The 53702-nt window shown below is 40.7% G+C and overlaps 1 pseudogene; it reads left to right on the top strand.

Moving 5' to 3' along the window:
- The first annotated feature begins 35210 nt into the window (after window positions 1-35210).
- Window positions 35211-52184, top strand: LOC114631745 (annotated as a pseudogene).
- Window positions 52185-53702: the final 1518 nt, after the last annotated feature.

Raw genomic sequence — 53702 nt, 5'->3', positions numbered from 1 at the left:
CTCTCTCTCTCTCTCTCTCTCTCTCTCTCTCTCTCTCTCTCTCTCTCACTGCCTGTGGATCTAGATTTAGAACTCTCAGCTACTCTCATTGTCGCCTGCATGAAGTCATATGAAGTCATGCTTCTAGCCATGATGACAATGGCCTAGTACTCTCTCGGAACTGTAAGCTAGTCCCAATTTGATGTTTCCCTTTATAAGAGTTACCTTGGTCATGGTGTCTCATCACAGCAATAGTAACCCTAACTGAGACAGCTCATGAGCCTCAACCCTAGACAAAGAACTTCAGGCAACTACGGAATGCTGAGAGTGGGAGAAATAGTTTTCCCCAGGAAAGAACACACCAATTGTCTTAGTTACTTTTTTATTATTTTGATGGAACAGCATGACCAAGACAACTAATAAAAAGTTTTATTTGGGGCTGATAGTTTCAGAGGGTTAGAGTCCATGATTGTGGAACAAAGGCATGGTGGCAGAAACAGCTGAGAGCTTATATTCTGATTCTCTAGTTGGAGGGAGTGAGGGAAGAAGAGATAGAGATAGAGGTAGATAGATACAGACTGAGAATTGTGTGTTTGTGTGTGTGTCACTGCTCCCTGTGACACACTTCCTCTAACAAGGCTGATCCTTGAACAGTCCCACCAGCTGGGTACCAAATAGTGAAATATATGAGCCTATGATGACTGCTCTCATTCAAATCACCACATCCTACCCCCCTGCCCCACATGGACTCTTCCACATCATAACACAGAAATGTATTAAAGCCCGACTTCAAAAGTCCCCGTAATCTTTCACAATGTATCTCAACACAGCTTAAATGTCCAAAATCTCTTCCATGACTCAAGGCAATCTGTTAATTGTAATTCCTGGTAAAATAAAAAAAGTAAATTACATAGTTTCAACACATGAGGCACAGAATGTACATTACCATCCCAAAAGGAATGAATGGTACAAGACCAAAATGCAGGAGAGGCAAATCCCAAGTCCATATCTGATGTTAGAGGGCTTGTGTCTCTTTCCTTCCAGCTTGGCTGACTGCAACACACCTCTCTCTTGGCTGGTTCCACTCCCTATAATCAGTTTTTCTTGGCAGGTATCTCAGGGCTCTGCCATCTTCAACATCTGTGGTCTTCAACACAATTCAAGTTTCACTTTCAAAGTTTCATTCAGTGGCTTCTCAGAGTCTGCATGCAGGGAGTGCCCCAGCACACACCTGGTCTCAGTGGCTCACCTTACCCATGGAGGAAGATTTCCCAACCCCTTTATTCATGTATCCTTCCTTCATGGCCTAAAGCCAGATGCATATGGATGACACTGTCCAGTATGTCTGCCTACTTGGGATAAAACCCTATCCCCTTGAACCATATTTGCAGAAGCTTTCCTTAGTTGGTGCTTTTTTTGTTTGTTTGTTTTTTGTTTTTCAAGACAGGGTTTCTCTGTATAGCCCTGGCTGTCCTGGAACTCACTCTGTAGACCAGGATGGCTTCGAACTCAGAAATCTACCTGCCTCTGCCTCTCAAGTTTTGGGATTAAAGGCGTGCGCCACCACCGCCCAGCAAGTTGGTGCTTTTTAGATGCAGAAAATACCTCAGGCCTGTCCATTTTACACCATTTTACAAGTTGGATGCTCTGCGGGGTGGGGTCTTACCCGGAGGACTCTCCTCTTTTTATTCCATTTTAGATCAGGCCTTTAATTTTATCTCTTTCAGCACAGGCATTTGTTTTAGTATTAAATTTTCTGGTGATCTTCTTCTTTTGTATTCTTTTTCTCTTACATTTTTTCTTGTCCCATGTGCTCTTTTTCATTATAGACATGTATGAGTGATTACTAATAACCACACAACCTCACAATATTGACCCTGTTGTTGAAATCTGTTTTGAAATCTCCTCCATCAAGAAAATTTTTCCAACACATTTCAGTTTAGCCTCAGCCAGATTCTTAGGACAAGGACAGAAACCAGTCACACTCTTTGCCAAAATATCACAAGAATGGTCTCCAGCTCAGTTGCTAACACTGTTCTCTCTGAAACCTCTGGAGCTGGGCCACATTATCTTCAGCATTGTTATATCCGACCTTATACTTGAATGGCCCATTAGTCCCTGCCTACAGTGTGCTACTACTTTCCTGGGAAAAAATACCAATACCTTCCTCCAAACAACAGCATGGTCAGGCCTATCACAGCAGTACCCCTCTTCTGGTGCCAACTTCTGTCTTACTTACTTTTCTACTGCTGTCATAAAACATCATGACAGCCGGGCAGTGGTGGTGCACGCCTTTAATCCCAGCACTTGGGAGGCAGAGGCAGGTAGATTTCTGAGTTCGAGGCCAGCCTGGTCTACAGAGTGAGTTCCAGGACAGCCAGGGCTACACAGAGAAACCCTGTCCTGAAAAACCAACAAACCAACCAAAAAAAAAAAACCATCATGACAGCTTATAAAAGGAAGCGTTTAGTTTGGGGCTTACAGTTTCAGGAGGGTTGGAATCCATGAATTGAAGCAAAGGGGGGGGGGGGGGGGGGAGGGGGAGGGAGAGGAAGAGGGGAAGGGAGAGAGAGAGAGTAGGGGAGGAAGGGAGGGAGAGAGAGCAATCCTCCTGCTTCAATATCCCAAGTTTCAGGATGACTGGTATGCTCCACTTCACCTGGCTGTGATTTATTTGTTTATTTTATCTGCAATTATTCCAAGAGTAAGTATTTCAGCCAGATGTGGTGCAAGCCTTTAATCTCAGTACTCAGGAGGCAGAGACAGGTGATTGTGTTGGAGGCCAACCTGGTCTACAGATCAAATTTCTGGGCACCCAGGGCTGCACAGAGAAACACTGTCTCAAAAAAAGAAAACAAAACAAAAAAAGCCAAAAAGAGTGATTATTTAATGAGAAGATCTATATGGAGATTTATATTCCTGTCCAGAGAAGATCTTAGGTTTCAGAATGATGCTCCCCACCCACCCCAGCAAACACAGTTTATGTCTCCTTGCCTTTCCTTATTTTTTCCTCTACAGTCCACTGTCAGCTTTCAGCTTCAACAAGCAACACTGATTCATTCCTCTTGGTTCTATGTGCCTTTGGGTTATTAAAAAAAATCATACTGTGACAAAAATGACTCCATTTGAAAATAGGGAGAATTGCTAATTCCTTATATGGACACAGGTTAAAATTTATGTGCATTTTAAAGACAACATACTTTGAAGGTTTCCAGAAAGAAGGTGCCTCTTTCACTGACCCATAAACCAGGACTGATTAGAGCTTCAGTGATTTTTGAGAGGTTGGAATGTTGCAGATCCAGAACTTAATTATAATTTATCTTGACCTATTTTTTATCCCTCTAATAGATATCCCATCTCTATGTGCTATAACATCCTTGTGACTATAAGGTGAAACCTCTTGAAATATATTAACTTAGCTGACCACGAGCTTCCACCAACTCAAAAGCCAATGGCGTCATCAGATAGCATTTGAGGCTTACATCAGAGGGGTTTCTGCTTTGCTATAAGCCACCTGCCTGATAGCTCCACTGATGTATTTGAAAAAACGTCTTGATTCATGAACTCCTTTGTTTTATTTTTATAAAAACTTCATGAGACTGCTGCCTGATCGAAACATGGAACTTGGGTTAGTCAGATCCCCTTTGGTTTAATCTTTTCCCCCTTGAGGTAGGAGTTGTGTTTTTCTATCAACAATGCTGTTTTGTGTCTGCATGGATCTTAGTCCTCCTGTACCACCCATTTCAGCTAAAGAGTATTTTAATTTTTCTTAGTACTTCAAAAATATTTATGAACCAGTTGCATAATATTGAAAAGTGGTATCTTCAAACTGATCTCACCGCTTACCCCTTTCCCGTGACTAAAATGTAGGACATTTGTGTGATCTTTACTTAGTCAGCCCCTGTAGGGGAGTGATCGGTTTCATCATCTCAAAACATCCTAGGAAAAACTTAGCTCATTCACGTGTGGTGACTTGTAAAGTAGGATCCTTCCCAGGCAATTTGAAAACTGGACAGCAATTCATAAGGTTTATGTGAACTCAGCAGACCAGAGAGAAGAATAGCAAAGAATTCTCTCTAGTACAGTATTGAGGCAGAATAGGGAGGTAGAAGGAGGAGAGAATCCCGTCTGGTGCAGCATAGAGCCTGAGTGAGCACTGTTCAGGTAGAGGCAAGGCTGAGAGCACTGGTTTATAGATTTGTACTTGCCTGGATTTTTGTTTCTTTTCCTACGTGCTGCTTTGGTCAATAAGTATTTCAGTAGGTGAGCCAGTAAGCAGGAGTCAATGGGAAGGGAGGTGGACAGGCGAAAGTGGCACCGACTGCTGAGTTTGATGGGCTGCCTGCAGGCTTCTGTATGGTTTGTTTAGCAAGCCTCTGATGAATGTGTAGATGGACCTGCTAGAAAGTGAAGAACTGTGGCGAGGTCATCTGAGAGACATTGGGGAACCTAGAAAATGCAAAATCCTGGTCTTGGGGAGAACCTTGGGAGAATGAGTCTCACCCACCCTAGCCTTGGCTTTCCTACCATATTGCTCTGTACCTCAGCCAATGCCACCAAACTACTAGCCCGATCCTTTGTTAGCATCTGCTCTAGTTTCCGGTCTGGGTCCTATTGAAATAAAGGTTTATTTAAAGAGGCAAAGCTATGTAAGTACTCTAGCCTTCCCCGAAGTCCTCCAGCTGTTCTGAGACACGTGGATGTGACTGAACAGTTAGCTGCTCTGTTGCTTCTTGAAAGCGATACCCAACCACTGCCTGCTGCCTGCCCTCCCACAAGCCTCCACATGGCAATCCAACTCTCTGGATCAATTTAGATTTGTTTTCAAGAACTGAATGATTTTATTGGCCATTTATTCCAGTGTTTTGTGATGGGAGAGCTCAAACCCAACAGACTGGTTTTTAGTGAACTCCAAATAGCAATTTATCCATCACTAGTACATTATTCTTGCATCTCTAGAAGGGTATCAATTTCATATGTAAGTCTATCTCTCCTGCTATCAAGACAGAAAAATAGAGTAGGTTTTGTGTTTTGTTTTGTTTTACATCCTAAATAAATCAGGAGATTGTGAATTTCTGTCTTCTCTTATTTCCTGCTGGCACGATCTGAGTGAGTTGTCCTTCACATTTTTTTTTTTTTTTTTTAGTATTAAGACACAGAAGGAACTAAAGAATTAAAGAGATACTGATATGGTGCAGAATAAAAATGAGGAATTTCCTCGCCTAGGCAGGACAGTAGAGCTGGCCCTGGTGGTGTAGCTGGCTGGAGGGTGTGAGCTCTTGCTGGCTACCACGAGCCAGAGAGCTGGCCCTGGTCCTTCTCTGGGCAAAGTGGGAGAGCTGGTGGCCCAGGGAAAGGAGGGTGGGCAGGCTGAATAATACAGCCACCACTAAGCTCAGATCCTGGGCCTTGAATTGGTCCACTCTAACATCTTCCCCATCTATAAAATACTGTAGTTTGTAAAGCAGCTGGTCCTGCAGGACCAAAGCTGTAGGATCTCCACGACACAGGGCAACAGCAGGATATCTGAGAGGAACATGGAGTGGATCCAGTACTGATAGTGTAGCAGAAGCCAGAGGCCTGGAGCCGCACCAGTGACTCATTGCAGTGAACATTTGCAAATAAAGCTATTTGGGCAAAAGGGGACACACCATGGCACACTGCAGACTTCTCAGCAAGATTATTTTTTAATGTTATTTCTTTTCTCTTTTTTGTTGTTTTTATTTTTGTTTTCTTCTGAGGGGGAGATTGCAAAGGTAGAGGGTGGATATGGGGGGAACAGGGAGATGAATGGGATTGGGGTGCATGATGGGAAACTCCCAAAGAACCAATAAAATGTTTTTTTGTTTTGTTTTATTTTTAAATGAGGAATCTCTGTATGATGGTAGGAATGGTTATTAGTCGTGCTATTTGAGTTGACATATTGGCAAGTGCTGTCAATGGAAATACACAGTCAGCTACATATGTGATCCAAATGATTTAGCTGCCACATTACAAATGTAAAACAGAAATGCATAAATTTGATTTAGATGATTTTATACAGCACAACATATCTAGATTATTATTTCAGGGCTGGGTATCATGGCACATGCCTGTAAATATGAGCACTTATATATATTTTTAAAGATTTATTTATTTTATGTACATTAGTACACTGTCAATTTCTTCAGACACACCAGAGAGGGCATTGGATCTCATTACAGATGGTTGTGAGCCACCATGTGGTGGCTGGGAATTGAACTCAGGACCTCTGGAAGAACAGTCAGTGCTCTTAACCACTGAGCCATCTCTTCAGCCCCAAGCACTTGTATTTTTGCTTAGGGGTCTTGATTGGGTTTGTATTCTCTGCTAGCTAAAGAGTTAAAAGGCAGGAAAATATTGAGAGTGACAGGCAGCGGTGGGGAGAGTCTCAGCTCCAGGAGACAGGAGTAACCAGTGAAGAAAGGCTTTGATTGGGGGTGAGGAAACACTCAGAACGAATACGGAGCAGAGGGGACACTCAAGATCCAGAAGTCCAGGCTCTCCCTGAGGTCTGTGGGCTTTAAGGGGCCTGTGAGGTATCTTCCTAATTTAGGGTAGGTCACTTTAAATAAAGACAGAGAGGCAGACAGGCCCACAACTTTGGGGCAAACACATCCACAGGCTAGAGGGCACTGGCTGGTAAGCCCACAACCTTAGAGTAAGTATGTCCACAGGCAGGAGGACCCTACTGGCAAGAGAAAAAGCCTGCCAGGCTTAGGCCTTTGTCTTATGTCAGGAGAATGAGGAAGAAATCGGGAAGTTTCCATTCTTATTATCTATTTGTGGTCTCTGTATTTGCCTTCTTACTTGGGATGTCTGACTCCTAGACCGGTCGACAGTCACACTTATGAGACTGAGGCAGGAGGATAGAGCTGAAGCCATCCTGGGTTACACGAATCTTGTCTAAAACAAAGTGACATTTTATCATTTCAGCCAGAAATCAACAATGAAGAAACTATTCATGAGGTAATGTCTTTGTTTGGTATTGCATTGAAAACCTGTTGTGTATTTTCCGAGGATAACAGATGCGAGCTAGGAGAGTTCCTGCATGTCTCTCTCAGCAGCTGCTCACAAGCCTGCGCGGGACCCCAGCCCTTGGGCCAGCTCTCCTCTGCACCCCACTGGTTCTGTTGTGAAACTGTGGCTAAATAAATATTGTGGAAAAACCAGGCTTTGCTTTGTGGATTTTAAAGGCATGCTGTTGGATTCCTTTTCCTCCTTAATCTTCATTTCCTCCTGGCTCAGTCTACGTGCAATGATATCTTAAAAACGGATACTGGGTGGAAGGGGTTAAGGAAACTGGATTGTGTTGACAGATCAAAGGGAAGCTTCTCTATGTAGACCTCTTTTTTTTTTTTTTTTTAAATCATGTACTGTTAGAGGTCTTAGGGTCAGAGCTTGGGTTCTGTTGTCCTACAAGTGAGGCTCAGCCATTTATCCTCACTAGGCCCATTACACAGACAAGCTGATGGTCAAAGGCAGAGGCTATATATTCAATGTTGCTAGCTACATTGGAAAGAAGAACAAGGAGGGGTATTAGTACCACAGTACAACCCAGTCCACCCTTTGGGTCCTAACATGAGAGTTAGGTTTAAATAAAAGGCAAAAAGTATGCATTACTAAGTACTCCTGGTCAATGTAGGGTGCCCAGCACAGTTGTCTGGGCTATAAGGTGATCCGATACGTTTTCAGAACTGTGTGAAGTATCTTCCTGGGAGACAAGTTTTTCCTCTGGCTGGCACCAGGCTTTAGTCTTTTTCTTCTCCCAGAGTAAGATATCTGGGGGGAATTCCAGTTTCTTAGAGACCACTGATTTAATAGGTTGATAGTGAGAGTCTGATAGTCAAAGGGAGGGACATAGTATCTGTTAAGCTTCTCTCCATTCACGCCACGCCAATTACAGTTAGAGTAGCTGTTTTATGTAGCTGGTTGCTACATAAAAAAGATGTCTATAATTTAACAAAGTCTATACTTTAATTTCTAGTATGGACAGAAGAATTCAATTTAGTGAATCGATGAATCCTTCCTTCCTTCCTTCCTCCTTATGGTCTTACTATGTTGTCCAGGCTTGCATTGGATATTCAGGATAAACTTGTCATCACTGTTCTGTGACACCTTGAAGCCACAGAACCACAGTTCTCATAGGTGTTGAGATGGAAGAGCATAAGAAGCGATGGTATCACCACCAGAGACAGCATGACAAGGCTGTGAAGTGGGAGAGAATTATAGATGTCATAAAAATGCTAAGAGTCAGCTTAAAACGAAAGAGTGGGAGAGAGTGCTGCCATGGAGAGCATGGTGCATATGTGTGGTAGACCTGAAAGGAGGGAGGGAGTCCATGACTGCATAGCCAGAGAGATAGAGAGCACAGGAAAAGAAGGGAGGAAGTCCATGACTGTACAGCCAGAGACATAGAGAGCACAGGAAAAGAAGGGAGAGAGTCCATGACTGCATAGCCAGAGAGACAGAGAGCACAGGAAAAGGCCCTTAAGTTTATAACTCTTCTTAAGGGTGGGATCTGTTGGCACAAAAAAACCCCACAGCTCTCATCTGAAAGAGAATAAGAGATAGTTTACTTTGTTGCCATTTTGAGTGACCACAACCCAGGAGCATAGATTTAGGTTAACCCAATTTCCATGTTCCAATATGGAAGCAGTTTTATAGACGTGCAGAATAAATAAAGCCACTTATCACCATTTAAAATACACTGGTGGGTACATCAGAAGGCGGTTGGTTATACCAAGATGGAGGAAGCTTTTCTATAGGCCTAAGATGTTATCTGATGACAGTTTTAGTTTTTGTGTTAGTGGAAGCTAGTGGTCTGATAACAGATGCTAAAGGCTTTTATATATTAGTCACAGGATGTTAGTTCTGACACAGAAGTGGGCCAGGAATGGCTCTTCTGGAGGGCAAGGACTAGCCTAGGACAGGGTAATTAGACTCTCGATCTACAGAATTTCAGTCTCTATACCGTATGCTAGTTCTAAGCAGTCAGTCTTTGCAGACACTACCCCCAGGCATGCTCTGCAAGCTTTCTTACCACTGAGCTATATCCCTTGCCCTGAAAAAACTTGTATTTGCAACTGTGAACTTGACAGCTCTGCAAACACATAGAGCCTTTCCTGATTAATGGGCTCAGTGCTCTTATTAATAAGTGTGATTTACAGAATCTACTATACAAGAAAATACAATACATAACCAACATGAAGGACAATTACGTAGTTGAAAGTTTGGAATATAAGGTATATATCTCACTATAACAGAAGTTGAAACTTCTGGGATTTCTGTGTAAACTTACTTTCTACTAAAGCTTTCTTCAAGGGGGCCCATGCAATGTTCCTAAACTCTTTGCAAAGTGGTCCGGGGGTAGAGGAGATAACTTCAAATTGTTTGCAACTGTTTTTAATACTAGTCAAATGCAGCACTGAGCAGGAGACAGTGTAGAATGAAAAGCTTGTTCTTTAACGGACTCAACAGTCATGCCCTTTGCCTCGGTCAAGAGCTAGTCTTTACCATCTTCTGCAGGCCAATGATGCTTTGTCTTTGGGCCTACATCTTACTGGCTGAGTGAGAACCTTTCTTGGGGTTCCCCTGTCCATTTCTGGGGAGGAGCGCAGCATGGGATGCTGAGTCCATGGAATCTGTGACAGAGCCAGAGTGACTTCTCTCAGCCATCGAGGACAAGGACAAGATAGTGGCTCCCTCTCAGTCTTATTTTAATCACAAAGACAAAAAACTAAAGCATATTTTGATCAAATTCTATCTGGGTCTCTTGCCATGTTGTTAGAGGGGGTGGGATTTTTAGGATTCTGATTGTACAGTGCCTAAAGACAGAGTGATGTATTTGAGCCCCCTCTCTAGTCCCTTTGCATCTATATTTGTAAAAATCTACTGTCTGCACAGTGTTCCTTTGCCTATAAACAGGTTCTCCCAGCCTTCTCTTTATCACACCAGTATGGCAGTGGAATTCAGGTGAGATTTGATGGCCAGGGATGAACCCCATTGTTTCTGCCAACACATTTCCTTCTGCTGTGATGAGTCCCTGCAATGTCACCCCCTTCCTTTATATCTCCCCAGCTACCCTCACTTGCTAAAGCCCTTGCTTCTCCTTGCATACATGTGTGTTTCCAGCTTGCCTCCTTCTCTCATAAGCCATTCTGTACACAAAGTCTCACACGTTCCTCTAGGGATGCAGGGCTCAGCACATGGTTCCAGTCATTTAGCAGCATGTTATTTCATTTTTAAAAGCCCTTATTTCACTGTGTCAATGACTTGTCTTCCCCTGAGAGTAGGGAGTATATTATATTTCTCTGTGTCTCTTCCATGTCCACTGTGACACTCCGCATCAGCTGCTATTACTACTTTAATGGGTGCAAGATTGGAGTTGATGGAGATGGTGTGAAAATAAAAGAAAGCAGGCACCTCTGGAGGCAGAATTGTTCCTTTAGACAGAACAGAAGGACCACAGTTCCTATGCAGATATGGTGCCGAGAACTTGGGGATTTACAGAGTGGAAAGGGTTGGGATTGAAGAGTCTGCTTGCAGTTCTGATTCCCTGCAGTTTCAAAGAGGAAGCTTCTTCTCCAAGAGGTGTGTTGATCCTCTAGTCAAAAGGGCTGGGAACCTAACAACCCACAGGTATCCTCAGTGAAGTCAACTTTCTTGTCCAGAGCTTCTCAGCCCACCTGAGGCTTGTGCGTCATTAACCCTCCAATGGGTGGTAGAGTGATCCAGTCATTAGCTCTTTCTCTGTTTGTCAGGCTTTGCTGAAAGCCAGGGCCTCTAAGATAAATGAGCTGCCTTCCGTGTAAGCTGATAACAGCTCAGTGTGGTATTAGAAGGTCTCATGCCTGATGCCTGTTTGTTTAGATGCCCTTGACATCTCAGGCTAGTTAGGACCTCTTCTGTGCTCTCTCGCTCCCCTCTGCATTTACCCATTAGCATACTTACCGTGCAATCTATTTTCTATAGAAAATTTCAAATATACGTGCAGTGAAGTATAATGCAGCCCCTCTCCCCTTTGCCATTCTGGATTATCTACCTCTCTAACTATTTTTCCTGGAGAAGAAATTTAAGGTAAGTTCCAGATACTGTATCATTCCATTCATTCCTAGTTTGTAATCTACATCTAACTGCTAAGAGCTTTTTGAAAAACATAAGAGCAAAGTTACGGTCATAATAAACAAAGTGAGCAACACGTTTCTAATGTCATGGGATACCTGGATCACATGCTCTTTGTCCAGTTGTCCCCAGAGTATCTCCTTAAAAATCTTTTTCCTAAGTCAGGTCTATGGTTGCATTTGATTGATATGTTTAAGGTTTTTTGTTTGTTTGTTTTAAATAAATTAACGATTTCTCCTTGATCGCCATTCTGCCTGTGCTTTTCTTTTAAGGTCAGCTTCGTTATTCATTTTCAGGATTCAGCTTCTCATTGATTCTACTTCTGTAGTCTTTGTGACATGTTTTTGTAGCCCCCAGGTGCCAATAGATTGACAGGTTTAAAGGCTTGATTAATTAGGATCTTTTTTTTGTCTGTCAAGAATATTTGATTGAGGGCCAGCAAGATGGCTTAATGGGTAAAGGTGCTTGCAGCTAAGCCTGATGACCTGAGTTTAATCTCTCGGACCTAAGGAGAGAATGGACTTCTACCCTTCAGAGTTTTGTCTTCTGACTATCTCATGTATACCATGGTTTGCTGTGCACATCCATCCAGGAGACATTGTAACCTCTTTGCGTTGTAGCTCATGGTCAATTTTCTTGTCTTCCCCTTTTGACTTGTTTCTCAAAGTAGACTTTGGATAGTTTCAGATTCTACATAGCCTAGTCCCTACTCAGTCCGTAGTAACTGAAAAGCGAGAGGCTCTGCTGGGGTAGCTAGAGAGCAAGCTGGTTCCTTTACAGTAAGCAGAATTTACTAGACAGATGATGGAAAAGACATTCCAGGGAGCAGACTCAAAGAAGTCCCAGAGTCTGCTTAACCTTTATGGGCTTTGTCCACTTAAGTACAGACAGTACTGGTCAAAAAGCGGTGACATTTACCTTAGGTCTGGTGATTGTGCAGGCTGAGAAAGTATCAAGTAAACAGACCATAGCAGCCGAGGCCAGTCTTCTGTGGTCGTTATGTGAATTTCAGACACATTAGGAGCCAGCCAACGGATTTTACAAGACTCTCAGGCCAGGTTTGCTGGGAAGAAATTTTAGTTACTACCCTGTGCCAGGGCACTGGTCCTCTCCTGTCTAACCAACCTCACGTACTTAGTGCAGTGAAGAGTAAGGGCATTGCAGGGACAGTTCCAGAGCGAAATTAAATGCCAACTCTAATTGGCTGTGTGACCTTAGACAAGGCATCTAAAATTTTTGCTCCAGTTTCTTTAATCTAGAAAGTGTAGAGAGCAGCAGTTACCTCATGGGCCGTTTGTGAGGATTATATACTTTATGATGGTGCCTTTTTGCAGATTAAAGCATGTTCTTATTCTGTTAGGACTTTTCGGGATCTCTAATTAGGTCACTGAAAGAAGAAAATGGCACACAAAAAACTTGGTTGATTCTGTACAGCAGAGGGCAGTCCAGCAAAATTACCCAGCACACCCTTGTCCTGGGAGAACACACTTGGCTCCCCATCTCTGCTGCTCCAGGAACCCGAGCTTTTGGGGCAAACAGTGTTAATTGAATTTGTTTGGTCTGCAGTACCACAGAGCTCAGTTGGAGGTTCTGAAAGTACAAACCACAACCTGAGCCACAGAATAATTGGAAAGCATCCCCTGCTGGCACACACGGAGACTGGAGTGCCTCAGTGGTTCAGCCCACTCCTGGCCAGAAGCACAGGTCCTGCATCGATTCATCTCTGGCAGTGAGACTGTTGCTTCTAACAGGGTTTTAGCCACATTTGCTTTCAGGTTTCCTGCTGAGAACACACTCAGGACACCCAGTGAGCTGAGTTCGTGAAGCCAGAGAACTGATTCCTTTTCTGCGAGGCATGAATCTACTGCCTAGGTTTTAGGTTGTGCTCACTCGGACAGCTTGCTGGCTTGGGCTGGATCTGAAGCTTTTTTAGGCTCTGCAACTGAACAGACTCTTGCTTTTTCTTTATTCTTTTTTGGAACCCCTAGGTTTCCCCTAGTTAGTGTCAGAGCCTTTGGTCTTTTCTTCAAAGCGCTCTCTCTCTCTCTCTCTCTCTCTCTCTCTCTCTCTCTCTCTTTCTCTCTCTGTTGTGAAATACGATCTAGTGATCTATCGAGAAGCTCAGAGGCAATGTATAAAGGGAACACTCTAGTAGCCATCACCCCCTTAAATGATAAGACATTTCTTAATCGCAGAACAACCTCTTCCATGTCCTATTCTGGTAATAGCTTACCTTCTCTTTGAGTTTAATATGATTGTTTCTATCTCTGGCTTTTTTTTTTTTTTTGAGAGATCATACTCTGCTGATTTCTTTGATTATGCCTAGCTGGTTTGGTATAGTGTTAGGTGGAGCCCTAGTGTACCCATTTTTTGTGGATTTATTGTACAGGTTTCATGATTAGAATGCCTAGCAATGTGTTTGTTCTGTGGTCACAGAACATTTGAACTCTTCATTGTTGTTGTTGTTTGTTTGTGTTTGTTTGTTTGTTTGTTTTGGTCTCTGGTTAAGGATGCCACTTGTTCAGGTCGCTTGGTATCCAACCTCTTCATAAAGGAGAAGCCATGATTCCAGTTAGCATAGCTGGGAGTGTGAGGCTGTAGGAGACGCTGAGCATCAGGGAGCTGACCGTGTACTTTAGGATGATACTTCAGCCACCCTGCATTCATCACTCAATGGATGGGTGCCTTTGGAGGCTGTGCTTATCAGGAGTCTCTCTAAAACTCAAGACAGCAAAGAAGCAAGAACTTTCTGGGCAAGCCAAAGGGAGAAACTTGAAAGGGTGTTGAACTGGAGATCAAAGAGCCCTTCATGCTGCTGGCTTTTGATGTTACCATAACCACAGTAATTAATTAACTTATCTTCAGAGCTTGCTGCGTTTCCTCACCCACAGCCTCCTAATCAGCAATGCTGTGCTCAAGGCCAATTCGACCATCATTAACAAGTTCTGCAGCTGGCAGGGACAGGGCCATTGGCTGCAGCCTGGCTTCTAGTGGTGCTGTTGGGAAATGCCATCCCCGCCCTCCACAAAGAACTTTGAAGCCCATTTTGGAGTCTGTAAAGCTGGAGAAAGTCAGAAATCAGAGTCCTCTTAGAGTTATCCAGGCCAACTCTGGGGCTGCTGGTATGCTTTCTGGACAAACTGGAGTTTTAATAGGAAAAGGTGTTGTTTTGTTCCATAAAAACTAGTAAGTAGATGCTGGGCATAGTGGCACATACCTTTAAGAGCGGCACTCAGAAGGCAGAGACAGATGGATTTACCTGAGTTTGAGGCCAGCCTGGATAGTGTGTTCCATGACAGCCAGGACAAGGTGAGACCTTGTCATGAAATAAACAAAGAACTAATTGGTTCTAACTATGGGCTTTTTAAGCCAGCCACTTTCCCCCCAGAAATAATGACTCTGAGACTTAATATTTCATGAATAAATACTCAGGCTATAAGTTTGGCTCTGTTTTATTTATTTATTTAATTTATTTATTTATTTATTTATCTATTTATTATATTCATATGAGTACACTGTCACTATCTTCAGACACCAGAAGAGGGCATCAGATTCCATTACAGATGGTTTGAGCCACCATGTGGTTGCTGGGAATTGAACACAGGACTTTGGGAAGAATAGTCAGTGCTCTTAACCACTGAGCCATCTCTCCAGCCCCCTTGGCTCTGTTTCTTAACTAGCTCATATCTCAATAATCCAGTTTATTCTAGTCTACATTCTTCCCCTGGCTAGTTACCTCTTTTTAGATTTATGTGACTGTCTTTTCTTCAGAGTTCAGGGCGAATCTTCTGCATCTGACTTTTCCCCAGAATTCCCACCCCCACCCCCCCTCTCTTTCTGCTGGAACTCCCACCTTCTGTTTCCTGCCTCAGCTCAGCTCAATGGCCATAGCCTTTTTTTTTTTTTTTGGGACAGGTGCACAAGAGATTCTCTCTGTAGATGGTGGCAGCCAAGGCCTTTGTCCAAAGTCCTATGCCTCTGTTTTATAAATCAATTAGTTTGTTTTCCTTGCCCTAAGTCCGTGTACTTTGCCAATGAACCCTTGACAGAGGGGCCAATTCAGTCCTCAATGAACAAGATTAGAAAAAAAAAAAGACTGAGAGGTAGGGAGAAGGAAATGTAGGGACATAGGGAGACATAGATAAGCTCATCTACAGTGACAGATGAGGAGAATGTCCTCAGAGGGAGAGGACATGGTTAGGGGAGCTAGGATACCCTCAGTCTTCATTTTGTGGTATTTACATGAGTAAATTCATCACATCAGGCACTCCTATCTGTGTGCTTTCCTTAGCTGAAGTTACACATAAGAAAGGCCGTTAGAGAGCTTTTGCTTACTCTAGCTGTCTATGCTCTCATTTTCAGCTTCTTTATGGGGCCAGTGTCATAGGAACAGCACGGGGTCTCCTTGAGAAGCAGCCAGTGATCTTAACCACTGAACCATCTCTTCAGCTTGTGATAATTTATCTTAGATTTAAAAAAGTCGTTTATATGTCTAATGTGTGTGTGAGTGTGGGCACACACACAGCACAGCACACATATGGAGGTCAGAGGACAACTTTCAGGAGTCAGCTATTTCCTTCTTTCTGGGTCTTGTGTGGATCAAATGTTAAACCTGAGGATTGCAAGAGAAAGAAGAGTGTCACAATTTTTGAGCCAATCTGAAGCAAGCTTGAATTAAATACCAGCCTGGATGATGGACTCTGGCCAGGACCATTCCAGGGTTCCCAGAAAAATGGTAACAAGTCACCTTTTTCGGAGGCTTAAAAAGGCAAAAACATAAGGCTACCTTATTTCCCATCATGTCCAATCAGAGGCAAGCAAAAATCCTGACGTGCTTCTGGCATGCGTACCTCCTCGCTACATCCAATCAAGCACATCCTGTGCTGTTGGGTCAAACAAACTTGTTCAGGGATTGAAGCTCGTGGCTTCTTATCTCATAAGAATCGCAGCCCCTAGCACTCCAGGAAATTGTCTGTCCTTGGGCAAGTGGGGCTTACAGGTTACTGTTGGTGCTTTTTTGTTCTGTTTTGTTTGTTTTTTACTGTTTTATTGGGTTCTTATACCTCTATCTCCCTTCCAACCCTTGTTCTACTCTAATTTCTTCCAACTCTATAAAACTAGGTAGGAAAGAAAGGAGGTTAGAGAGAAAGGGGGCATAGTTCTCTTTAGACTACTTCCTGCTAATTAGGGACATCGAGTTTCTTGGGGCCAGGCCAATCTTGGCTGTCAGGCTATCTCCAACTTCTTGTCAAACAGCAACAACATCAACCAGAAGCAGCAGCCTCCTTTGGAGAGCCTCTGTCTGGCTTTTTCGGACCTCTGGCATTTATACCCTCTTCAGAGTTCACAGAATTAAACTGTCCACAGCTGGCAAAAATCATGCCCCTCTTAGAGTATGAGACAATCATAGTTAATGGCTGTGGACAAACTGAAGCAGCCCCATACCCCACACCTGGGATTAAAACAAAAACACATTCCCATAGCATAATTGGGTTTAATTATCACTGCAAGATATCTTTGGCCCTTACACAAACTCAGGTTGTCAGGTTTGCATAACAAGTACCTTTAATTGCTGAGCTATCTTGCTGGAACTATTTCATATTTCAATTCTAGTATTCTCATAAAAAGGAGTTTCTGAGTGTGGTGGCACTTGCTTTTGACTCTAGCACTCTGGAGGCAGAGGCAGGCAGATCTCTGTGAGTTCCAGGCCAGCTATGGCTACATAGTGAGACACTACCTCAAAATACAAAAAGAGCAATTATCCCGTGTCATATCATTCCTCTAAAAACTATCCAGGAATGGTAGTATGTGCCTGTTATTCCAGTATTCTGTAGGCAGAGGCAGGAGGATGAACATAAGTTTGAAGTCAACTTGTTCTATATAGTAAGTTTCAGGCCAGCCAGGACTATATAGCTAGGTGTTGTCTATATATTTATTTTTTAAATTTTTAGTTTTTAATATAATATGATGAATTTGAGGTAGAAAGACAGCAATCCTGGGGCACCTGAGCAAATAAAGGAATCTTCACCTAGGGGTTGGTTGAAGGCTTTTGACAACAGAGAAACAAAACTTCTTAGCACTATTAACAATTCCTTGGGGCCTTTCTGTTTTTTCAACCACAAATCTAAAATGTTCTAGGCATCTCAGCAGAAACCCTTTGTAGAGACATGACACACACCACATTGCTCCTGCAAGGCTAGCAACTTCTAGTTCTATCTTATCGGCTTATAGCCCCAGGAGTTCTCTTCAGAGCCTCCCCATAGTCTCACTTATCACAGCAGAGAAAAACAAAACGGGGAAAGGTTTCTTAGCAACCTTTTGAATGAACTTGAGAGCCATGAAAACGGTATTTATGGCTAAGATAACCAGTGGGGAGACCACACCTTATCTGGTATGTCTTGCTTCCTGTGACTCTCCTTTGAGAAGCACACGTCCGTATTTGCATATCTGTCTTTCTGTCTGCCTTCCTTTCTTCCTTCCTTCCTTCCTTCCTTCCTTCCTTCCTTCCTTCCTTCCTTCCTTCCTTCCTTCTTCTCTCTCTGTCTCTCTCTCTCTCTGTCTCTCTCTCTGTCTCTCTCTCTCTTTCTCTCTCTTTCTGTCTTCCTAGCTTTCTCCCAGTCCTCATGCTTTAAATTCATATTAAATTACTCTAATAAAATGTCCAATTCTTCTTCAAACAGGTTTGGAACTCTTCCCTGTTTTGAAATCACAGATCCAGGCTAGGCCTGCATTCAAGTCCCTACAAGATTTAGGAATCTCCTCACAAAAGATGCTGAGAGTAAGCATGTGAATCTGTGTCTCTGTCCTCTTACTACTGACAGACCAACTAATAATAAACATTTAATTCAATATCAGAACGTCCAGGCCAGATATGATGGTACATACCTGTGTACCAGCACAAGGGAGGGTAGAGGTATGCAAGTCAGGCATTTAAGGACATGTTTGGTTGTATAGTGAGCGCTAGACCAGCTTGACCGATATGAGGCCTTTTATTTTGTGGATTCTGATGTACCTCATGCAGGTAAGAAAGTACCAAAGAATCAAATAAGCTGAGGAAGAAGGATCACAAGTTCAAGGGCAGCTGGGCTATACCTTTGGGTTAGATATAGTAGAGCATTTGTTTGGTAAAAACAAACAAACAAAACAAAGAAAAACAAAACAAAACCAGCCAAAAAACCCCAAAACACCCCCATTCCTCAACCTATAACAATGTGAGAAGCACTTCTAGGCTTCAAAAAAGTAATTCTACTAATAAAAACAGAAATTTAAGAATTTTGATTGGTAAGATCTAAGAATAATACCTTTTATAAATTTGAACAGTTTCCACAGGTATACTTAAAAATCACTGAAAAATGTCAAGACACTTCAGTTATTTTCTCTATTTCCACAGAAAATGGAAACTCTGCATCATTATAACAATTATTATTATTTTTGATTTTTAAACACCTTCCTCCATATCCTTCTTTACAGGAATGTATTTACTGTGTAGGTACTGAAAATGTTTCTAAAGTCTGTAGGAAAGTGATAGAGGGGTAGAGTGGATTGGGAAATGGAGGATTGTCCTTACTTTATGGCACAGTCTTGGGAGAGTCTCATCATCTTTGTACAGATGAGAAATAAATATAATTAAAAACCTCACAGACTTTTCTCTATTCGATCATATTCCCTGGTAAAGCTTGCAACTCTGCAAATGGTGCAAAAGTCACACTGTTTGACTGACTAGGACTGAGGTTCTTTGGATCTCTAAGGTGAGAATATTATTGTGTAGAGGGAGAAGAAGATGCTGAATTCCTATGATTTCTTAGCATTGTATTCTGAGCTAGAAGTGTTAGTATTCTGTCTGGTGTTGTCTGTTCTAAGCTGTGTGCCAAAGTCTAACAAGAAGCCTTTCCAATGTTTTTCATATTTTGAAAGACATAAAATGGGCAGAGTCCAAGTTACCCCAGTGAGGAAGATTTGTGCCTATTCAAGACACTGGCTTTTAGGGTTTATATTTCCTGATATCTTCCCTTCCGACATATTCTCAACTAATATGAGATTTATTTAGTTATATTTCATTGTATAAAATCTTGAATACTAATTCCAAAATCTTTTTAGATAGTTAGTTGGCAAAAAAATAACTAAATATTATTATTAATGAAAATTAGGGGGAACTTCCACACTGTATGTCATATGTTACCAAGAAATCTGAGATTCATTTCTTGGTTTCCTACTCTCTCTCTCTCTCTCTTTCTCTCTCTCTCTCTCTCTCTCTCTCTCTCTCTCTCTCTCTCTCTCTTGTTTGTTTTTTTTTTTCGAAACAGGGTTTCTCTGTGTAGTCCTGGCTGTCCTGGAACTCAGAAATCTACCTGCCTCTGCCTCCCAAGTGCTGGGATTAAAGGCGTGCGCCACCACTGCTGGTGGGTTCCTATTCTCATTAATAAAATATTTTTTAAATGGCCTCATCTCAAGGGCAATTTTAGTAGAATTTTAGGGCAGGCAAGCTGAAAAATCTTTACTGCCACTGGAAAAGAAACAGATAAAAATAAGAGAGAAAGCCATGCCATTTTTAAGCAGCCACATGGCAGAAGGAGACATGGGTAGTTTAAGACAAAGAATGAGAAGGTCCAGGTTTTGGAAAAGACATAGAGAAGAAAAGGTTATGTTTTTCTGAATAACTCAAAAAAGTGGGCAGGCTTAGAAGGCTCTGTAAGTGACTACACTGAACTTGGGGTGGTTCTGGAAGGGAAAGTACATTATCTCTTAATTTAAGGGAATAATAATTTCTTCATCTCCTTAGCATGGCTGGAGGTAAATCAGACTTCCTGGGAGATGATCTTGTAGAGTTGGTTGACAGCACCAAATGCGGAAGAGTCAAAACTTATGTGACACCGGGTGGTGGTGGTGCATGCCTTTAATCCCAGCACTTGGGAGGCAGAGGCAGGCAGATTTCTGAGTTCGAGGCCAGCCTGGTCTACAGAGTGAGTTCCAGGACAGCCAGGGCTACACAGAGAAACCCTGTCTCGAAAAACCAAAACCAAAACAAACAAAAACAAAAACAAAAACAAACAAACAAAAAAAACAAACCTTATGTGACGTTCTAATCTTTGCAGCACATCAGAATGTCATGTCTCTACCTTGAGACAGAACCCTGACAACTCCACCTTTACATGTGAGACTTAAAGTTCTAAGGAGAGGCAGTTGTGAAGCTTTGCTTTCTGGCATTATGTGGGAAACATGAGGTAGAATCCAAAGTGAATCACGAGGGAGGGTCCATTAGTCGTCTGCAAGCCTACTGATCCCAGTGACATCCCACTTCAAGGATCGATACAGTAAAATCATTTAATATATAGGACATTTCAACAATGTAACTCTATGGGTCCAGTCTAGAGCTGTTAACTAGAAGAGAACAGAGTTTTAGTCAGAATGAGATCTTCTGTCTCCAGCCAGGACAGGACCAATGGCACTTCTGACTTTTGGCCTATGACAAAATTAGAACTGCCATTCTTGCCCAGTCATGGTTTTGAGGATTCACTCAGTCCAATGTCTGTTGTCGTTGTTGTTTTTAAAAGTAAAACAAGAACCAGTGTGTTTCCTTGAAGTACAACTTGGATGGCCAAAGACCACAAATATCTTTTACAAAAGGGCAAATATTTGCACAAGCAAGAAAGATACTATTTCCAATTCCACTATATTCTGCTGAAACCCTTGACCCAGCAGCTGCAGGAAGTTGTAAATTCTAAACTACGAAAACATTCTTTAGCTTTTTAATAAATAAACATTTTATTATTAGAACTCAACATGAAAATGTTAATTGGTTTGTCAAGGTGTCTTTTGGTAGGCCGCTGGCTAAAGTACTCAAACTGTTTGTTCTGGTTTATATATTTACAGGCTGATACATCATTGATATGAGATTCCAATTGTGCTGAAGATTGTAGACTAGAATGTAAATATTTTATCATGGAAAACAGATTTTGGAATTAAAAAAAAAACCAGGATATTCTTCAAATTAGCTGATCAAAAGCTGCCAGCTTCCTGGGTTCTTTTCCAGCTCTTTACAATGACCCATTAATTCCTAAACCTGGATTCATGTTTGGCTAAACACCGTGGGCCTGGGCTAGAGTGAGCACACAGGTCCATGTCTCCTTCCTTTCTCGTGTATATCCATGTTTTACCAATCTCCATTTATGCTTTTATCCACCTGTTCCTATTCTAAGGCTTTCTTGTGGAGTACAAGAGCCTAGATGCTTCCACAGGTTCCTAGGGAATCTGATCCATGCCTCTTATATCAGCAAGCATCCTGTCACCAACTGTGTGGTAGGCATTATATTAAGTATTTTAATACACTATCTCAGTTATTCTCATTCTCTACAACCATCATTCCTATGTGTGGTGGTTTCAATAGATTTAACCCCCATAGATTCATGTGTTTGAGTGCTTGACCTACAGGGAGTGGCACTATTAAGAGGCATGGCCTTGTTGGAGTAGGTGTGGCCTTGTTGGAGTAGGTGTGGCCTTGTTGGAGTAGGTGTGGCCTTGTTGGAGTAGGTGTGGCCTTGTTGGAAGGAGTGTGTTACTGTGGGGGCTGGCTTTGAGGTCTTCTGTGCTCAAGCTCTGCCCAGTTTGGAATTCCAGTCTTCTCCTAGATGCCTTCAAAAGATGGTCTCCTTCTGGCTTCCTTCTGATCAAAACTGTAGAACTCGTCCAGCACCATGTCTTCCTGTCTACAAGCTTCCCACCATGATGATAATGGGCTAATAAAATGTTAGTCTTTATAAGAGTTGCTTTGGTCATGGTGTTTCTTCACAGCAATGGAAACCCTAACTAAAACACTGTGGATATTTAAAAATTAGCATAAAGGGTTTGCAGGGAGTCACACAATGCCTTAGCTAGGGTACCATTGCTGTCAAGGAGACTTTTACACACTGGGAAGACTTGTAGATCTATGTGAGACCTCAACGCCCTGCCTCCACAGTAACACATTTCCTCTAACAAGGCCACACCTCCTCCAATAAGGCACACTTCCTAATAGTGCCACTTCCCAAGGATATGATATTTTCATCATATTCAAACCACCCCACACAGCTCTTTTTCAGAAGTTTGTTTGCTTGTTTGTTTTCCTCGAGAGACAGGGTTTCTCTGTGTAGCCCTGGCTGTCCTGGAACTCATTCTGTAGACCAAACTGGCCTTGAACTCAGAAATCCGCCTGCCTCTGCCTCCCAAGTGCTAGAATTAAAGGTGTGCATCACCACTGCCCAGCTTCAGAAGAGTTTTAATTGTACATCTACAATGTTCAGTAAGCCTGTTTCTATGGTTCATGATATGGATCAGTCAAAATTATTAAGTTCAATTAATTCATCCATTAGTCAAACTAACAGAAATCTTATAATAATCTTATCAATACATCAAAGGGAGGTGTTTGAGTTAATCTTTATGGAATTAGAAAGACAATACTTCTGAAAAACCTACATACAGGCAGCAGGTGATTTCCAATATTTCCTAACAGTGTTGAAGGGCCTATGTGCTTATGATAAGACTAAAACAATATGTGATATCATGATATCACATTAGATTAGAAGCTGAAAGAAATATGGCAGCCGGGCAGTGGTGGTGCAGGCCTTTAATCCCAGCACTTGGGAGGCAGAGGCAGGTGGATTTCTGAGTTCGAGGTCAGCCTGATCTACAGGGTGAGTTACAGGATAGCCAGGGCTGTATAGGGAAACCCTGTCTTGAAAAAACCAAAAAAAAAAAAAAAAAAAAAAGAGAGAGAGAGAGAGAGTAATATACCTGTCCTTTATAAACCTAGACAATAAAATAGATTTGTAAAAATACAAAAGTGTCACTTCTTTCATTAAATAATTCCTAGTTTAGAAAATGTAATATTTAAAAATATTACACTTAAACATGCAAACTCAGGTTTTTGTATTTATTTTATGACAAATTAGTAAATATTGTGAACATTTCTCAGTTTTAATATGTGCTGTGGTAAATATCAGTAGGTGCACTTCGCATAAACAAAAGCTTATAGGGAGGGATCTGTTGTGAATGACGGTCCTCACAAAGATCATTGCCTCTGGGCTTGTTGACACTCCTCTCCCTCCAGTATCCAGCTGCTCCCTACCAACCAACCGGCAAGTCTTCACATAGCCTGGGGAACAACTAGAGTATACATATAGGCCAGGTAACATCAAGGCAGGGGCCCTATCTATACAGCTATGAGGAAGCCCTCATCCCTGATGGATGAAGCTTTCCAGGTACAGCTAGTTGGGGGAGGAGTGCCTATACTCCAGGTAACCAATGATTTATGCTTTGTAAAGAATCCCGGAAATCATGCCTTGGCTTTTTAGTAAGACCTTAAGAGGAGGTAGATGTTGCTTAAGTCCTCCTGAGCAGAAATTTTAGCAACCAAGTCATTACTAATTTTTCAGTATGAAAAAATAACTCCCAGGTTACAATCTATCTGTGATGTTTTGAATACTAATGGCCCCATAGTCTCAAATATTTGAAAGCTTAATCATCAGGGAGGGGCACTATTTGAGAAAGATTAGAAGGATTAGGAGGTGTGGCCTTGTTGGAGAAATGTGGCCTTGTAGGAGAAAGTATGTCACTAGAGGTGGGCTTTGTGATTTCAAAAGTTCACACAAGGACCAGCTCTCCCTCATGAATTCCATCCCCCCTCACCTGTGGATCAGGATGTAGCTATCAGCTACTTCTCCAGCATCAAGACTGCTTGCTGCCATGTTGATAATGAACTAAAACTTTGAAATTTTATGCAAGCCCCCAGTTAAAGACTTTCTTTTATATGAGCCGCCTTGGTCAAGGTGTCTCTTCATAGCAACAGTAACTAAGGCATCAGCAGTGAGGGAAGGAACTGAAGATAGGAACCAAGAGGTAAGAACTGAAGGAGAGCCATTGAGGAACACTGCTCACTGGCTTGCTCTCCATTGCTTTCTCAGCCTGACTTCTTGTACAACTCAGAACTACCTGCTCAGGAGTGGCATGGTGTACCATGAGCTGTGCCTTTCAACATCAATCATTGATCAAGAAAATACCCCATAGATTTGTCTATGAGTCTATCTGGTGGCATGGGTGGGTGGTGTTTCTTAATTTATGTTCTCACTTCCCTTATATGTCAAGCTGACAAAAAACTAAACAGCCTACATTTTGAATGATCTCTCCAGCTTGCAGTATGCCCTTCCCAGAGGGGCATAATCCATGTTTGTGTGATGGACATCAGCTCTCTGTTGCTGTGAGCCGAAGCAGGGTAAATCTAGGGTAAGACAATTCGAGTTTTGGTCCTGGGATCTAGCAATACAGTAACTCTTTAAGCAATTGGAAACCAAACAGAAAAGGTGGTTTGAAGAAGGTAGAGAAAGAGGCTGAGGTGGAAAAGGAGCACAGCAGTGAGAATTTTGGTTTATTTAAAAGTACATAAATGGGAATATGCTTTTGTTTTAATCTCAGGTGTAGTGATGTGGGGCTGCTTTGGACTGTCCACAGCAGCTGACTATGGTTTGCCTCATGCTCTAGCAGGAGGATGATTTTGTCAGCTGCAGATAGTTTCTGCAATTGTGTGACATTGGAATTCTGGAGACTTTTTAGAGGATATACAAATGCTAAGGGCCCGAGAGTCATGGTGAGTTATTGGTTGGTGGGTTTACAGTTGTTGTTGATTGTTGTGGTTGCTGTTGGTTGTGGTTTGTTAAGTCAGAATGAATAAAAAAGAAACAACAACAAGAAGAAGTTAGATATCTTCATGATGAATAACAAACTCGCCCCAAGGAACTTGAGGCTCCAGATCAGCAGGAAGTAGTCTAACGATCTCGTTGCTTCCTTTCTGATCCCTGACTTTATTCATGGATCTCTTTCCTTTCCTCTCCATCCTTTTTCTCTCTTTCTCATCTAGTGTTAGTGGGTTTAATGAGTAGAAGTAAAGGGATGGAGAAGAATAGAAGGAATAAAAACCCACAAAGTAGCCAAAGACAAGCTATAGAACACTGTCTGGGTTCCCACAGTCTTTTCTGGCCTTAGTTCTAGAGTCTTCTGAAGCTTGGCTGCCTTTATACGCCTGGGTTTTGTGAATTGCTCTTGTAACTTTATTATCATGAATTTTACCCTTTCATTAAGCTGCTCAAGTTGATTCCTATGATCAGATCCTCCCTAAGGTTCTCAGCTGTCTTTCTTGTTATAGCTAGGTGTTCTTGTTTAAAGGTATAACTGAAAATATCTCAGAATGAGTTGAAGATAGTTTATCATGGAAGAGGACACAGGAACAGCAATGAAACATCATCCTTCTTAGGATTCAGTAGTGTTTATTAAAATCACTGGCTTCAGAAGAGCAAGTGAAACCTCCACAGGATCAATCTGCCAATGGAACCCAGGAGAGTTTTTTATTCTTCCTCTAGTTACCTAGAGTATACTCTGACTGGAACATTGGCGTGTGTGTACAGTTATTTCAGCTAACCACTTTAGTATCACCATTCTGGGTTCTATAAACTCTGTCATGTTTACCATGTTTTCCCTAAGGACCGAACCCGGAACATCGAAAACACTCAGTACAAATTTCCCAAGCAAACAAATGATTGCTTTAAATAGTGACAATAATTATATTACATGCTTACAGAGGCCAAGCTTGTTAAGATTTTAATTTTGAGTTTTAACGTCAATATGCAGTCTTCACTGAGAGACAAATGTATTTTTTTATTAGAGGCTCTTTTTGCAACTACAAGTTGTGTTACAAGGAACTGTGTCACTTGATCCTTGTCTTGGACTTCTATTTTATAATCCCTTGGCTTTCTATTTCCTAGTAATAAAATGTCATCATACCTCACAATAAAAGTAATCAAAAATTATGAAAATAGAACTAAGACCCAAATGAAGCAATTAAGACTAGATCACAGAAGGATTGGGTCCTGATGAAGTGTCTTAGGAATTCTGGGGCTCCCTTGAACCCTGTTTCTGCTCCTTTTCCCTTCATTCCTTTGATTCTGCCACCCCAGTTTCTCATTTTGCTTTTGAAATACATTTTATTTATTTATTTCACTTAAATATGCTTTTTTTATTGGCTATTTTATTTATTTACATTTCAAATGTTATCCCTTTTCCCAGTTCCCTTCTGGAAATTCCCTATCCCATCCCCTCCTCCCTGCTTCTATGAGGGTGCTTCCCCAGTCACTCCCACACACTCACACCGACCCATCCACTGCCATCTCCCCGTCCTAGCATTCCCCTACACTGGGGCATCTACCCTTCACAGGACCAAGGGCTTCTTCTCCCAATGATCCCCAGCAAGGCCATCCTATGCTACATATGCATCTGGAGCCATGGGTCACTCCATGTGTACTTTTTGGTTGGTGGTTTAGTCCCTGGTTGCTTTGGAGGATCTGGTTGGTTGATATTGTTGTTCTTCCTATGGGGTTGCAAACCCCTTAGGCTCCTTTAGTCCTTTCTCTCACTCCTCCACTGGGGACCCCATAATCAGTCCAATGGTTGGCTGCGAGCATCCACCTCTGTATTTGTCAGGCTCTGGCAGAGCCTCTCAGGAGACAGCTATATCAGGCTCCTGTCAGCAAGCACTTCTTGGCATCCTCAATAGTGTCTGGGTTTTTAACTGTATGTGGGATGGATCCCCAGGTGGGGCAGTCTCTGGATAGCCTTTCCTTCAATCTCTGCTCTACATTTTGTCTCCATATTTTCTCTCACGTGTATTTTGTTCCTCCTTCTAAGAAGGACTGAAGCATCCACACCTTGGTCTTCCTTCTTCTTGCAGTTCATGTGGTCTGTGAATTATATCTTGGTTTATTCTCAGCTTTTGGGCTAATATCCACTTGTGACTGGATTAACTCACTTAGGATGATACTTTCTAGTTCTATCCATTTGCCTAAGAATTTCATAACGTCATTTTTTTTTTAATAGCTGGGTAGTACTCCATTGTGTAAATGTAACACATTTTCTGTATCCATTCCTCTGCTAAAGGATATCTGGGTTCTTTCAAGCTTCTGTTTATATAAGGCTGCTATGAACATAGTGGAGCATGTGCACAAAACAAAGAAAGAGTATTAAAAGCAGTAAGGGGAAAAAGTCAAGTAATATGTAAAGGCAGACCTATCAGAATTACACCAGACTTCTTACCAGAGACTATAAAAGCCAGACGATGTCATACAGATCCTAAGAGAACACAAATGCCAGCCCAGACTCCTATCCCCAGCAAAACTCTCAATTACCATAGATGGAGAAACCAAGATATGCCATGACAAAATAAAATTTACACAATATCTTTCCACAAATCCGCACCTACAAAGGATAATAGATGGAAAACTCCAACACAAGGAGAGAAACTACACCCTAGAAAAAGCAAGAAAGTAATATTTTTTTAACAACTCAAAAGAAGATAGCTGCACAAACATAATTCCATCTCTAATAACAAAAATAATAGGAAGCAACAATCACTTTTCCTTAATATCTCTTAACAACAGTGGACTCAATTCCCCAATACATAATCTTTTTTAAATTAATTAAAATTAAAGTTACTGTACAAAATAGGTTTGCCTGTTGCCATTCCTGAGTGCCTTTATGGTTTGTTGTAATGTGAATCTCTCCACCATAGCCCTTCTTACCCTCTGTGTGCCTCGGCTCTCTTCTAGCGCAGGTGTGAAGCAAAGAGTTTAACTAGGAAGCAGGAGCATGGGCAACTTACAAGCTTTTTGGTTTTGCTTTTTGAGACAGGGTCTCATTAGGTAGCCCTAGCTGGCCTGAAACTCATTGTGTAGACAGGCTGGCTTTGATCTCACAGAGCTCTGGTGGACTCCGCCTCTCCAGCAGTAGGGTTAGAGGCGTGGACCATCACGTTCAAACTTAGCTGCTTAGACTGGACCATGATCCCATATGGGATTCCACGACTAAATGTGAGGGCTGTGAAAAATTTAACAATAATCGATGGTCTCTGGATGTGAAAAGAATAAAAGTTAATTAAAAATTAAACATGTGGGCTGGAGAGATGGCTCAGTGGTTAAGAGCACTGACTGCACTTCCAGAGGTCCTGAGTTCAAATCCCAGCAACCACATGGTGGCTCACAACCATCTGTAATGAGATCTGATGCCCTCTTCTGGTGTGTCTGAAGACAGCTACAGTGTATTCATAAATAATAAATAAATAAATCTTTAAAAAAAAAATTAAACATGTAATGACTCTGAGGTGTTCCTGGCAGTGCTCTCCTGTTGTGCTGGTGAGTTCACTACAGCCCTGGCTCTGGGCATAGACATATGTACTTTGTACACCACACAGTGCTAACAAACGATGCCTGAAATACCTTGGCTCAGGTTCAAGACGATAGTTTGTCGTGATCTGCAATATTTTCTCTGTAAGCACAAAGTTTTCTGCTCCTATAGAAACATGGTCTAATTATGGGAAACAAAGACTTTCAATATTTTCCTGCTGTCGTTTCTCATTAGTGTGTATCAAAATAGTAAATCTTTGGACTGCATTGTGTTGAATGTTTGACTTTTAAAAACTGCTGTTTGAATTGCTGACTTAAGTTTCACAATAGTCATTAAATGAATTTTGATTTTGGCTTAACACAGAATTTCCAGCAATTCCTGAAATGGCTTTAAATATATGTCTCCATTTTATATTATGCAATTGTGTGAGATAGGATTTCCAACATTGACATTATAAAATTAAACCATTGATGAACTCTGAGAAACATTAAAGATGGTTCTGATGTATCACATATGCAGATGAGATTTAATTCTCATGTATGTACACTTGTCACATGTGTGAGTGTAGGTGTGCATATGTGTGTGTGCATGCATGTATGCATGTATGAGTGTGTGCATGTGTATGTGTGGATGTGTGTGTGCATGTGTGTGGACCATAGTATGCATATGGAGGTCAGATGACAACTTCTAGTGTTCATTTTTATCTTCTACTTTGTTGGAGACAGGAATATTTCATTGTTGCGTGATGAGAATGCCAGGCTACCTGGCCCATGAGGTCCCAGGAAGTCTCCTGTTTCCATCTCCCATTTGCTTAAACACTGGAATTACAAATTTATATTCTATCATGCCTGACTATACATAGATTTTGGTGATTGAAATTCAGCTCCACATACTTGTGTGGCAGACACTCAACCCACAGAACCATATCCTCAGCCCCAAATTTTAATCTTTCTATATGTATGTGTGTATATATATATATATTTATATATATATATAAAACAACAACAAAGATAACTGTCTTAATAGTATGCAATTGCTTTAGTCTTTAAGAAATGATAAAACTATTTATACCCAATAATTAAATATTTGTGATCTATTGTCAGTAACTGCTTGATTTGTATGTTTACTATGTATTCTTATATATCCAGATATGATGACTAGTTTTTTGTCAACTTGACCCAAGTCAACTTGACCCAAGCTGAAGTCATCTGAGAAGAGGGAGCCTCAATTGGGAAAATGTCTGTAGGGCAATTAGTGATTTATGGGGAAGGGCCCAGTCTACTGTGAGTAGTACCATCCTTGACCAAGTGGCCTTTGGTTCTATAAGAAAGAGGGCTGAGAAAGCTAGTAAGCAGCATCCCTCCATGGCCTCCTCCAGGAGGCAGCTCCTGCCTCCAGGTCCCTACCCTGTTTAAGTACCTGTCCTGCCACCCTGCCATGAAGAACAGTCACGTGGAAGTGTAAGCTTGCTTTTGACCACAGTGTTTCCCATTGAAAACCACGGTAACTCCCACTAAGACACCAATGTTGCATAAGTTTTCTCAGGGGAAAAGGGGGTCCCATGTGGGGAGAATTTAAGAAGACTGGCTCTGCAGCAGCCTTGAAAGCTTGTCCAGGCCACATATAGTGTTGCTCTACAGTCTGCTACTCCTTGGAATATATTCAAGAAACCTGTTTTCTTAAAAAAATTTAAAACCTTCTACTCAGTAAATTTTTGTTATCCCCCCACCCCAATGCAGTTTATAAAAGAATTAATAAGATTTCAGTGTGCAGAATAGATTGGAAACCACAAGTCAATCAGGAGGCCAATGGAAGCCAATTGCAGTGGTCTAAAGCAATACTCACTGAGGCTTCTGACAGAGACTGAAATGTTCAGAAGGAGAAGCAGTGTTAGAACTCCTTCTGAAGGCTTCTATGCTTTAAACACACTGTAGGAAGAAATGCATGTGTGACTCAGGAACTTGTCTAAATGTATAGTTTATGCATCTGAGTGTTTGCCTGTATGTAAATACATATACCATATGCATGCCTGGTATCCAAAGAGGCCAGAGATGGCACTGGATTGCTTGGAACTGAGTTACAAAGGATAGTGAGCTACTATGTGAGTGCTAGGAATTGAACCTGGATCCTCTGTAAGAGCAGCCAGTACTCTTAACCTCTGCTCTTCAGGCCCTAGTTTCTGTATTGCTAAAGGTTTTGGGCTTCCATTCTGAGTTTGCTGTTATTCTGTCTACACGGAATGCCCTTTATCCTTCAGATTCACTTCTTTGTTGTCACTCGCTAAAGTCCATCAGTTATAGTCTTAGAGAGGCAACATCCTAGAGAAATCACTAGGGTTTTTTTTTTTTTTTTGTGTGTGTGTGTTTTAAAATTGGATGTTTTATGTCATTTCCATCTCCTCCCAAGATGTAAACTTCTAGGAGAAAAGACCCATGGACCTGCTTTTGTGTTTTCTGGAGTACCTCATCCATGGCTGTCACCTAGACAAGGGTTGAAAATCATGTGACATGTGCTTTGAGTTATGGTTTCAAATGAAGGTAGAATTCTTCCTACGTACTCTTGGTACCTGAGAAAACACTAGATGAGATGTTTTATTTGTACACCGTGGTCCACCAAGTTGTAAAAATGTAAATCATTTCAGTTAAAGGTGTGAAAATCACATACTCTGTGTTTACACCTGTGGTTTCTAAGCTGCCTTGCCACTGAAAAACCAGCGTGATTCTCACTTTCCTGAATATATAAACACTAGGATTAAAGGGTAAATGTTCAAATGACTGCTTCCTAACTGAGTCCCACCCATTTGGAGTTCCCTAGTTCTTTTTGGAGATTGAATGACATGGGATTTAACTGTGTGGCACTAGCGTGGCAACAGTAAGTCTGCACGATTTCAAAAGATTCATTAGTTAGATCTAATGACTACATCCTTCAAAACTTGACTCATTAGAACTCACTCAAAGAGGAGAATTGGTACTCAGGAGTCGTTCACGGCTCACGATGCAAATGCTTTTTCTATGACTCTAGCAGAGGAAAGGGAGGCAGCAGAGGCATGCCTCTGGACTTGGGTTTACTTAGTGTTTCATCCATACATTGTATACTGACGTCTTTGCAGCTGTAGCACAGTCACCTGCCAGTGACTCTGACTCCTTCCTGGGAGAACAGAAACCAGTGCATACAGATGTAAGGTTGGGTACTCAATGAGGCCCTCTGCTCATTTGCCTTTGGATTCAGAAAGTCTAGCTCTTCTATAGATGACTAGGAAAATGACAATATACATTATTCAATTACATTCAAACAATTCTTGGGACTTGGCAATCACAAAGCAGAGACTTGTGAGATGAAGCAAAGGCCTTATTCTTCCTGTAACCAACAATTTGTTCCTCTACTAAAGGGAAGTGGTTGGGGGTGGAATATCAACTCTCCGCGCCTTCTGTCCTCTGTAGGAAGCCTGAACTGTTTCTTTTGTTCTCAGATCTGGGACACTGCAAATAAGCAGAGAAAATCCCACAGCAAACTGGTTTCTGGAGTGGTCAATGGCTGGTGGTCTCACCATTGTCATGATCATAACTATGATGTGTTGTGGTCAGCTAGGTATGCTATGGAAGCAGCAGACCAGGGCAAGGAAGCAAGTGTCAGCATCTCTCCTGCAATATGGCAAGACCATGGTGCTCATCAGTGAGCCAGCATTCAATACTCACCTGGCTTTGTCAGCTTCAGCACCGTTTTGTCATTGGCTTACCAGAATCAAATGAATAATTGCTACTGCTTTGGGAGAGTGATTGCTATAGCAATTTTTATTTAAAATATGCACAAGTTATTTTTTTCTAGATTCATTGACATGTAATTTACAAGTATTGCAATTTTTAAGGCATATGGTGTGATTATAGCTGTCAAGCTAATTAATTCATACTATGCGAATGAGATCATCATACTTATATGCATAGTATGAAGGCAGTCTTCTTAGGTATTTTAAGTAATTGTGTACATAAAATGAAAGTCTTATAAGTGGAATTGTCAACTCTTGTTATCATGCTGTGCTTTAGACTTGAGATTTTTGAATTGGGGTGCTCAGCCTATAAAGAAACTTATAAGTGATCGCTTGGTGTTAGATAAATGTATACAAAACTCTGCTGGAAAAGAATTGAAACCTGAGTATTATTGACCCAACCCTTACTCTGGATTTCTTTTTGTTGAATTGTGATTCGGAAAACTTGATTAAACTGGAGGCCACTCAAGCCTCTCAGGGTAGGAGAAGACTTAGGGCTTTTGGGTCATCTGACGGCTACCTGTGACAGCCAAGGAAACCATTGCCTGAGAGGCCTCTATAGGACATTGTTTCTCCAATAGGAGCCAGTGGTCAAATTCTCTTAGATGAGCCTTGGCATAGGAGGGGAGGGTGTGGTCTTATTGTGTGTGGCTGGAGAGATGATCCACGCAGGTCAATGGGTGTTGAGTTTTGGTTACCTTTCTGTCACACAGTTTACACCAGAGGCAGCTTTTATCACCTTGTATGGGTGACATCAACTGGAAAGTGGCGACTGTATGATTTACTACATAGAGTTAAAACAAAAGTTTGTAGCAGTGATACTAAGGTGGGAAAACTTTACTGTTAGTTCTTCTTTGTTTTATTATCAAGTCATTTTCTGTTATCGTTTTTGTTTGTAATGTATTATACCAACTTGGATTAGCTCAGTCTATGACTGACTCCAAGCACTGGATATGGCACAGCCTATATCCTGCGAGACTGTGGAAGGAAGATGGTGAGCTTAGGTTGGCCTGGGTAATATAGGAAAACCACACATTTCCCGTATGTTTCCATTCTTTGCTTTTCATAATTTTCTGTTTTCCTTGATTATTTTGTCTAGATCTACTTTATCTTCAAGTATGCTGATATTTCTAGTTGGAATATTAAGCTTTTCAATCTCATCTTCATTTCACCCTGTGTTCTCTTCAATGTTTTAATCACTTCATTAAATTCACTTCTTAAATCTTGATTTATCCTTGCTATTTTTTACAGATGTATATTTGTATTTTCTTGGACATCACTCAAGTGTGTATTGTTATCCTCTTGTAGTTCAGTGAAGGGTCTGTTCATGTCTTCTTAAAATTTTGAATTCTTTCATAAAGTTTGTGATTGTTCTTTTCAATTCTGTGTCCTTGGGTTCATTTAGGGAGCACTTCTATAGGATTAATGGGTTTGACAGGAAAGAGACAGGCTGTCAGGGCCATTTGTGTTGCTTTTGTTTCTACAATTTGACTTTTGCATGTGAATTTCTCTGGCTGTGTGTCTGATGTGGTAATCAGGCCTTCCTTAGATTGGGCCAGTAGGGGGATTGGCTAGGTCAAGTTAATCTGGTGGATGAACTGTTTAATTGGACCAGAGAAAAATGGCTTCCAAACCCTGAGGTCTAGTGCTAGGCCAGGCAAAAGAGGATCACAAATGCTGGACAGTGTTTTTATTTATAAGTGACAGTGCCGGCGCTGCCCATGGTACCGAGCTTGGGTGTAGGCCTGGGAGATTAAAGAAATACTCAGACTTGGGTCATCCATTGTGAGAGAATGCCAAAATTTTTACTGAGCAGGTTCAACATATATACACCAAGCCAGGGAAGGAAAAATACAAACTCAGGAAAAAACAGGAACTCAACTGGGGGGCAATAGGATGTCAAGTATAAATTCCCTTCCTGGGGCACCATGCCTTAGTCAGGATGTTTTGATCCTAGAGGAACCGCAGAATGTTACTTAGTAGACAGCAGCATACGGAAAGGCTCAGCCAGGGCATAGCATCCCTTTGGGGTCCTACAATAAGCATCATGGTAAGGTTGGGTCATTCATTGTGCAAAAATCTTCCAGTACTGTACGAGATAGTCCACAGTGAGGGTGTTTCCTGATCAGATCCAGGTTGGTTCTACTCAACGTGTGGGTGTCTGCAGAAACAGGAACTTAGCCTTCCAATTATAGAAGGCAACCACAATCAACAAAACTAGCCTATATTATTTGGGGGGGTGTCTTTTAAATTTTTCTAATAACTCAAAAGGTGGTTTCTCATGTCTGGTTCTGAGGGCGTTGTTAGATAACCTATGGCTATCACACCAAGTACAATAACTTTATTTAAACTACACATACAGATCAGCTGATGGGACTGGGCTTCAACTCAAGATGTATAATTAGGGCCAAGCATGGGGGTTGAGAACGGTGAAAGAGTGAATCAGACAGGTCACTCTAAATGATATGTGGCTGGGACAAAGCCAGAGGGCTGGGAATTAGGGGCTAATAGTCTTGCCTATAAGAGAAAGGATAGTGTGATTTGCCAGGTAGAAGGCTGATGTGTATGATGAGGTAGGTTTCTGTTTCTGGGATCAGAAGGAAGATTGTGATAGTTGGTAAAGGGAAAAAAAGATTCAGAACTTGTGAGAAACCAGGAGCATCTTTTCTAGAGATAATTTCTATTTGAATGTTGGAGGTGTGTGTTGTGTATTTTCAGTGTTTATTGCTCAGATACACATGCAGACCTAGCTTTAAGCAGCTTGATTTCTCAGCACAAGTTACAACTTGGGCTGGCAATGATCTCTTTTGAAGCATCACAGGCAAGACATTTGCAAAAGGAGAGACTAGGGACATACCAAAACAAATTCCAAGTTATAAACAGGGCAGAAGCAACAGCAGTGAGAGCCCCACCCCTTCAGGCAGCATCTTGGTAGTCAGACTGTAGCAACTGGCTTCTGAGAAATTTGAGTGCCAAGAACTCCATGACCTGGAATCTCCCGAAGCAGACCCAGGAAGGAAGGACTTGTTGTCCTCCCAGGAAGTAATCCCAGCAATGGTTGAAGTTGCTAAGCAGAATTTTCTGGTGCGAATGGTGAAATCATTGGATACCATTGGAGAGCAGCCACGACTCACTGTTTAATGACTTCCAGAAGGATTACAAAGGATTTCAAAGTAAGCTGGGAAATATTGAGAGCAAATAATGTGCCAAGAATATTGAAGTAGTTTGGGGTTTGGATTCTGAACACTACTTTGTTAATTTAGGGAAAAATACAGCTATTTTCTAGAGGTGTTGGAGGTCTGTTGTTTCCCTAATGTCACATTTGTCTTGTTTCAGCAAGAGACTACACACACACACACACACACACACACACACACACACACACACCAATGATAAGAGGTGAGAGATACAGAGAGAAACAGAGAAAGACAGACAGAGAGAGAATATGCAGGCGATACAAACTCTAGGTAAGCAGATCATCTCAGAAGATTGGTAGAATCAGGAAAAAAATTTGTAGATTTGTTCAAGTTGTTCAGTAGATGGGAGATGGGGAGCAAGAAAAAACAAAAAAGAACAAAACTAACAAACAAACAAAACTAGACATTGTGGCTCCTTCCCTAAATGCCAAGAAGTATTAAATGAAATTTCTTTTTTAAATAAAAGAACCCCCAAATATATGACCCTTTGCAATGTAACATTGCATCTCCTTCCATGAAGAGATGGTGTGCGTTTCTCTACTACCTGAATTTGGTAGGACTTTTGATTTGCTTTGGTCAATAGAATCCAAGAAGAGAATTATTTAAATCTGGAGCCTTTTCTTAATTCTGCTCTTCCTCTTGGAGCTCTACTGAGCTACCAAAGAGTAAGCGTGGGCAGCCTTGCTAGGTGGCAGGCCAGGTGCCCTAGAAACTGAGATTAGATTATGTATGCCCTACTCTAATTTACTAAATAGTCTCTCAACCAGTGTTTTTTTTCAGACTGTGCCTTTTCCTAGGAGACTCCATTACAAGCAGTTTTTTAGTCCACTTTGAGGGAGTAGACCCTCAAATGACTGTAGACCCTGAGTGGACCAATAGACTGTGTCATCTGTCAGTCATCAACATCCACCACAGACACTCTGTGGTGTATTCCTAAAAGTCTAAAGAGAACCATCTAAAGTCAGATATGGCAGTGCACACCTTTAATTCTAGCACTTGGGAAGCAGGAGCAGGAAGACCTTTTTGAGTATAAGGCCAGCCTGTTTTACACAGTGAATTCCAGGATGGCTACAGAGTGACCCTGTTGTTCCAACAAATAAAATCAAAACAAAATCACAAAAACCATAGGCAAAAATAAGAAGAAAGCAAGGAAATTTGAGAGCGGGAGAAATAGTTTTCCCCAGGGAAGAGCATATTATACAGAACGAGCAGGATATTTTAATGTATTTTACATACACACACATACACACGCCCACACGCCCTCACACCCACCACCACCACCACCACCAAAAACAACAACAACAACAACAATAACAACAACTAATGAAAAAGACCTTGAATTTGAAAGAGATCAAGGAGGGCTAAATGAGAGGGTTTGAAAAAAAAAGGGAAGGAGGAAATTGTGTAATTGTATCATAATCTCAAAATATAAAAGAAATACTTTTAAACAATACATGTAAAAGGACATATCATTTAATAACCCAAAGCCTCATGGGTTTTTCCTTGCCCATCTTGGTGTCCATTGATGTCATCCTTGTTCAGCTCACATTTGGGCAGTCATGTTAGTGAGAAATTATGGGTGTAGCTTTTGCTATTACGGGAACAAAATTTCAGAGCAAATTCTCTGATCCTCTGGGTCTTAGAATTTCCATCTCATCTTCTGTAATGTCCCCTGGCCCTGAGGTATGGGAGTGTTTTGTAGATGTATCTGTTTGGATCGAGCTCTACACCTCTGCATTTTGATTGGTGGTGACTTTCTGTAATGGTCTCCATCTGTTGCAAAGAGAAATTTCCTTGATGGATGGTTAAGACTATGCTTATCTGTGGGCTTAAGGATAAATGTTTAGATTGTTGTTAGGGATTATGTTAGTTTAGTGACCATAACCATGATTTTACTAGCACTGAGTAACTAGCTAAGTTTCTAATATTAAGCATGGTTTCCTTCTGTTGAGTGGGTCTTAAGTTCAATTAAAGAACTATTGGTTACTGCTAACATGTGTGTGCCACTACTGTACCCTTAAGGTTATCATACAGTGATGGTAGTTGATATGTTTCATACGCATCATAGCTGGATAGGACAGTTGGTTGCTCCCCCATTTGGAAGTTTGCATGGTGCCTTCTGGTACCATGAAAGCTCGTACTCAGGGAGAGGGTATTCAAGTCAGCTCCATCTCAGGGGTCTCTGGGCCCTTTGTCTAAAGTGCACAGTGTCTTCACTAATAGTGACTTACTGTCCACATCTGGGGCACCCAAGGATGATAGTTGTAAGTTGTATATCTGGGGTGTCTTTTGATCATCCTCATCAACACCTCAAAAGAGGGTTTCTCATGACTGGTGTTGGGGTTTTGGTTAGATGGTCTGTGGCTTATCATTGTCAACAAAGATAAGAAAATCTTAAGTACATATGTGTATTTATACACAAAAGTATGTATAAGGTTTTTTGAAGATATATAGTTAATAGTATGATTTCTTATAATTTTTTCAGACATCCTTACTGTTATTTTTCTGCTCTTTCCTCCTCTCCTGTGTTTATCTTCTTACCCTTGTCCCAAAGAGTCACCCTCTTTTCCCATCTCTCCCATCAGATTGCTTATACCCTGCTATTCCCTTCTCTATTGTTTCTCAAGTCTCTTACCCTAGCAATTGTTCCTTTTCATGGCCCTGGTTTCTGCAGTAACTTCAGGTTATGAACTCACATTTGAAGATTTGGAGCTAGGCACCTCTCATAAGAGAGAACATGTAACATTGGTTTTTCTGGATCTGTGTTATCTCACCCTATATTTTTCTTTATGGTACTACCCACTTACCATGCAAAGTTAATTTATCATTTTTTTTACAGATGAATAATATTTCATAGTGTATGTATTTTCATTTTCATTATCTATTCATCAGTTGAAGGGGATTTAGGTTGTTTCCATTTTCTAGTGTTTATGAATAGAGCATCATAAATGAACATGGCTGAACAAGTACCTGTAGAGCACAAGGTTAGCTCTTTAGATATATGCCTAGGAGTGGTGTACCTGGGTTATATGGTAGATTTACATTTAGCTTTTTGAGAATTCTCTATGGTGATTTCTATAGTGGTTACACCAGCTTACAATCTCACCAACAGTGAATAGAGATTCCAATCCATCTCCTGATCAGTATTTAATGTTGGTTGTTTTGTTTCTTTTTGCTATTCTGACAGGGGTGAGATGATTTGCATTCCCATAATTGCTAGGGACAATGGACATTTTTTGAGATATTTCTCAGCTATTTTTTCCTTCTTTTGGGAACTCTCTGTTCATCTCCCAGGCCCATTGTTCAAATGAGTCATTTTTCTTTTTGACTCTGTGTTTTTGTACATTTTGCATATTAACCCTCTGTTAGATGTAAAGATGGTGAAGACTCTCTTCCATCTCTGTGGCTTTCTCTTCTGTGGCTTTCTCTTCACTTAAATTTTCTTTAGTTTTGCAGAAGCCTTTTAGTTCCACGACATCCCATTTGTTAGTTGTTGGTCTTATTTCTTGGGCAAGTAGAGTCCAATTCAGGAATTCTTTTCTTCTCCTATATCAAGTGGGGTACAGCCTATGTTTTCTTTTTTGTAGTTTCAGTGTTTCTTGTTTCATTTTTAGAACATTAGTATATTTGGAGTTCGTTTAGTGCAAGGTCACAGACATGGATCTAATTTCATTCTTCTGCATGAGGACATTCAATTTTTCCAACACCATATGTTAAAGATGTTTTCTTTTCTCCAACTTACATTATTGGCATCCTTGTCAAATATTAAGTGGCTAATGTTATATAACCTTATGTTTGGGCTTAGATTTTGTTCTATTAGTCTACATCTCTGTTTTTGTGCCAGCACCATATGTATATACATTTTTTAACTCTAGCTCTCTAATACATCTTATGATCTGGAATTATAATCTCTTCAGAATTGTTCTTTTGCTCAAGATTGCTTACTGATTCCATATGAATTTTAGAATAGTTTTTTTCTATTTCTGTGAAGAATGATATAGGGATTTTGATTAGGATTACACTGAATGTATAAATAGATTTAGGTAGACTGGTCATTTGCATGTTGATTCTATCAATCCATGAGCATTGGATAGCTTTCCAATTCCTAGTTTATCTCTTTCTTTAGAGGTTTAAAGTTCATTGTAGAGGTACTTTCCTTTCTTGGTTAGGTTTATTCCTAAGATGTCTTTATGTTCTTTGAGGCTACTGTGAATGAGAGTATGTCCATGATTTCCATCTCTATATGTTTCTTGTGGAAATATAGTGAAGTTACTGATTTGTGAAAGTTAATTTTTGCCTCCTGCCACATTGCTGAATTTGTTCTAGAAGTTTTCTGGCATAATTTTTTTGGGATCTCTAGTGTATAGTATCGTATCATAGGGACAGCTTGACTTCTTTGTTCATGATTTGTGTCCCTTTAATTTCCTTCTCTTGCCTTATTGCTTCAGCTAGTACTTCGGGAACAATGTTGAAAAGGTGTAAGAACAGTGATCATTCCTGCATTATTCCTGACATTCCTGGGATTACTTCAAGCTTTTCTCCATTTAGGATGATGTTGCCTGTGGCTTTCTCATGTGTAGCTTTTATTGTGTTGAGGATGTTAGTTCTATGTTCTTTGTGACTTTTATCATGAAAGCATATTTGACTTTATCAAAGTTATTTTTCTCCATGCATTGAGATGGTCAAGTAATGTTTAAGTAATTTATGTGGTTTATCAAAAAAAAATGTGATAAACTACTGACTCACATATTTTTCACCATCCCTGCATTTTAGGGATGAAGCCTGGGTGGTCATGTTGGTAATCCTCCTCCTCCTCCTCCTCCTCCTCCTGTAAAGCTTTTTATTACTATTTCAATCTCATTTATTATGGGTCTGAGTCTGTTTTGGCTGTTGACTTCTTGATTTAATTTTGGTGGCTTGGATGAGACTAGAAATTCAGCCATCTCTTTTTAGTATTTTCAACTTAATGGAGTATAGGTTTTAAAAATATTCTCTTTTAATATTCTGAATTTCGTTGGTGTCTCTTGAAGTGTTTCCCTGTTAATTTCTTCTGTTGTTAATTTTGGTCCTCTCTTTCTTTTGGTTAATTGGACCAAGAGTCTAGTCTGCCATTCTTATTTATTTTCTCAAAGAGCCAACTTTGAGATCTGTTGATTTTTTTCTATTGTCTTATTTTTTTCTCATTTCATTTTGTTCTATTTCCTTTAACCCATTCTTCATTCAGTAATGAGTTCCTTAATCTCCATGAATTTGTGTATGTACTAAACATTTTTTTCTCCCTGTCAACTTTAAGTTTTATTGCATTGTGGTCAGGTAGCATACAAGGAGTCATTTCAACTTTTTTGAATTTGTAAATATTTGTGTTGTGTCCCAAGATTTCTCTATTTTAGAACAGCTCTCATGTGCTGCTAGATAGATTGAATATTCTTTGGTGTTTGGGTGGAATATTCTATAGATACCTTCAATTAATTCTGATGTTTGTCTATTTTTGTTCAGATGATCTATCTATTAGAGAAATGGGATATTAAAATCACCTATTAGTGGATTCATACACACACACACACACACACACACACACGACTCAGGTTTGCTCCGTATATGTTTAGGATAGCAATGTTTTCTTGGTTAACTGTTCCCTTAATGAGAATGAAGTGTCTTTTCTGATCAGTTTTAGTTTAAAATCTATTTTGTCAGGTATTAAGCCTGCTTGATACTTGTTCCCGTTTTGTTGGAGTATTTATATTTATCCTTTAAGGTGGTGTCCATCTTTAAAACTAAAATGTGTTTCTTGCAGGAAACAGATGAATTTTTGTTTCTCAACACGTTCAATCCACCTATGTCTTTTGATTAGAGAATTGAGGTCACTGATATTTAAAGTTATTATAGAAATGTGTGTATTGATTATAGTTATTGTATTGCTGTTGTTATTGTTTTTAGTGTTTTGTGGTGTTCTTGGTGGTACTTTGTGTTTTAATAATTATAGTATCTTATTTCTTTCCACAGTCTCTCTGCTATGCTCATTCCTCTCCTCAGCCTCAATACCCCTTCCTGTGTTTTCTTTAGGTTTGGCTCTTTGGATAGAAAATATTTATGCTGTTTATGCCATAAACATAAAATGTTTTTCTTTTTCCTTCAATTATGACAGATGCTTTTACTAGGTATATTAGTCACTGCTGGCTGACATGGCCTCTTAAGATTTCGAATGCATTGTTATAGGCTCTTTTGGCTTTCAAAGTTTACATTGAGAAATCAGCTGTTATTCTGATGGCTTTTTCTTTGTATGTGGCTTATGGCTTTCTTTTACAGATTTCAATACCCTTTTTGGTTCTGTATATTTGTTAACTATGATATGCTGTGGGGACTTTGTTTTCTGTTCCTGTCTGGTGTTTTGTATGTTTCTTGTATCTGTATGGGTCTTTCTTTCCATAGTTTGTGGAAGTTTTCTTCTGTGATCTTGTTGAAGATCTGGTTTATGCCATTGGTTTGGGATTTTCCTTCCTCATCTAAACATATCTTTTACAACATTTGGTTTTTCTCATGGTATTCCACATTTCTGTATGCTTCTCCCCTTCCCCTCTGTGTGTGTGTGTGTGTGTGTGTGTGTGTGTGTGTGTGTGGGTGTATTTAATTTTTCATATTCCTTGCTTATTTGGTCTAGATCCTCTACTTTACATATGAGTCCTAATATTCTACCTTCTGCTTGATTCATTTTAGTTATAAGTATTTCCTTCAAGTTATCTAGTTGAGCTATTGGGTTATTCAGTTCCTTCCAGCTTGAGTCCTTTCCCCTGAGTGTTTCTGTCTCCTGACTGAATTTCATGCTCAAGTCTTGGATTCATCATTATTTCCATCAGCTGTCATTTCTACATTTATTCTCCTTAGTCTCTCTTCCTTCATTCCATTAAGCTGTTTGTGTCATCTTTAAATTCCTTAAATTGTTTAATAAATTTCACGATCATTTTGTTTAAGCTCTGTGTCCTGAGGTTCATCTGGGTAATTCCTATTGACAAACAGTTTTACAGGACTGATAGGTTTTCAAGAGAAGACACTGGTTTAATCTTTCAGATTGTTGGTTTTATTTTCAATGAGATCTGGGCATGAGAATTTGTTGTTGTTGTTGTTGTTGTTAGTTCAAAGTTTGATATGGGCAGAGCTAGTTGAGGTAGAAGAAAGGGTGTGAGAGTTGAGCCTAGAAGTTGTAAATGGCTTGAATAGAATTGAGTCAGGTAGACAGAGTGGGCCGGGCTGGTAATTCTTGCTTCATGCCTTGAGTGTGAAGGCAGATCTGGTTGGGTAGAAAGTTTGGATATGTTATGGCAGGAGTCTGTGGGCTAGGGAATAGGTTGGAAGGGTCCTTGTTGAAGCCTGGAGATCATTTGCCATGCAGGAGGAGAGGCTAGTCTCGACCAGGTCACTGGGTGTGGCAGCCAGGCTCAATCAGGTTGAAGTATTGGGGAGAAGACTTGGATCATGTAGTCAGAAAGACTCAATTGTCTAGACTCTAGAAAAGGAGGTGGGATGTCTAGATTGGTGGAGATGTTGGATGTGGTACAGAAGGGACTTGTAGATGGTTGTTGGAAGGGTGAGTTCTGGTGCAAGTCTAGCGGTTGGCTGACATGCAGGTGGGGTAGCCCGATTCATCTGTTATACTGGATGTGGAACCAAGCTAGATCTGGCTAGTTGAGGAGAAAGCATGGATGAAGAGGTCAGGGAGGCTCACTGGGCTAGACTCTGGAGAAAGAGATGGGAAATCTGCTTGGGTAGATGTGTTGTATGTGGTATCATGCAATATGTTTTTTTGTTTTTTTTTTGTTTTTTGTTTTTTGTTTTTGAAACAGCAGGGTTTCTCTGTATAGCCCTGGCTGTCCTGGAACTCACTCCGTAGACCAGGCTGGCCTCGAACTTAGAAATCTGCCTGCCTCTGCCTCCCAAGTGCTGGGATTAAAGGCACAAGTCACCACTGCCCGGATCATGCAATATGCTTTAATCCTGTTTTTCTCTAACCTTTCCCAGACCCAGCTCACCTCCCTACCTCCTCTATCAACTCCTTTAACAAAAAAAGAAAATGAAAACAAACTTAATGTAATACTAATAACAACAATAATAACCCAAAATACCTATATCTAAACATAAAGTACATACATGTACCCCCCACCCCCGCCTCCCAGACACAAAATAAACAAGACCAAAACTCAACCAAAGCAACCAACCACCACCACCACCAGCAGCAGAAGCAGCAGCAGCAGCACCACCACCAGCAGCAGCAGAAGCAGCAGCAGCAGCAGGAGCAGCAGCAGCACCACCACCAGCAGCAGCAGCAGGAGCAGCAGCAGCACCACCACCAGCAGCAGCAGCAGGAGCAGCAGCACCACCAGCAGCAGCAGCAGAAGCAGCAGCAGCAGCAGCAGCAGCACCACCACCAGCAGCAGCAGCACCACTAGCAACAACAACAACTAGTCGTCCGTTCTATGTTGGTCAACTATTCCTAGGCACAAGTGTATCCTGAAGTGTGGTTGATTTTCAGGATTTTTTTTTAAATCACAGCAACAGACACTAAAACATCATCTATCACTATATTTGAAGACACAGTTTTATCTTGCTATCAATGCACCCAAATCCAGTCTAGGTTAGATCATCCTCTCCATTCTTTGTACTAGATACATTGGAAATATAATTGAATGGAAACTGTCTATGTTTTATTGTTTTTAGGGGTGGGGAAACCTTTCTTATTCTGCAGAAATGAATAAGTGTGTAGCCTGATTTAGGTAGGAGCTCAAGGGGGTTCTGAGATTGCTGGGTGCATTGTTTAGGGGAGGGGTGTGTGTGTGTGTGTGTGTGTGTGTGTGTATGCATGCATGCTATAAGGAAGCCAGATCTGATGCTTTAGTTACTTTTCTATTGCTGTGACAAGACCCATGACCAAGACTACTTACAGAGGAGTTATTTGGGACTTACAGTTTCAGATGTTTTCAAAGCACCTTGCCAACATTAATTGGCTAAGCCATGACAGAACTACGGGAGTTAGAAAAGTCTCTGCCCCACTTTTCTTTTCATTTGAAGATGTTTATTGAGAAAGATGAAGAGAAATGTTTACATCTCAGAAAGCTAATGTGGGTTGAAGTAGCAAGACACAGTGGAGTGAAACTGTAGATCATTGGCAGGCTGCATCCAGCTCTGGCCATTCCTCCTCAGGTGCTGAGCAGTGGACAAATTACTTAGCCACTTTCAGATTCTTGATGTGTTAAGTGTGGCATTTTAGATAGCTACATGAGATTTAAAAAGAGAGAGTGGCTGGGCAGTGGTAGTGCAGGCCTGTAATCCCAGAACTTGGGAGGCAGAAGCTGGTGGATTTCTGAGTTCGAGGCCAGCCTGGTCTACAGAGTGTGTTCCAGGACAGCCAGGGCTACACAGAGAAACCCTGTCTCAAAAAAGGAGAGGGAGAGAGAGAGAGAGAGAGAGAGAGAGAGAGAGAGAGAGAGAGAGAGAATATTTGTATGTAAAAATGGATGGAACCTAATATGTACCTAATAAATGACAAATACTGTTATATTGAAGAGTTATGTATGGGGCTAGTCATGGCCAGCATGGCTTTAGGGATTGACCCAAGTGGAGGATCAGGGGAATGAAGAAAGAACAGACAAATAGTCACATATACAGAAAATCTGCTGTCAGGTAGACTGCGCACACTCTGATGGAGTAACACCAACTATGCAAAAATCCAGAATCTCAGTGCATTTATTCTGTACAGCCCACTGGGAGGGTTTTGTTAGTCTCTGTAGGAGAGAAATTGCAGGCTGCAACCATCTGGGAGAAAGCTGCAGCTGCCAGTTTTTGCACATACTGGTCAATAATTCATGAACACTCATACTTTCACACACTGCAAACATCCTAACACAGACCAGAGGAAGGCGTTGCTATCCCTCTAAACCACACCCTGGAGATAGTCTTCATCAAATTCCCACCAACCTCACCAAAGTCTCATGAATTGGTTCTTGACGTGACTATGTCCATGTCAAACAATACACAACCACTCAGAACTTCACACACTCCTTCTTTCCACAGTCACGTACAGCTCTCTGTGTTTGCCACAGGGCTGTGTTCAGTTGTTTTACATACTCCTAGGCAAATGCATTTCGAATTCTCCTCTAAGGAGTTCTTTTTATTGCCACCCAGTCTGAGGACTCATTTGTTCCCCCTTCTCTTGACACTGCACTCTCCCTCTATTCTTGAGTCAGGTAAGCTGCTATAACAATGATCACAGATTCTCTTGATCTCCATTTTGATTATGAGGCCTGAGACTATCAGAACATATCCATTTGCTAAATTGTGTGAACCTGACCAAATTGCTGACTTTCCTTACTTAGCATGAACCCAAACAGGAATATCAGAAACAGAAAAAGCTGCAAGGTACTCTTTTCATGTTTGCCTTTAGAAAATTTAATTTTTAATTTTTATTTTTTGGGTATGTGTATGTATGTGTGTTTCTGCCACATGTGTGAAGTGCCTATGGAGACCAGAAGAGGGAGTATGATACCATGGCTTATACCCAGAACCTCATGAACCCTAGCTAGGCAACTGCTTTGCCACTGGCTATATGCCCAGCCTCAAATTATTATTTTCTTATGGAAGATGATAATTAGAATTTTCTTGTTTTATGTGACAACTATGTCATTTAAAAAATATCCTATAAAATAAATAAGTAGGATAGATAATGACTTTTCTGAGGAAAAGTAAAGGAGTAAAGTTTCTTTACTTCCAAATGAATTATAATAGCAAGAGTCCAGAAGCTATAGTCTTTAAAATTTTTTTATACTTAATAAGTTAATAATTAATTAGTTTATCATGTATGTCTATATACATATATGTGGGCATTGAAATTGATTCTCTTTTCACCATGAAGGTTCTGGGGATTGAGCTCAAGTTGCTTACTTTGACAGAATGTATCATACTCTGAACTTTCTCATCAGCCTAGAAGGCCTGGTTCTAATATAATAATCTCTCTCTCTCTCTCTCTCTCTCTCTCTTTCTTTTCCTTTCTTCCCTTCTTTCCCTTTCTTTCTTAACACTTAAAGACTGTAAGTATGTATGTGCACACATGTGCATGTGTGTTTGTGTGTGTGCATGTATGTGTCTGTGTGTATACATGAGTGTGGACATCTGTGTGTGTGTGTGTGTATGTGTGTGTGCTATAGTACACATAGAGGTCAGAAAAGAGTTTTTCAGGCAAGGAATGATATTTTCTTCCACTTGACTTGAGGCTGAGTCTCTCTGCTTTCTCTTGCTATACCACCTAGGAGTTTTTGACCAATTTTCTTGTCTCTGTCTTCTATATTGCTATAGAAGTACTGAGATTACTGGTGTATGTAACTGTATCTAGATTTTTATGTGGGTTCCAGGTATGGAACATGGTCACCAGGGTTATACAGCAAGTACTTTAACCTAGTATAATCTTGTCTTACAAAATGATGGAAAGTCAAATGAGCTAATTTCAAAAAATTAATGTTTAGATAGAAAACAGCCTATTTATTTTCCCCTATTGAAATGTAGACAAAATAATCAAATGTATTAGCTTATTTGACAAAGAACTTGAAACTTAATAAATACTAATTATTGATATCATAAGGAAATATTTTGCGTCATTTTATTATCATATATTAGCTATCTATCATAATGGATTTCATGATGAAATTTTCATGCATACATATATAATGTATTTTGATTATATTCATTCTTCCTACCTCCTTTTTGTCATTACCATTCTTGTTTACCCCTTCCCGACTAGTCCTTCTAGAGAATATGTTTTCAAATATGCAAGTTTGTATTGGTGTTGGCCATTTTGTGTTGCTACAACAGAAATCCTATGACTTGATAATGTATAAAGATGGGAGGGTTACTTCTCTCTGACTGTAGCATATGGAAGAGTGGGCCCTGCACCTTGCTTGGGCAGCACAGTAGAGCTGACTCTGGTGGTGTGTGTGTGTGGGCCCTCAGGATCAGCTCTCTTGCCTGCTGCAGGTGGTGAAGGGTGGGATGGGGGATAGAGGACTGTCTCCCCCTTACCCATGACACTGTACTGCACAAAAGGGTATACTGTGTGAAACTGTGACACACTGCAGCTTCAATCATAAGATTTGTTTTGTTTTATTTTATATTTTTATTGTTTTTTTGGTTTTTTTTTTTGTGGAGGAGGTTGCAAGGGTGAAGAGATGGGAAGTGAGTGGGATTGGGATGCATGATGTGAAATTCACAAAGAATCAATAAATTTTTTTTTGTTTTTAAAGAAAGGAGTTTATTTCTTGTCAAGAGCAGCCTTGCATATACACTGAAGGCCAAAATCAGCCGTAGGCCTAAGTCAGCCATACATGCTTGCTAACACAAAGTCTTAGTCTCTGTGGAAAAACACTGACCCTAGAACAGATAGCTATAGACAGGCAGCCTTAGTGGAATATTACCAGCCTGGATAAGAACAGATAGTCATAGACCTTGTGGATAGGTAGCTTTGATGGGAAGTGCCAGCTTGGATATGAACAAACGAATCATAGACAGAGTCATAGTGACCTGTTCCCTGTTTCTTCTGTGAAAATTTACCTAGCCAAAACCCTGTTCTGGAAGATATATGCACTCCCCCTGAGAACACCTAGGCTCCTGTGTCACCCCCTCCCCCACATCCTGTCTCTATGTGTATATAACCTTTGTGTGAAAAAAATAAAAATTACTGTTTGATCAGCCTATAGACATGCCATCATTCTTTGCATTCACCTGTTCCCCCATTCTCTCTTTCAGGTGGTCCCCTGGACCCTGTTCACTGCCCTGCTGGACAGGGCAATTTCTCCCAATTTGGAGGCTGCAAGCTCAAGATGTGTATGTATTATTTACATTAGTGATTAACTTCAAGTGACTAATAAAGCATCAATGTTACATGAAGAAAGAAGTAAGAGGTGTGTGTGCCCTGTGGCCCGGCTCTGGCTAGTGGCCTTATGAGTTGCTCTCATCAGTGTCATTGGGTCTAATCCATCTCTTTTTGAATGCAGGTGGAGCCACCACCATGATGCTGATTTTTATGAAGACCCTTACGGGGAAGACCATCACACTCGAGGTTGAACCCTTGGATACTATAGAAAATGTAAAGGCCATAATCCAGGATAAGGAAGGAATTCCTTCTGGTCAGCAGAGGTTAATCTTTGCTGGTAAGCAGATGGAAGATGGCCGTATCTGATTACAACATTTAAAAGGATTCCACCCTTCATCTTGTGTTGAGACTTCTTATACCACTCCCAAAAAGAATAATCATAAAAGAAGGTTAAGTTGGCTGGGCTGAAATACTATAAAGTATATAAAAATTGCAAAATCAGTTGCCTTTGTCTAGAAAGTCCTTCTGATGAATGTGGTGCTGGAGTTTTCATGGGTAGCCACAGGCATTACTGTGGCAAGTGTTGTCTGACTTACTGCTTCAAACCAGAAGACAAGTACTTGTGTATGAGTTCATCAAAGGAAAGAATTGAAAAAACCAAACCAAACAAGCAAACAATAAAAAACAAACTAAAAGAAAGAAATAAGAGCACATGTTGATCTGAAATCCATGTTGAACTCTCTACTTTATGCTTCCTACGTCTTCCCCTTTCTGTCTGTGGTATGAGCCTGGATATGTGCCTCCCCAAAGGCTGCTTTATGAATCTGCTTGTCTCTGTGTCTGTCCCTGTGGGTGTCTGTGTGGGTCTAGTTACTTTGTCTTCCTGTTGTATGAGCTGTACGTGTCTGTCTCTAACAAAAGACTTCTTTCTGTATTTACTGAATGGCATAGATCGAGTCACAGGATGGTGTGGAGAGGAATGGAATAATTTACAGAAATCTATGATGGAGGTTTGCAAGGGATTAAGTCACTGACTCCAGCTGATCTCAACCGACCCTATAACAAACATCACTGTTTATCAACTAGTATCCATGCTTCCGCTTTTTCAGTAGATTTTAGGAAGTGGCTTTCAGTTTCTGTATTTGCTACTTTCAGCAAATGATTTATGTGCATTATCTCGCTCAGGGGCATGAAATAGCACATAATTAAAATCACAGCTATCTGTTAGCTTAGGTTTAAAAGTTGATGGCATGGGAAATCCAAGGCGAGTAAGTTTGCTTGTTACATTAAACTCAGGTTAAACAAACAGTCTGGGTACAGAGTAGGCCAGCAGTCTTAAGCCTAAGTGACTTCAAGGTGTATTATTACCACTGGCTGTGAGGATCAGCAAAAGTTTCAGCTTCTTATATAAGGGTATTTTCAGAGTATTGCATCCCCACAAAGATGGAGGAGTAGGTTTTGGTGAGGGCTTTCTTGAAACATCATAAAGGGGTAGATGGCAGAGAACAAAAGAGTGTGTGTTGGCTTCAAGTCCTTTGTGTGTGTACATGCATGCATGTGTGTGTACATGTGTGTATGTGTGCATGTGAGTGCATGTGTGTGTGTCTATCTGTATGTGAATTTGTGCATGCATGCATGTGTGTCTGTGTGTTTGAATGTATGCATGTGTATGCATGTGAGTGCATGTGTCTATGCGTGTATACGTGTGCATGTGAGCACATATACATATGTTCATGAAGGTGAAGGCTAGAGGTCAATATTGGATGTCTTTCTCAGTTCTCTATACCTTAGTTTTTGAGAGATGGTTTCTTACTGAATTTAGAGCTTATAGATTCAACTATGCTAAATGCCCAATTATCTTCAGTGATCCATCCAATTCCCTAGCTCTGGAATTACAAGTGCACACTATCATGCTTGTTTTTTTTTTTTTTTTTTTTTTTAAACATAGGCACTAAGGAACTGAACTCAGGTCCTTATGTGTGTATATATCAGTCAATATCTCTACAAACCAACCCCTCTCCCCTACTCCTTAAGACTTTTCATATAATCAAAATCAATCCATTAAGCCTTTAAACCTAAAAACCTTCCACTGGGCCCTACTCACCTCCCAGTAGTGTTGAATTGTTTATTAAGTTTTAGTTTGTGAACTTTGAGGAAAAATCACATCATTACCCAGATAAAAATAGTAAAATACTTTTCTATGGACAATTTCTGTTGAAGAATTTGTTTTATAATTCTTATTATATATACTTGAATGGTTTTATAAGTTGAAAGTTTGGTTATCTGGTCACATCTGAAGACGATATACCTGGTTTCTCTATTGCTTACTAAATATTAGGATGAGGCTTTTGAGCATATGACTAGAAATTATTAGAAATCTATTTGAAACAAATAGTTGATAGTATCATGGTTATGGATATTACCATGTGAAAGGCACAGGGACAGGAAAATGAAGGAGCTGGACACACCCTTGACTCTTACTTTGCCTTACCATCCAGGATGTCCTCCTACATTGAGAAGTTGCCCAGTGTGCTGAATAAGGGAATTCATTATATTGACCCATATCTAGGCTTGGAAGCACAAAGAGGAAAAAATAAACTCAACCCAGTAAAATCGCAATTAGATTTACTTTCAAGTGCGTAATTATTTTTCTTGCAGAACATAATTCTTAGAATTAAAAAAAAATTCAGAAGGTTGAGGCAGAGGTATTTTGTAGTGTGTATGTATGTGCCCATTTGTGTATGTATGTGTGTGTGTTGGGGGGGGAGTTGTTTAATGGGTCAGTGGTTGATGACTGAAGTTTGGAAAGTGATAGGACTCTAGGTTCTAGACAGTATAATAATAGGGCTGCTGTCCTAGAATGATGGACTTTTAACAGACTGTTGAATAAGTATCAGTATGCTAAGAGGCATCTGTGAAAATGCCACCATTTCAAGGAGTAATGAAGCCCAAGGAATTTCTTGTTGGAGCAGGGAAGAATTAGGTAACTCCAATCTAGCTTAATGCTTTAAATTCATTTTGATTTCTCTCTCTTTTTGAAAGATGATATCTTTTTTTGTAGCTGAGGCTGGCCTGGAACTCTCAGCAAGCCTCTTACCTCTGTTTCTCAAGTGCTACCTTTACACTCATGAGCCATAACTAGGTATAACTTTGATTTTCAACATAAGAAAACAAAATTGGCACAAGAGTCATCTTTGTCATAATTAACTCATCCATCATGTTATCACACCCAAACCAATAGTATTCTTTTTGTTGTTTCTTGACTGTTATCTTTTGCTTAGGGCTATGTCTTGGATGATAACTCAGTGGAAAAAAAAAGCAGAGGGAAAAGGAACTGAAAAGAGTAGGGGAAAAGAAAGGGCATTAGTTTATGGAACCTTAAGATAAGGTTTAGGCCCTTTGTGGATATTCCCCCCACCCTGGTGCATCAAGTGTCTGCCAGATGAGGTGCATCTGGGGGGAGAGTTTCAGTGAGGGGGCAACTGGGAGGAGGACAGTGCTTGGTATGTAAATACATACATACATACATACATACATACATACATACATTCATACATACATACATACATACATACATACATTTACAAAAAGAAAAGAAAAGCTTTGGGGACATGGTCTTACCAGCCTCAGGTGTCTGTAGAATAGAACAAGTACTGCCATCAAATTTGTTTCAGTGAAGCCTCCAGTGTCCCTTTAGACATAGTGAGTGCTGTATAAATATTATTGGTGGATTAAGCAATAAGTCAAGACTGCTCAGGTCTATGGTATGAATAAAAAGGAAACTTTCTGTTGAATTCTGTGATATAGGGAAAGTTCAACTTTAGAGGCCTCCAGGACGTGTTTCACTTCTGGTTTCTGAGTCTTTGGATTACAGCTGCCAGGCAGTACTCCCTGAATTAGCTTTCCCGTGTTGGGTATCAGTCAGATTTGTTGTGAAGTAGATATGTTACCTTGGTAAGTTTTTCTGATCTTAATGGTATTCTTAGGTTGCAGGAATGTTCTGTTGGCTCCCATTTTGCATGATTCCATGAGGGATGACTTCTACCACCCTGCCTGATGAAGAGACACAGAAAGAAACCTCTTTGGTATTCTACGGTGTTTGTGAAAGAGATTTACGCTGTAACTTGGGCTGTGCACTGACTACTAAAGAGAGAAGGTAGGATTTTTCTGTGATAAGTGCACCTTGGTCTCTAGTCCTGAAGATAACCCCATTAATGACTTCCCAGTTATTTTAGAGCTTTGACTATCTTCCAAGTATATTACCAGGCTCTTAGTCTCATGATTTAATTGTTGCATTGTACACTTTGTAACAATAAAAAAAAAAAAACGGAACTATGTGCAATGCATGAATAGGAAGTGGTTTCCTTAGCAACAGTTGCGATGTGAATACTATCTCAAATGACATGGGTTTCCCCTTCCATTCATTACACGTAAATGTAGTCCCTAGCCTATTCTTAATCTTCTCTTTTCCTTAGAATTTAGAATCATGTACTCATTGAGAATCTATTATAATTTTGAGGGTAAATTAGGATTCTATGCATGCACATAACACACAGTGTCTATACTGTTGTTCAGGTGTTGTAATCGAGCACATTTATCTGGCTTGGAACATGCAGAAAATCAAGTGATCTGTGCAAGTTACCCCCTTTCCCTATACCTGGACATTTTTATCCTTGTGGCTGGTTCTTCTTGATGTCATTTTGAAATGACAACAGTATAAACTAGCCATGGACCCCTGGAAGCTCCCAGATTCTAAGCTACCAACCAAAGAACATACACAGGCTGGTCTGAGGGGCCTGCAGATATGTAGCAGAGGACTGCTTTATCTGGCTGGTAAGGATGCACCTAATCCTGTAGAGAAACTTGAGGTGTTAGGGAAGGGGGATACCCAGGGGCTGGGAGATGGGGAGAAGGGGAACACTCTCTCTCAGAGGCAATGGGGAGGGGGAATGGGATGAAGAACTGTGGGAGGGGGGACCAGGAAGGGGACAATGTCTGGAATGTAAATAAATAAAATAATTAATTAAAAAAGAAATGCAAACACTCAAAACCATGAAGAATACAATTTGTAAATGTTGATGGAAATCAGATTTTACTGAAAGTCATAAAGACTGGGGGTGGATGCTGTCGTCATCTTATAACTAATGGCTAGACCCTGAGGCAGCCTCCTTTTCTTCCCTTTCGCAGTCAAAGGACCTGTAATATAGAGCAACCACTAGACTCTTCTACTATATATTTTTAAAATGATTAAAATCTTTATGATGTATTCTGGAGCTAGAGATATAAGTGGTTGTGAGTTGTCTGAACTAGAGGCTTGGAACCAAACCTGGGACCTCTGGAAGAGCATTAAACATTCTTAACCAATAATGCAACACCCCAGTATGGTTAGCATTGCTGAGGCTTGGATGAGAAATTCTGGGGATGAAGATCCTCATTCAGCTTCTTTAGGATGGGATCACAGTAGACTGGGAAAGACAGTATTTCTGGTCTTCTGTTTATACAGATTCTCATTCTCATTGCTCTCTCTGTCTCTCTCTCTCTCTCTCTCTCTCTCTCTCTCTCTCTCTCTCTCTCT

The sequence above is a fragment of the Grammomys surdaster genome, unplaced genomic scaffold (assembly GCF_004785775.1).
Source record: "Grammomys surdaster isolate TR1022 unplaced genomic scaffold, NIH_TR_1.0 97, whole genome shotgun sequence".
Taxonomy (NCBI): Eukaryota; Metazoa; Chordata; class Mammalia; order Rodentia; family Muridae; genus Grammomys; species Grammomys surdaster.
The sequence above is the reverse complement of the archived record's forward strand: the minus strand, read 5'-3'. Positions and strand labels throughout refer to the sequence as shown.